Source organism: Microplitis demolitor, chromosome 1 (genome assembly GCF_026212275.2).
Source record: "Microplitis demolitor isolate Queensland-Clemson2020A chromosome 1, iyMicDemo2.1a, whole genome shotgun sequence".
Classification (NCBI taxonomy): domain Eukaryota; kingdom Metazoa; phylum Arthropoda; class Insecta; order Hymenoptera; family Braconidae; genus Microplitis; species Microplitis demolitor.
The window spans coordinates 16,960,297-17,032,385 of record NC_068545.1 but is presented as its reverse complement, the minus strand read 5'-3'; the positions used below and the strand labels follow the sequence as shown (position 1 = coordinate 17,032,385).

The window sequence follows — 72,089 nt, the reverse complement described above, 5'->3', positions numbered from 1 at the left end:
TTCTTAAAAATTATCAAGAATATATGTTCTTGTATCAAGTGAATGTTCTTGATAAAAGTATTTTTTTTTCTCAGTGTACATCTATTCTAATATTTTCATATCCAGTTATACTTATGGTGGAATGTTCTTAAAAATAAAAATAGGTATACAAATTTGATATATATAATTTCTGGAGTGCATTATAAATTATATTTAAATAAACGTTATAAATTAAAAATTCTCCATTATGCACTCTCTAACTTAAAATTAATATCAACAAAGCATAAGCGAAAAATTGTGTGCTGATAGTTGTTAAACTTAGAAAGTTTTTTACGTAAAAAAAATTTGGTGGCCCTGAAAAGGGCCGTTTTCAACCTAAAGTTCGGAAACTTGGGTTTCTATTTGTTGTAGATCATCACCTAGAAAAACAGTCAGCTCTAACTGTAGAATCAAAGTTCCGTCAACCAGTAGACCACAAAAGTCGTTAAAATCGTGTCGTTCAAAAAAGTCACCAAGGTATATCATATGGTCATAGTCGCGGAAAGGTTTAGTCTCTCCAGTCAGTCGTAGTAAGTTACCTTCGCAATCAATCGCACAGCATTCGACCTCAAAAGTGATTTCCGAATGCTCCGACTTCAGTGGAAGGATACCTAGAGATATCCAGTGTTCGTCGTCTTCGTGTGACGAGCACGGGACAAATATATAAAATAAATATAAATATTAAAAAATAAGTGTACGGTAGTTGCGAGAGAGAAGGCAAGCAAGTGACAAGCGCGACCGAGCGTCCGACGGGAAGAGCGCGACCGAGCGGAGGGGATAGACGCAGAGTGGGAAATATGTTTGCGGTGGCGTCCGCTAGAGCGCGCATGATTTAAAAATATTTTCCAAGAGGGATAGTAGGCTCAGAAGTTTTATAAGCCGCTCGAAGTGACGGATGCGGCAGACGAGTTCAGTACGAGCGGTGCGCACGAGCTGGACTATTCTCAGCAGAGGACGTTATCGAGGTAACTCTTCTGTATTATTTTTGCGCCGAAACGGTTAAATTATATTTATTGTAATGAGTATATCTTGTTAAATAAATATAATTGAGATTTGATCGGGGATAGTCGGATATTAATCCAGAGGTGCTCTGAATCAATATTGCCGAGATAGATTGATTTTTGGCCAAACCACTAGGCAGATTACACGTGGAATAAGGTTTTACCTGTTTCGTGTACTCTAGGGGAAGGCACGACGGGTTCCTGAGGCGTAGCTTCTGGGCCGGTGTCTTTATAATTTGCAGTAGGGCTTCTCCCTACTGGTAGAGGGTCCGGGGTACTAGCTAGATAGAACGTGGGGTGAAAAGAAGTCGAGTCTCCGCGGTCGCGACGCGAATCCCAGTTAGGAGTAAAATATTAAGAATTCGCGGCTTGTCACACTTAAATAAGAATACTGTAACGAGGTATCTTGGTGTATATTATAGTTCTCTTAAATTATAATCCTTTTAAAATAATTAATATTTGTACATATTAGTGAATAAACGGTATTTCAAGTCAAACAAATAAATTTTAGTAATTATCTGAGTTACGAGATCCCCATCCTGACCCTGGGTATCCGACGAGCTAAAGAGTAGGGGAAACGATAACTAATCAACATCGTGAGGTCTTTAAAACCTTCCGTAACGTTACAGATAATTATTTGGCGCTCGAACAGGGACTTGTAAAAAAAAAAAAAAAAAAAAAAAAAAAAAAAAAATCTCGGATAGTTTAACTTTGTAAAAATGCCACTCCAACATTCACCTCCGAATAAAACTTCGTATCTGTGGGCTCTAAGAAAATCGAGTATAATCGAGGAACTTAATAAATATCAAATAGAATTCGATCCGGGTGCTACTCTGGCAGAACTTAGAATTATTTTACGAAATTTTATCATTAACTTAAAGAAAACGGTGCCAGGGAGTAAGGAGAATAGTTGCACGAATCTATTAAAAAGTATTGAAATCGCGGAACGCGTAGAATCAGAGGAATTGGAGGCGGGTATAAAAAATCCACCATCACATCCGAACCCAGTCGATAATATTGACGTTCAAGTAGTACGAAAAACCGATTCTACACAATCGACACCTACCCTGAGAAGATCGGAACGATTAAACCCGACAGCATCGCGATCAGCAGACGATCTATTTAACCAAGACATACAAGAAGACTCGGACAGTGAGGAGGAGGAAATTTTATGTGAGATAGAGCGGGAACTTGAAATCAAATTTAAACATGAACAGGCTGAAAAAAGGAGAATAGAAAACGAAAGAAAAGAAGCGGCGCTGCGACAACAAATGGCGGAACAAATCAGGGCCGAGTTTGAAATGAAACAAGCAGAGAAACGGGAAAAAGAGAAACTAGTAGCTAGGGAACAGCGAAAGAACGCGTTAAAAGAAAGGGTAATGAGCTGGTGGGGAAAACGATTCGGTTCAGAGGTCGCAATAGACAAACAGTCAACTCCAGTAACAGAAAATATTGAAGATTTAAAAGCACGGCTAGAAAAAGAAATACGGGCAGATCTAGAAAAAGAATATGGTCTGAACAACGAAAACCGACAAGTTAATGCACACTACGAACCAACAACATTTCGACGAAATGAGATGGATGTACGCGATCAAGTAAGAAAGTGGGGCGTAACTTTTGATGGCGGTAAGGGCCTACAAGATTTCATAGAACGGGTTGATGAAATGAGTCAAAGTTACGGTATCAGAGAGAGTCAAGTTATTCAGTGCATCCCTATCCTATTAAAAGATAAAGCGTTGCTATGGTATCGTAATAATAAACGAAATTGGGCAACGTGGGAAGAATTTGTCACCGATCTAAAATTATTTTACATGCCATCAGGAGTTGATATCCAGCTAGAGGAAGAAATAAGAAACCGAACGCAAGGACCCAAAGAACCGGCAAAAGAGTACATAACAAAACTGCAAACCTTAATGAGAAGACACGGTCAAATGAGTGAAACCGCAAGGCTAGAGCGACTATATCACAACTTACGACCAGAATATAAAAAATACATTAAACGTACAGAATTTAAAAATGTCAACGGATTAATACAGTTATGCGATACCTATGAACAATTGTTAATCCAAGAAGCAACATACAAGCCCCCGAAAAATCACTCGGTAATACCGGAGACCGTATATAACGTAAGCCAAGGGAAGAAACGGAAAGAGAACGACAATATGATAATAAACGAGTATGATCACCGGCGAAATTGTTGGAAGTGCGGCGAAACGGGTCACATACAAAGTGGGTGTCGTAACATACGGGTATTAATGTGTATCTTCTGTGGGACAAGAGGAAGAGACACACAATCATGTAACTGTACGCGGCCGGGAAACGACCAGGGGGCCGGCACGAAAGATACGGGTCGGCCCATGGAACAAATCAATACAACAAACAAGGACCAACAGGGCCCCAGAGAGGGGGAAAATCCATCCAACATGAAACGAAGCCACACATTCACGAGACCCCAAGAAAAATCGTGGGCTCGGCAGAGCCGGTCATTCCGTTATCCTCAGAATCCACCCCAACCAAACAAGGACCAACAACCCCCGCAACGATACCAACAACCACGATATCAACCACCTCCACGTCAGTACCAACACGACAATCAATCACTGACCCCTACCGATTCAACGCCGAATTAAAACCTCAAGATCCGCGACCACACATTGTTGTCAGAGTAGGGGATAAGACATTATGGTGCTTGGCGGATACGGGAGCAACTACCTCGTTGATTAATCAGGAACTATGGGAATATATAAAGGCTAAGAAAATATATTCTAATTATAATCCTATTTGGCAAACAGCAACAGTAACAGACGGTCGGGAAGTATGTTGTGTGGGAGTAGTAAACGTACAAATGAGAGTAAGAGACAAAGATCGCGAACTACCTTTCTTTATCATGCCAGACTTCCATGGGGATATGTTATTTGGAATAGACAATTTGGGTGAAATCAACTTCAGTATTTGCTTAAATCAAGGTAGACGAGAGACGCAGCACGTGATAAGTATGTGTACCGTCGTTGACGCAATAACTAGAGCAAGAAAAGAAATAGATAGAGAGTTATTGTTAAACGCGGAAATAAAAGGGCCGACGTCTTTAGCTTATCACAACATTAAAGTAAAACCGGGAGTTGAGCCAATTAAATTCCGATATTCGCCTAGAAATCCTGCAATGCAAAAAGTGATAGACGATGAGGTAGATCTGATGTTACGGAAAGGCATCATAGAATCGTCCAACAGTCCATGGAGTTCCCCGGTAGTCCTGGTGAAAAAGAAAAATAAGAAATACAGATTTTGTATTGACTTTCGAAAAGTAAATGAGGTTTCCGAAAAAGATGCGTACCCACTTTCCCAAGTCAACGCGATTTTAAATAAATTACGGAACGCCAAGTACATATCATCAATTGATCTCGAGAGTGGGTATTGGCAAGTGCCTCTGAAAGAGGAAAGTAAACCAGTGACAGCATTTACGGTACCAGGGCGTGGACTCTTCCAATTTAAAGTAATGCCATTTGGGTTACATTCGGCACCAGCGACATTTCAAAGACTAGTAAACAGCATCATCGGTCCAGAATTAGAGCCATACGTATTCGTCTATCTAGATGATATAATTGTGATCGGTCGAACCTTAGAAGAACACATGGAAAAATTACGTGAAGTGTTCAAACGTTTGCAGGAAGCAAACCTAAAGATAAATAAGGAAAAAAGTAAATTCCTCGAGACACGGCTAGTATATTTAGGTCATGTTATCGATGGTAAGGGTATACGCACAGATCCAGAGAAAGTAAAAGCCATTGACGACGTAAAAATACCCACAAGTGTTAAAGAGGTACGACAATTTGTCGGTATGGTCTCTTGGTACAGGAGATTTATACCCAATTGTGCAGAACTGACAAAGCCTCTGACCGCGTTACTTCAGAAGAAGAAGGAATGGCGATGGGGAGATCGCGAACAAGAAGCCTTTGCAACGCTGAAAGAAAAATTAAAAACAGCCCCCATTTTAATGCCCCCTAACTTCGAAAGACAATTCACTCTGCAAACCGATGCTAGTCGAGAAGGGTTAGGAGCAGTACTGACACAAGAAATAGAGGGTAAAGAACACGTTATTGCATATGCAAGTCGGTCCTTGAGCAAAAGCGAGATTAACTATACGGTCACGGAAAAAGAATGCTTGGCGGTCGTGTGGGGTATTCAAAAAATGAGACCCTACCTTGAGGGTTATACGTTCAATGTAATAACGGACCATCAGTCGTTAAAGTGGCTAACAACAATCGAAAGTCCGACAGGTCGGGTAGCAAGATGGAGTCTGTACTTGCAGCAATTTGATTATAACATTATTTACCGGAAAGGGAAGTTAAATAAAGTCGCGGACGCGTTGTCCAGGAGTACGGGCGAACATAACGGGAAAGAAGATGGGGCGATGCAAGAAACAATAGTAGTAGCTAGTGTCACCGTTAATGATAAGTGGTATCATCGAGTAAAAGAAGGGGTAACTAGGTGCCCGAAACAATATCCGGAGTTCTGCATTAAGAACGGGAATTTGTATAAACATGTACATCACAGTTTAAACTATGCCGAAAGGGCGGACGCATGGAAGATGTGTGTACCGGAAAGTTTACAAACAAAGGTGATGCATGAGAATCATGAAGAACCCACGGCGGGACATTTAGGAGTTACTAAAACGATTGCGCGGATAGCCCGCAATTACTATTGGCCGCGTATGCACCAGGACATAGCGCGGTATGTACGAAACTGTAAGAACTGCCAAGAATTCAAACCACCTCAACATCAAACACCAGGCAAAATGGGGACGATAAACGCTACGCGGCCATGGGAAGTTGTTTCCATAGATTTAATTGGTCCCAAACCAAGATCATCTAATGGAATGTGTTATGTATTGGTCATGCAAGACAAGTTTACGAAATGGGTAGAAACCCAACCCCTACGTCAAGCCACCGCGGCAGCAATTATAAAAAGTTTTAAGGAAAAGGTCCTGTTACGGTTTGGGAGAGTACGGGTGGTCATTTCCGATAATGGTAGCCAATTCGTAAGCAAAGGATTCGAAAGTTTACTAAAGGAATATGATATCAAGCACATGAGGACTCCTCCCTACTCTCCACAGTGCAATCCGGTCGAGCGTACTAATAAAGTCATTGGTACGATGATTTCACAGTTTATTAAAAAATCCCAGCGGTCGTGGGATAAATATTTACCCGAACTAACCTTCGCAATCAACACGGCTAAACACGAATCCACTCAATTTACCCCTGCTTACTTAAACTATGGTCGTGAACTATTTCCCCCAAATACCCTGCGCACTAGTTGCGAAAATGGTCAGTCAGTCGGGAATTATGATCACATGGAAAGTTTAAGAGTTCTGTCAGAGGCAATGAACCTGGTTCGAATTAATTTAGCTAAAACATTTACACGCCAAAGTCGTTATTACAACGAAAGACACGGGGATTGGAAACCTAAGGTGGGGGATAAAGTCGCGAAACGGGAACACCACTTATCCTCTGCTATTGACAAATTTTCCGGAAAATTAGCGGAAAAATACTCCGGTGGGTACACCATAAATACACAAGTTAGCCCTAACGTTTTTCAAATTTCGCGGGGAAAAGAAACTCACATAGTCCACATTAAAGATCTTAAGCCATACCATGAACAAGAAGTACCGTTAATCACATTAGATACATTTTATAATTAAAAATATATATATATAAATATATATATCTATATTCACATATATACGCCAAGATACAACGATAAAAAAAAAAAAAAAAAAAAAAATATATATATATATATATATTATTTGTTTGAATTCGTTTTTTTTGTTTTTCGTTTTTTTTGTTGTCATGTTTTTTTTTTTTCCTTTGGTATATTTATAATAGCGAGAACGAGAGAGACAGAAAGAACTAGAGTAAGACGGAGAGGGAATGCTTAGAAGAGACGAGATGGATTTGATAAAAGCAGCTAAGGCTATGTTAAAGGAATCAAGGGAGAAAAGAGAGAAAAGGTTGAAAGAGAAGGAAAAGCAGAAAGTATTAAAAGCAAAATTACCAGTAGGGGGAGGCCCAGCAAAGAATACGCTCCAAGAAAACCCTCCTGCAGGACAGGAGGAGACAGAAAAAGATAAGGGCAAGAAGGACATATCCATCGATTCTCCTCCCAAGGAGAATGAATCGCCAAATAAACCAGGGGGAGCAGAAAGCCCAGTAGTCAAGGAGTTGGACGACAAAGAACAGGGTCAAGGTACAAAAATTAAGCCAGCTGTACCAAATCTCATAACCAATCACCAACGGGGTAATTGGCTAGTGACCCAGGAAACACCAGCGCCGGGAAAACGCAAGGCCGTGTTCGTGAATCAAGCTATCGCTCCTTCAGGTCGTAAGGCTAAGCTCCTGGATACGCCAATCACTCCTCGGAAGTTTAAAAAACCAAAAATACGGAGCACTGAGATACTACGACCACGAGAAATAATTCAGGGCATTATCGTTCCGGCAGCAGCGTTAGATTTCTCCACGGACAGCGAGTATGTGCCACAGCCGGTAGGCACGCCTCTGCAACAAGATGTCGACATCTACGTACCGACGCCCATAGTTAAAGCTCCGGACAAATTAGCCGCCGAGGCAGTTCCAGACCTGAGGGTTCTTTTAAATAAACCGGAGGCATTACCAGTAATTTCTGCGCCTTTACCACAACCCTTCTCTACTCCCGTTTATCAAAATCAAAGCATAAACCAGCAGGTTCCGAAAAAGCCAAAGCGTCGCCAGCCACAAAAAAGATTTTTGGAGAGAGATGAAGAAGGAGTAATGTGGCAGGTAACCATTCGTGGAAAGCAAACAAAGCGACGTCTAGCGCCTAACAAAGAAGTCCCGTCGCCCAAGCCCGAGGAACCAAAGAAGACTGAAAAGCCACAAGACGCATTAGTTAAGGATCAGTAAAATATATGTAAAACCATGTAATAATTATTTATGGATTTATTTTTTTTATTATTTATTATCATTTATGTAATGTTTAGAATTAAGGAAACTTGTGATCTCCTTCCAGTGTAATAATATATAATAATAATATTATAGGTATCTAATATATACTTAAGTATTTATAATCATTGTTAGTTAGTGAGCCTGTGATTTCCTTATCAGTACCAAATATAAGATAAACAAAAGAAAAGAAAAGACCACAAAATGTGCACATATATGTAATATATGGTGACAGTTTAGCAGCCTTTTCTTTATTAAGAAAGGGGAGTGTGACGAGCACGGGACAAATATATAAAATAAATATAAATATTAAAAAATAAGTGTACGGTAGGTGCGAGAGAGAAGGCAAGCAAGTGACAAGCGCGACCGAGCGTCCGACGGGAAGAGCGCGACCGAGCGGAGGGGATAGACGCAGAGTGGGGAATATGTTTGCGGTGGCGTCCGCTAGAGCACGCATGATTTAAAAATATTTTCCAAAAGGGATAGTAGGCTCAGAAGTTTTATAAGCCGCTCGAAGTGACGGATGCGGCAGACGAGTTCAGTACGAGCGGTGCGCACGAGCTGGACTATTCTCAGCAGAGGACGTTATCGAGGTAACTCTTCTGTATTATTTTTGCGCCGAAACGGTTAAATTATATTTATTGTAATGAGTATAACTCGTTAAATAAATATAATTGAGATTTGATCGGGGATAGTCGGATATTAATCCAGAGGTGCTCTGAATTAATATTGCCGAGATAGATTGATTTTTGGCCAAACCACTAGGCAGATTACACGTGGAATAAGGTTTTACCTGTTTCGTGTACTCTAGGGGAAGGCACGACGGGTTCCTGAGGCGTAGCTTCTGGGCCGGTGTCTTTATAATTTGCAGTAGGGCTTCTCCCTACTGGTAGAGGGTCCGGGGTACTAGTTAGATAGAACGTGGGGTGAAAAGAAGTCGAGTCTCCGCAGTCGCGACGCGAATCCCAGTTAGGAGTAAAATATTAAGAATTCGCGGCTTGTCACACTTAAATAAGAATATTGTAACGAGGTATCTTGGTGTATATTATAGTTCTCTTAAATTATAATCCTTTTAAAATAATTAATATTTGTACATATTAGTGAATAAACGGTATTTCAAGTCAAACAAATAAATTTTAGTAATTATCTGAGTTACGAGATCCCCATCCTGACCCTGGGTATCCGACGAGCTAAAGAGTAGGGGAAACGATAACTAATCAACATCGTGAGGTCTTTAAAACCTTCCGTAACGTTACATTCGTCGTGGCTAACCTCCACTTTGAATCGCCAGATGTCGTCAACGTGGACACCTAACGAAAACTCCGTAAATAACGGAGTAACCGTACCAGTCTCGTTAGTGTAGAGAAGTTGACTAATGTTCTCTAATTCAAAAGTGCGAACAGTCGTGTACGTTAATTTTTTGTATTCAAAATCCATGACGTTTCACTGAGTCGTACAATAAACAATCGAAAATTTAAATGACGAGGCTTACAGAGTCAAGTTTCGAGCGTAATGACCTTTACTGACCGTTTGACGGATAGACTTTCACCACCCCCTCCACTCAGATCTTACAAATACTCGAAAGGTGAATTTTTACCCCCACTCTTAAAAATAGACCAATCTTGTCAATACTGATTTTTTCTTTCCGTTCTCAATTGTTACCATTAAAAATTCACACATTGCACAACGATAAAATATTATCAACGAGAGCCGACTTTTCATAATAAATTCAATATCTACAAGCATAAAAATCTAGCCAACACAGAACTTACACTGAGAAAAAAAAATACTATTTTCCAAGCATGAATTTCTTGGTTCAAGAAATCTGTTCGAAATATTTATTATATTATTATTAATTATCAATTTCTTGAGAAAAAAACATCAAATTTATTATTGTTATTATATGAATTTGATATTACATTATTAGTAAATAAAAGAATAGCTTTACTTGAATTAAATAAAAATTATTTCTTTCAATTCTACGGAATTCTTGAGACAAAATTATGCATTCTTAAAAATTATCAAGAATATATGTTCTTGTATCAAGTGTCTGTTCTTGATAAAAGTATTTTTTTTTTCTCAGTGTACATCTATTCTAATATTTTCATATCCAGTTATACTTATGGTGGAATGTTCGTAAAAATAAAAATAGGTATACAAATTTGATATATATAATTTCTGGAGTGCATTATAAATTATATTTAAATAAACGTTATAAATTAAAAATTCTCCATTATGCACTCTTTAACTTAAAATTAATATCAACAAAGCATAAGTGAAAAATTGTGTGCTGATAGTTGTTAAACTTAGAAAGTTTTTTACGTAAAAAAAATTTGGTGGCCCTGAAAAGGGCCGTTTTCAACCTTAAGTTCGGAAACTTGGGTTTCTATTTGTTGTAGATCATCACCTAGAAAAACAGTCAGCTCTAACTGTAGAATCAAAGTTCCGTCCACCACTAGACCACAAAAGTCGTTAAAGTCGTGTCGTTCAAAAAAGTCACCAAGGTATATCATATGGTCATAGTCGCGGAAAGGTTTAGTCTCTCAAGTCAGTCGTAGTAAGTTACCTTCGCAATCAATCGCACAGCATTCGACCTCAAAAGTGATTTCCGAATGCTCCGACTTCAGTGGAAGGATACCTAGAGATATCCAGTGTTCGTCGTCTTCGTCGTGGCTAACCTCCACTTTAAATCGCCAGATGTCGTCAACGTGGACACCTGACGAAAACTCCGTAAATAACGGAGTAACCGTACCAGTCTCGTCAGTGTAGAGAAGTTGACTAATGTTCTCTAATTCAAAAGTGCGAACAGTCGTGTACGTTAATTTTTTGTATTCAAAATCCATGACGTTTCACTGAGTCGTACAATAAACAATCGAAAATTTAAATGACGAGGCTTACAGCGTCAAGTTTCGAGCGTAATGACCTTTACTGACCGTTTGACGGATAGACTTTCACCACCCCCTCCACTCAGATCTTACAAATACTCGCAAGGTGAATTTTTACCCCCACTCTTAAAAATAGACCAATCCTGTCAATACTGATTTTTTCTTTCCGTTCTCAATTGTTACCATTAAAAATTCACACATTGCATAACGATAAAATATTATCAACGAGAGCCGACTTTTCATAATAAATTCAATATCTACAAGCATAAGAATCTAGCAGACACAGAACTTACACTGAGAAAAAAAAATACTATTTTCCAAGCATGAATTTCTTGGTTCAAGAAATCTGTTCAAAATATTTATTTTATTATTATTAATTATCAATTTCTTGAGAAAAAAACATCAAATTTATTATTGTTATTATATGAATTTGATATTACATTGTTAGTAAATAAAAGAATAGCTTTACTTGAATTAAATAAAAATTATTTCTTTCAATTCTACGGAATTCTTGAGACAAAATTATGCATTCTTAAAAATTATCAAGAATATATGTTCTTGTATCAAGTGAATGTTCTTGATAAAAGTATTTTTTTTTCTCAGTGTACATCTATTCTAATATTTTCATATCCAGTTATACTTATGGTAGAATGTTCTTGAAAATAAAAATAGGTATACAAATTTGATATATATAATTTCTGGAGTGCATTATAAATTATATTTAAATAAACGTTATAAATTAAAAATTCTCTATTATGCAGTCTCTAACTTAAAATTAATATCAACAAAGCATAAGCGAAAAATTGTGTGCTGATAGTTGTTAAACTTAGAAAGTTTTTTACGTAAAAAAAATTTGGTGGCCCTGAAAAGGGCCGTTTTCAACCTAAAGTTCGGAAACTTGGGTTTCTATTTGTTGTAGATCATCACCTAGAAAAACAGTCAGCTCTAACTGTAAAATCAAAGTTCCGTCCACCAGTAGACCACAAAAGTCGTTAAAGTCGTGTCGTTCAAAAAAGTCACCAAGGTATATCATATTATCATAGTCGCGGAAAGGTTTAGTCTCTCCAGTCAGTCGTAGTAAGTTACCGTCGCAATCAATCGCACAGCATTCGACCTCAAAAGTGATTTCCGAATGCTCCGACTTCAGTGGAAGGATACCTAGAGATATCCAGTGTTCGTCGTCTTCGTCGTGGCTAACCTCCACTTTAAATCGCCAGATGTCGTCAACGTGGACACCTGACGAAAACTCCGTAAATAACGGAGTAACCGTACCAGTCTCGTCAGTGTAGAGAAGTTGACTAATGTTCTCTAATTCAAAAGTGCGAACAGTCGTGTACGTTAATTTTTTGTATTCAAAATCCATGACGTTTCACTGAGTCGTACAATAAAAAATCAAAAATTTGAATGACGAAGCTTACAGCGTCAAGTTTCGGGCGTAATGACCTTTGACGGATATACTTTCACCACCCCCTCCACTCAGATCTTACAAATACTCGCAAGATGAATTTTTACCCCCACTCTTAAAAATAGACCAATCCTGTCAATACTGATTTTTTCTTACCGTTCTCAATTGTTACCATTAAAGATTCACACATTGCATAACGATGAAATATTATCAACGAGAGCCGACTTTTCATAATAAATCCAATATCTACAAGCATAAAAATCTAGCCAACACAGAACTTACATCCATTCTAATATTTTCATATCCAGTTATACTTATGGTGGAATGTTCTTAAAAATAAAAATAGGTATACAAATTTGATATATATAATTTCTGGAGTGCATTATAAATTATATTTAAATAAACGTTATAAATTGAAAATTCTCCATTATGCATTCTCTAACTTAAAATTAATATCAACAAAGCATAAGCGAAAAATTGTGTGCTGATAGTTGTTAAACTTAGAAAGTTTTTTACGTAAAAAAAATTTGGTGGCCCTGAAAAGGGCCGTTTTCAACCTAAAGTTCGGAAACTTGGGTTTCTATTTGTTGTAGATCATCACCTAGAAAAACAGTCAGCTTTAACTGTAGAATCAAAGTTCCGTCCACCAGTAGACCACAAAAGTCGTTAAAGTCGTGTCGTTCAAAGAAGTCACCAAGGTATATCATATTGTCATAGTCGCGGAAAGGTTTAGTCTCTCCAGTCAGTCGTAGTAAGTTACCTTCGCAATCAATCGCACAGCATTCGACCTCAAAAGTGATTTCCGAATGCTCCGACGTCAGTGGAAGGATACCTAGAGATATCCACTGTTCATCGTCTTCGTTGTGGCTAACCTCCACTTTAAATCGCCAGATGTCGTCGACGTGGACACCTGACGAAAACTCCGTGAATAACGGAGTAACCGAACCAGTCTCATTAGTGTAGAGAAGTTGACTAATGTTCTCTAATTCAAAAGTGCGAACAGTCGTGTACGTTAATTTTTTGTCTTCAAAATCCATGACGTTTCACTGTGTCGTTCGATAAACAATCGAAAATTTAAATGACAAGGCTTACAGCGCCAAGTTTCGAGCGTAATGACCTTTACTGACCGTTTGACGGATATACTTTCACCACCCCCTCTACTCAGATCTTACAAATACTCGCAAGCTGAATTTTTACCCCCACTCTTGAAAATAGACCAATCCTGTCAATACTGATTTTTTCTTACCGTTCTCAATTGTTACCATTAAAAATTCACACATTGCATAACGATAAAATATTTTCAACGAGAGCCGACTTTTCATAATAAATCCAATATCTACAAGCATAAAAATCTAGCCAACACAGAACTTACATCCATTCTAATATTTTCATATCCAGTTATCCTTATGGTGGAATGTTCTTAAAAATAAAAATAGGTATACAAATTTGATATATATAATTTCTGGAGTGCATTATAAATTATATTTAAATAAACGTTATAAACTAAAAATTCTCCATTATGCATTCTCTAACTTAAAATTAATATCAACAAAGCATAAGCGAAAAATTGTGTGCTGATAGATGTTAAACTTAGAAAGTTTTTTACGTAAAAAAAATTTGGTGGCCCTGAAAAGGGCCGTTTTCAACCTAAAGTTCGGAAACTTGGGTTTCTATTTGTTGTAGATCATCACCTAGAAAAACAGTCAGCTTTAACTGTAGAATCAAAGTTCCGTCCACCAGTAGACCACAAAAGTCGTTAAAGTCGTGTCGTTCAAAAAAGTCACCAAGGTATATCATATTGTCATAGTCGCGGAAAGGTTTAGTCTCTCCAGTCAGTCGTAGTAAGTTACCTTCGCAATCAATCGCACAGCATTCGACCTCAAAAGTGATTTCCGAATGCTCCGACGTCAGTGGAAGGATACCTAGAGATATCCAGTGTTCGTCGTCTTCGTCGTGGCTAACCTCCACTTTAAATCGCCAGATGTCGTCAACGTGGACACCTGACGAAAACTCCGTAAATAACGGAGTAACCGTACCAGTCTCGTTAGTGTAGAGGAGTTGACTAATGTTCTCTAATTCAAAAGTGCGAACAGTCGTGTACGTTAATTTTTTGTATTCAAAATCCATGACGTTTCACTGTGTCGTTCAATAAACAATCGAAAATTCAAATGACGAGGCTTACAGCGTCAAGTTTCGAGCGTAATGACCTTTACTGACCGTTTGATGGATATACTTTCACCACCCCCTCCACTCAGATCTTACAAATACTCGCAAGCTGAATTTTTACCCCCACTCTTGAAAATAGACCAATCCTGCCAATACTGATTTTTTCTTTCCGTTCTCAATTGTTACCATTAAAAATTCACACATTGCATAACGATAAAATATTATCAACAAGAGCCGACTTTTCATAATAAATTCAATAAAGCATAAGAATCTAGCAGACACAGAACTTACACTGAGAAAAAAAAATACTATTTTCCAAGCATGAATTTCTTGGTTCAAGAAATCTGTTCAAAATATTTATTCTATTATTATTAATTATCAATTTCTTGAGAAAAAAACATCAAATTTATTATTGTTATTATATGAATTTGATATTACATTGTTAGTAAATAAAAGAATAGCTTTACTTGAATTAAATAAAAATTATTTCTTTCAATTCTACGGAATTCTTGAGACAAAATTATGCATTCTTAAAAATTATCAAGAATATATGTTCTTGTATCGAGTGAATGTTCTTGATAAAAGTATTTCTTTTTCTCAGTGTACATCTATTCTTATATTTTCATATCCAGTTATACTTATGGTGGAATGTTTTTAAAAATAAAAATAGGTATACAAATTTGATATATATAATTTCTGGAGTGCATTATAAATTACATTTAAATAAACGTTATGAATAAAAAATTCTCCATTATGCACTCTCTAACTTAAAATTAATATCAACGAAGCATAAGCGAACATTTGTGTGCTGATATTTGTTAAACTTAGAAAGTTTTTTACGTAAAAAAAATTTGGTGGCCCTGAAAAGGGCCGTTTTCAACCTAAAGTTCGGAAACTTGGGTTTCTATTTGTTGTAGATCATCACCTAGAAAAACAGTCAGCTCTAACTGTAGAATCAAAGTTCCGTCCACCAGTAGACCACAAAAGTCGTCAAAGTCGTGTCGTTCAAAAAAGTCACCAAGGTATATCATATTGTCATAGTCGCGGAAAGGTTTAGTCTCTCCAGTCAGTCGTAGTAAGTTACCTTCGCAATCAATCGCACAGCATTCGACCTCAAAAGTGATTTCCGAATGCTCCGACTTCAGTGGAAGGATACCTAGAGATATCCAGTGTTCGTCGTCTTCGTCGTCGCTAACCTCCACTTTAAATCGCCAGATGTCGTCAACGTGGACACCTGACGAAAACTCCGTAAATAACGGAGTAACCGTACCAGTCTCGTTAGTGTAGAGGAGTTGACTAATGTTCTCTAATTCAAAAGTGCGAACAGTCGTGTACGTTAATTTTTTGTATTCAAAATCCATGACGTTTCACTGTGTCGTTCAATAAACAATCGAAAATTTAAATGACGAGGCTTACAGCGTCAAGTTTCGAGCGTAATTACCTTTGACGGATATACTTTCACCACCCCCTCCACTCAGATCTTACAAATACTCGCAAGCTGAATTTTTACCCCCACTCTTGAAAATAGACCAATCCTGTCAATACTGATTTTTTCTTACCGTTCTCAATTGTTACCATTGCAAATTCACACATTGCATAACGATAAAATATTATCAACGAGAGCCGACTTTTCATAATAAATCCAATATCTACAAGCATAAAAATCTAGCCAACACAGAACTTACATCCATTCCAATATTTCCATATCCAGTTATACTTATGGTGGAATGTTCTTAAAAATAAAAATAGGTATACAAATTTGATATATATAATTTCTGGAGTGCATTATAAATTATATTTAAATAAACGTTATAAATTAAAAATTCTCCATTATGCATTCTCTAACTTAAAATTAATATCAACAAAGCATAAGCGAAAAATTGTGTGCTGATAGTTGTTAAACTTAGAAAGTTTTTTACGTAAAAAAAATTTGGTGGCCCTGAAAAGGGCCGTTTTCAACCTAAAGTTCGGAAACTTGGGTTTCTATTTGTTGTAGATCATCACCTAGAAAAACAGTCAGCTTTAACTGTAGAATCAAAGTTCCGTCCACCAGTAGACCACAAAAGTCGTTAAAGTCGTGTCGTTCAAAAAAGTCACCAAGGTATATCATATTGTCATAGTCGCGGAAAGGTTTAGTCTCTCCAGTCAGTCGTAGTAAGTTACCTTCGCAATCAATCGCACAGCATTCGACCTCAAAAGTGATTTCCGAATGCTCCGACGTCAGTGGAAGGATACCTAGAGATATCCAGTGTTCGTCGTCTTCGTCGTGGCTAACCTCCACTTTAAATCGCCAGATGTCGTCAACGTGGACACCTGACGAAAACTCCGTGAATAACGGAGTAACCGTACCAGTCTCATTATTGTAGAAAAGTTGACTAATGTTCTCTAATTCAAAAGTGCCAACAGTCGTGTACGTTAATTTTTTGTATTCAAAATCCATGACGTTTCACTGAGTCGTACAATAAACAATCGAAAATTTAAATGACGAGGCTTACAGCGTCAAGTTTCGAGCGTAATGACCTTTACTGCCCGTTTGACGGATAGACTTTCACCACCCCCTCCACTCAGATCTTACAAATACTCGCAAGGTGAATTTTTACCCCCACTCTTAAAAATAGACCAATCCTGTCAATACTGATTTTTTCTTTCCGTTCTCAATTGTTACCATTAAAAATTCACACATTGCATAACGATAAAATATTATCAACGAGAGCCGACTTTTCATAATAAATTCAATATATACAAGCATGAAAATCTAGCCAACACAGAACTCACACTGAGAAAGAAAAATACTATTTTCCAAGCATGAATTTCTTGGTTCAAGAAATCTGTTTAAAATATTTATTTTATTATTATTAATTATCAATTTCTTGAGAAAAAAACATCAAATTTATTATTGTTATTATATGAATTTGATATTACATTGTTAGTAAATAAAAGAATAGCTTTACTTGAATTAAATAAAAATTATTTCTTTCAATTCTACGGAATTCTTGAGACAAAATTATGCATTCTTGAAAATTATCAAGAATATATGTTCTTGTATCAAGTGAATGTTCTTGATAAAAGTATTTTTTTTTCTCAGTGTACATCTATTCTAATATTTTCATATCCAGTTATACTTATGGTGGAATGTTCTTAAAAATAAAAATAGGTATACGAATTTGATATATATAATTTCTGGAGTGCATTATAAATTATATTTAAATTAACGTTATAAATTAAAAATTCTCCATTATGCACGCTGTGAAATGAGCGAATAAACTAATTGGATCTGCTTTAGGCGAGGTGAATTAAACAATTAAAAATTACACAGATTTTTTTAATAAATAAATTATAGATTTATTTACACTTATTCACACTTAAAATTATGAGAACTTATGTTGAAGCGAATGCGACTATAATTAACACGCGATAGCGAATGCAACTCAGATAGTTTGTTCACGTATAAAATTGACACGTGGTCAGTAGCGGTTAACTCAACAATAATTAATTAACAATTAATTATTAGCGACAGAACAGTTATTTATTCTCAATAAATAGCAGCCTTGATATACTGTCTAAATATTGAGGATAATTCAGCGTAGCGGTTTTAGTTTAGTATCACACAGGAATTAATAAGCGAAGCGGTTCAAGCACGAGGTTGCAAGTAGCAAAGACACGTTGTAGAATCTCTGAGCGAAGCGGTTAGACAGATAGTTGTAGAAAGAATATTGGTAGCGTCGTTGAGTCGTCGAGAAGCTTGGTGTCGACGTGGCAGCCTTGCTGCATATAACGAATTTTCCTATTGGCTTAAAAGCGCGCCAAAAGGTAGCAGTTTATAGCGAGCTCTCTCATAGGCTGACCAATATAAAACGAATTTTGTGATTGGTCAGCTTGTAGCGGGTTCTCAGGACGTCTTGACACGATCCTGAGTTAGAAATTGTATGTGCCGGGCCCAAATAGCGAGTGACCCGGCACTATTCTGACCTTCAGTCAGTAGCGAGCTCGGCTTCTCCCGAACCGAGCGGAAATGCACGAAGCTTGATTTAAATTAATCAAGCTCGTGACTGAACATTCTTCCCAGCGCTGGCGACTGTGTCGACTGGATTGTCTTCTGGAGAGTGCACTGGTAGAACACACAGCTTAGCGATTGGTCGTACAAGTTCCGTCGTAGCGGTCTTCAGCGTGACTACTCGAGTCAGGCCATCTCTGCCTGGATGTAATGCGAGTACTCGAGCAAGCGGCCATTTCGATGGTGGGAATCTTTCATCAGTCAACAAGACTAATGAACCCACTTTGATGTTGTTTTGCGGATTATGCCATTTCGAAATAGATTGATGACGTTGCAGGTACTTTGATGACCATCTACTCCAAAATCTCAGGAACATTTGTTGTAATTGTTGCCAGCGTGACAACGCAGCTGAACTATTTTCCAGTAGCGAGGGCCCAGGTACAGCGATAAGCGGTTCACCGATGAGAAAATGTCCAGGAGTTAGAGCGGTTAAATCTGCAGGATCTTCAGATAGAGGAGCGATCGGTCTTGAATTTAACACAGCCTCAATCTGTGTTAAGACTGTAGCGAGTTGGTCATAACTCAATAGCGATTCTCCAATAGTTCGTATGAGATGGAACTTGATTGACTTTACGGCTGCTTCCCACTTGCCACCAAAATGAGGAGCGCTTGGTGGGTTGAACTTCCAGTCTGTGCCATCTGTAGCGAGTAAATACTGAAGTTCCTTTAGTTGCCTCGATCTTGCTGCGAATTCTTTCTTTAGCGTGGCGTCTGCTCCTACAAAATTTGTACCACAGTCCGAGTATAGGATACTGCAGGCTCCTCTTCGACTAGTGAATCTTCTAAATGCTGCGACGAAAGCGTCAGTAGAGTAGTCGGTGACAATTTCAATGTGTATAGCGGGCGTAGCGAGACATACAAACACAGCGATCCATCCTTTATAGGTTTTGGCACCTCGACCTTGGAAAGTCTTCAGTGTTACTGGCCCAGCGTAGTCTATTCCAGTGTGTAAGAATGCTTTAGATGGTCTTACACGAGCGGATGGCAATTGTCCCATTAATTGTTGTGCACGAACACCTCTATGTCTCGTGCACACGACGCAGCGAAGAATATGTGATCTGACCGGAACTCGACCACCTTCTATCCAGACAGATCTCCGTAGATCAGCGAGAGTCAATTGAGTTCCCCCATGGAGTGTTCTTTGATGCGAATGATCTATCAATAGCGTACTTAAGCGTGATGACCTTGGTAAAATGGCTGGATTTTTCTGTTCATCATCCAGCAGCGAATTCTTCAAGCGACCGACGACTCTGAGTACTCCGTTGTAGTCGACATAGGGAATCAATTTAGCGAGATGATGATTTCGCTGTAGAGAATCACCATCTTTCAATAGCTTCAGCTCTTGCGAATAGTACTGACTTTGAGTATACTTGATCAGCAAAGTCTTAGCGAGTTCCAGGTCAACTGTAGAGAGTGGTGTGTCCAGTGAGGACTGTGGCACTTTTTTAAATTTAGCGATGGCACGAAGACAGATTCCAAGCGTGCGAAGTAATGGTGACAACTTAGAGAATTTTTCTAGTAGCGTGTATAGCGTGTGTGAATCTGCCTTGAAGATGGTAAAAACCAGACCTGGACGTTCTTCAAGATGTGATACCGTCTGCGTAGGGATAGCAAAAGATGGCCAGTTATCTTTTGATTGACTGAGCCACTTTGGTCCCGTCCACCATAGCGAATGCTGTTCTAGTTTGGCTGCTGTTAGACCTCTTGAAGCGCAGTCAGCAGGGTTAAGTTTCCCAGGAACAAAATCCCAGTTGACACTTGGTAGCGATTCTTGAATCTTGGTGACTCTATTGCGAATGTAGACTTTCCATCTAGCTGGGTTGTTTCGTATCCACGTTAAGGATACAGCGGAGTCTGTCCACATGAAAACTGGAACGTTTTCAAGTTTCAAAACCTTCTTGACGTAGAGTACCAGTTGAGCGAGTAAGACAGCGGCATTGAGCTCCATTCTTGGTATAGTTATAGGCTTCAGTGGTGCAACTTGTGTTTTGGCACACACTAGCGAAATATTGGAACTTCCAGTAGCGTCAGTAACTTTTAGATAAACTACAGCAGCCATAGCGAGTTGTGAAGCGTCAGAGAATCCATGTAATTCGATTGATACAACATTTTTTACATGATTCCAGCGAGGTATCTGAATCTTCGAGATCTGATGTAGTTCATCTCGAAACAAATTCCATTCTTGAAGAAGCGACGGTGATAGTGTAGCATCCCAGTCAAAGTTCTGCAGCCAGAGCTTCTGCATGAACATCTTGGCTCTCACGATGATCGGTGCCAAGAAACCCAGTGGGTCAAACAAGCGAGCAATTTCAGATAAAATTGTGCGTTTAGTTGTTGGTGATGCTTCTGGAAGCGAATAGCCGAACTGGAATTTATCCTGTGTTGAATTCCAGGTTAGCCCGAGCACTTTTACTGTAGTATCCCCAAGCTCTCTTGGTGTATCTTCTTGGGTTTCACTTGGAGCGACTTGAGAGAGTAATTCAGTTGAATTACTTGCCCACTTGGCAAGCGGAAAACATCCTGTGGCACACATATTTTTTGTGTCGAGAGCAACTTGAATTGCCTCAGCGAGTTCATCTGCACCTCCATAGATGTTATCAACATAGCGTGTGTTAGTTAGCGGTTCGACAGCCTTCGGAAATTTATTCCCTTCGTCTTCAGCGAGTTGTAAGAGTGCTCTTCCAGCGAGATATGGAGCCGATGTTGTTCCATAAGTAACAGTAGCGAGTGCAAATACTATTGGGATGTCATCTTCGTCAAACCAGAGTATGCACTGTAGATGATGATCTTCCTTGTCAACTGCAATCTGACGAAACATTTTTGTTACGTCAGTAGCGAATAGATAGCGATGGCAGCGGATGCGAATAAGTACATCACTGATGTCAACTTGAATCTTTGGGCCCACATGAAGTATCTCGTTGACAGATACGCCAGATGTAGTTTTCCAGGACCCATTGAATACCACCCTGAGCTTGGTGGTAGTGCTCTGCTCTTTCAGAACCCCATGATGAGGCAACAGGTAGCTGTTCGGTGGTAATTCCTTTAATTTCAGACGTTTCATGTGTCCCAAGTCTTCATACTCCTTCAGGAAGTCGAAGTACAACTTCTTGTAGACTGGATCAGCTTCCAATCGTTTGCGAAGACGTAGTAAGGCGTATTGTGCAGCTCTGAGCGAATCACCCAGTTGACTTGGCGAAGATTTAAGCGGCAAGCGAACGACATATCGACCATCAGACTGTCTGTAGTGTGTATTGACAAAGTGTTGTTCACACTCTTCTTCTTCTTCAGTATAGCGTGTAGCGAATTCTGTCTGTGGCTCTTCTTGGTACCAAAACTTGCTTAACAAGTCTTGTAGTTGATCATCAACAGCGACATGATGACCATAAGCGGTCAATTTTGATGTAGCGGTGTCCACAGATCCATATATGATCCAGCCAAGCGATGTTGACTGAGCGATTGGGTCATTGTCACTTCCTTTTCGTATTTTAGCGTTGATTATATGTGCAGCTGGTGCTGCACCCAGAATGATGTCAATAGGTCGTGATGTCAAGAAGTCTGGATCAGCGAGTTGTAGCCCAGTTATATGCGGCCATTTCTTCTTTTTAGTTAGCGTAAATGACGGTAAGTTTACAGTCAATAGAGCAAGCACATGAGCTTGGATGGTAATAGAAGCGTCGTTGTGTAGCGAATGCAGCGTCATCTTGCATGACCCAAGCGAATGCCCAGCTGACACATTACCAATTCCACGTACTGGTACAGCTGCTTTACTGAGTTGAATATCCAGCTTCTTGATTAGCGAATGCGTCACGAAGGATAACTCCGATCCTTGATCAATAAGTACACGGGCTGTGCATGTACTTCCTGTTAGCGAATTCAACTTAACAATAGCGGTAGCGAGTAAAACATTGAGCGAATGAGCTGAAAGCAGACTAAGGTAGCGAATTCAAACAAAAAGTTACCAAAATTGGAACTATTTGTTACCTGGGTCAGCTACAGGAGCGTCCTGTACTGGTGTAGCGGCAGCACCATCGTCAAGATGCGTTGACGTGTGATGTGGCTGATCACAATGGCGGCACTTCTGCTTAGTCCTGCAGTCAGCGTAGCGGTGGCGTCCCAAGCAATTGAAACAGAGACGATAATGCTGGACGATCGTTCTTCTGTTCAGTGGCGACGCCTTCTGGTAACTGGGGCAAAAGAGAACAAAGTGCTTCTCCTTGCAGATTGGGCACATGCCCGGTTCACTCGTACGATCCCTGGGAGTGAAAGCAACGTAGCTAGTGGAACCAGTAGATGTAGATGGCGTTGATGAGGTAGCGGGTCGACTGTTCCCAAACTTCACTTGCTTGGTTGTAGCGGCTAACTTAGCGTAATTCTTAGGTGATGGTGGTCTTTCACTAGCACTCTTAGGTTGTGTAGAGGTTATGGTTGCGCCAATCTCTGAATTTTCCCACGCACGCACCTTTGCTTTTAGCATGTCGTGTAATTGTTGGTAGGTGGGAAAATCATTCGATAACCCAAGCGAAGCCATCCATTCCACTCTCAAGTCTGATGGCAAACAGCGAACAGTCAAGCGAATTAAAAATGGGTCCAACTCACCAATTGGTATTCCCAAAGCAGCGATGGCGTCCAGCGATTTTTTATTAGCGAGTAGCAGCGCATCCAGATCAGCAGCGAAGTGTGAAGTCACCGGTTGACGATCCAACAAATCATCGATGTGCATGTCAAGCAATCGACGTGGATTTGTGTAGCGAGTATTCAGTAATTCCCAAGCGGGTTGGAAAGAGTCATCAGTGATCTGTAGATTAGCGAGTAGTGCAGCGGCCTCACCTTTTACCTGCGTCTTCAGGTAATGCATTTTTTGTGACCCGGTTAGCGAATCTTCATTAATAATGAGCGAAGTAAACAGGTCCTTGAACGAGTCCCACTCGTCATAAGAACCCTGGAAGGTTGGTAGTTTAATTTGCGGCAAGTTGGATTTATGCGCGCCTCCAAAGTAAGCGGTCTGATCATGATTAGCGGGCTGGGTTTCATGAGCAGGTTCTGGAGCAGGTCTAGCGGCGCTGAGTCTCACTCTGAGCTCTGTGTATATGAGATTAGCTGTACCGTATGCATTACCTGTGTGGTATTCATTTTCAACGATCTCAGGTACATCGTCGAATAATCTCTCACGAGTTGTGTTGAAGCGATTCCACAAATCATTGAGGATAGCGAGTTCAGCATCAATAGCGGCGGCACCTTGGTTAGCTAGTACAGCGTCAGTTAAGCGAGCAGACATATTGCGCATCGTGTCGATGCGGTTTATTTGAAGAGCGACTTGAGCTTCGGCGGCCATCTTGGTTTGACGTGGCACACAAAATGGACGCGATGACGTGAACCCGACGCTAAGTTTTCGATCTTTTTTTTGATTAAGTGTGCTTTTTACACCGGTGTGTAAAATAGATCACCCCGGGCAGCACTCTAGCAGTGCTCAGCAATGCCCACGGCACTTAGCGATTTTCACGATGCAAACTGGCACTGCACTTTTTCTCACAATTTTTTTTTTTTTTTAAATAATTTTTAATTGTTTAATTTTCGCCAGATCCGGCTCGAAGGACCAAAATGTGAAATGAGCGAATAAACTAATTGGATCTGGTTTAGGCGAGGTGAATTAAACAATTAAAAATTACACAGATTTTATCAATAAATAAATTATAGATTTATTTACACTTATTTACACTTAAAATTATGAGAACTTATGTTGAAGCGAATGCGACTATAATTAACACGCGATAGCGAATGCAACTCAGATAGTTTGTTCACGTATAAAATTGACACGTGGTCAGTAGCGGTTAACTCAACAATAATTAATTAACAATTAATTATTAGCGACAGAACAGTTTATTTATTCTCAATAAATAGCAGCCTTGATATACTGTCTAAATATTGAGGATAATTCAGCGTAGCGGTTTTAGTTTAGTATCACACAGGAATTAATAAGCGAAGCGGTTCAAGCACGAGGTTGCAAGTAGCAAAGACACGTTGTAGAATCTCTGAGCGAAGCGGTTAGACAGATAGTTGTAGAAAGAATATTGGTAGCGTCGTTGAATCGTCGAGAAGCTTGGTGCCGACGTGGCAGCCTTGCTGCATATAACGAATTTTCCTATTGGCTTAAAAGCGCGCCAAAAGGTAGCAGTTTATAGCGAGCTCTCTCATAGGATGACCAATATAAAACGAATTTTGTGATTGGTCGGCTTGTAGCGGGTTCTCAGGACGTCTTGACACGATCCTGAGTTAGAAATTGTATGTGCCGGGCCCAAATAGCGAGTGACCCGGCACTATTCTGACCTTCAGTCAGTAGCGAGCTCGGCTGACCGTACCAGTCTCGTTAGTGTAGAGAAGTTGACTAATGTTCTCTAATTCGAAAGTGCGAACAGTCGTGTACGTTAATTTTTTGTATTCAAAATACATGACGTTTCACTGAGTCGTACAATAAACAATCGAAAATTTAAATGACGAGGCTTACAGCGTCAAGTTTCGAGCGTAATGACCTTTACTGACCGTTTGACGGATATACTTTCACAACCCCCTCCACTCAGATCTTACAAATACTCGCAAGGTGAATTTTTACCCCCACTCTTGAAAATAGACCAATCCTGTCAATACTGATTTTTTCTTTCCGTTCTCAATTGTTACCATTAAAAATTCACACATTGCATAACGAAAAAATATTATCAACGAGAGCCGACTTTTTATAATAAATTCAATATTTACAAGCATAAAAATCTAGCCAACACAGAACTTACACTGAGAAATAAAATACTATTTTCCAAGCATGAATTTCTTGGTTCAAGAAATCTGTTCAAAATATTTATTTTATTATTATTAATTATCAATTTCTTGAGAAAAAAACATCAAATTTATTATTGTTATTATATGAATTTGATATTACATTGTTAGTAAATAAAAGAATAGCTTTACTTGAATTAAATAAAAATTATTTCTTTCAATTCTACGGAATTCTTGAGACAAAATTATGCATTCTTGAAAATTATCAAGAAAATATGTTCTTGTATCAAGTGAATGTTCTTGATAAAAGTATTTTTTTTTCTCAGTGTACATCTATTCTAATATTTTCATATCCAGTTATACTTATGGTGGAATGTTCTTAAAAATAAAAATAGGTATACGAATTTGATATATATAATTTCTGGAGTGCATTATAAATTATATTTAAATAAACGTTATAAATTAAAAATTCTCCATTATGCACTCTCTAACTTAAAATTAATATCAACAAAGCATAAGCGAAAAATTGTGTGCTGATAGTTGTTAAACTAAGAAAGTTTCTTACGTAAAAAAAATTTGGTGGCCCTGAAAAGGGCCGTTTTCAACCTATTGTTCGGAAACTTGGGTTTCTATTTGTTGTAGATCATCACCTAGAAAAACAGTCAGCTCTAACTGTAGAATCAAAGTTCCGTCCACCAGTAGACCACAAAAGTCGTTAAAGTCGTGTCGTTCAAAAAAGTCACCAAGGTATATCATCTTGTCATAGTCGCGGAAAGGTTTAGTCTCTCCAGTCAGTCGTAGTAAGTTACCTTCGCAATCAGTCGCACAGCATTCGACCTCAAAAGTGATTTCCGAATGCTCCGACTTCAGTGGAAGGATACCTAGAGATATCCAGTGTTCGTCGACTTCGTCGTGGCTAACCTCCACTTTAAATCGCCAGATGTCGTCAACGTGGACACCTGACGAAAACTCCGTAAATAACGGAATAACCGTACCAGTCTCGTTAGTGTAGAGAAGTTGACTAATGTTCTCTAATTCAAAAGTGCGAACAGTCGTGTACGTTAATTTTTTGTATTCAAAATCCATGACGTTTTACTGCGTCGTTCACTAAACAATCGAAGATTTAAATGACGAGGCTTACAGCGTCAAGTTTCGAGCGTAATGACCTTTGACGGATATACTTTCACCACCCCCTCCACTCAGATCTTACAAATACTCGCAAGCTGAATTTTTACCCCCACTCTTGAAAATAGACCAATCCTGTCAATACTGATTTTTTCTTTCCGTTCTCAATTGTTACCATTAAAAATTCACACATTGCATAACGATAAAATATTATCAACGAGAGCCGACTTTTCATAATAAATTCAATATCTACAAGCATAAAAATCTAGCCAACACAGAACTTACATCCATTCTAATATTTTCATATCCAGTTATACTTATGGTGGAATGTTCTTAAAAATAAAAATAGGTATACAAATTTGATATATATAATTTCTGGAGTGCTTTATAAATTATATTTAAATAAACGTTATAAATTAAAAATTCTCCATTATGCACTCTCTAACTTAAAATTAATATCAACAAAGCATAAGCGGAAAATTGTGTGCTGATAGTTGTTAAACTTAGAAAGTTTTTACGTAAAAAAAATTTGGTGGCCCTGAAAAGGGACGTTTTCAACCTAAAGTTCGGAAACTTGGGTTTCTATTTATTGTAGATTATCACCTAGAAAAACAGTCAGCATTAACTGTAGAATCAAAGTTCCGTCCACCAGTAGACCACAAAAGTCGTTAAAGTCGTGTCGTTCAAAAAAGTCACCAAGGTATATCATATTGTCATAGTCGCGGAAAGGTTTAGTCTCTCCAGTCAGTCTTAGTAAGTTACCTTCGCAATCAATCGCACAGCATTCGACCTCAAAAGTGATTTCCGAATGCTCCGACTTCAGTGGAAGGATACCTAGAGATATCCAGTGTTCGTCGACTTCGTCGTGGCTAACCTCCACTTTAAATCGCCAGATGTCGTCAACGTGGACACCTGACGAAAACTCCGTATATAACGGAGTAACCGTACCAGTCTCGTTAGTGTAGAGAAGTTGACTAATGTTCTCTAATTCAAAAGTGCGAACAGTCGTGTACGTTAATTTTTTGTATTCAAAATCCATGACATTTCACTGTGTTGTTCAATAAACAATCGAAAATTTAAATGACGAGGCTTACAGCGTCAAGTTCCGAGCGTAATGACCTTTACTGACCGTTTGATGGATATACTTTCACCACCCCTTCCACTCAGATCTTACAAATACTCGCAAGCTGAATTTTTACCCCCACTCTTGAAAATAGACCAATCCTGTCAATACTGATTTTTTCTTACCGTTCTCAATTGTTACCATTAAAAATTCATACATTGCATAACGATGAAATATTATCAACGAGAGCCGACTTTTCATAATAAATCCAATATCTACAAGCATAAAAATCTAGCCAACACAGAACTTACATCCATTCTAATATTTTCATATCCAGTTATACTTATGGTGGAATGTTCTTAAAAATAAAAATAGGTATACAAATTTGATATATATAATTTCTGGAGTGCATTATAAATTATATTTAAATAAACGTTATAAATTAAAAATTCTCCATTATGCACCCTCTAACTTAAAATTAATATCAACAAAGCATAAGCGAAAAATTGTGTGCTGATAGTTGTTGAACTTAGAATGTTTTTTACGTAAAAAAAATTTGGTGGCCCTGAAAAGGGCCGTTTTCAACCTAAAGTTCGGAAACTTCGGTTTCTATTTGTTGTAGATCATCACCTAGAAAAACAGTCAGCTCTAACTGTAGAATCAAAGTTCCGTCCACCAGTAGACCACAAAAGTCGTTAAAGTCGTGTCGTTCAAAAAAGTCACCAAGGTATATCATATTGTCATAGTCGCGGAAAGGTTTAGTCTCTCCAGTCAGTCGTAAAAACGCGGATTTGTAACCTGCCATTTATAGGCACTAAATGTAGTAAATTCCAAATATCTGTCACAAAAACTAATGTATTTATCTAGTACAATCGAGTCTAAGACGCTCGTGTGTTGGTACCCTCGCCTTCGGCTCGGGCACCAATCTTCACACTCGCATCTTAAACACGATCGCACTCGATAGATAAACTACTATTTTATTTTTTTGTTATTTAATTAATGAAAGTTTTTTTCCGAATTTTAATTTCGCAATCTTTTACAGAAAATTCTTTTTTTCCGCAAAAAATTTTCAATTTAACATGCTCATAAAGTGAAAGAAAAAAAAGTTATCAAGCTTTCACGGTTTAAAATAATTAAAAACCGTGACGATTAACTTTTTTATTTTTATCTGTGTCAATCAGTCAATAAAATAGATTCTCTGTAAAAGATTGCAAATTAAAATTAAATAACAAAAAATTCCACCAATCAAATAACAATAATATGAAATCAATAATTATACATAAAAAAAAATTATTTTTTTTGAACTGTGAAGGCTCGTAACTTTTTTTGTATTATAGTTACGAACATGACTATTGTGGATATTTTGTAGTGAATTTGATTTCCTATAAGGGTATGAAAGTTAAAATTGGAAAAAAATATTTTTTCCTTGATATTTCCCCGAAAAACTAATAAATTTTTGTTACACGTATTTTTAAATGGAAAATGAACTAGTAAACCGCCACCTTAATTTTTGAGATATCAGCTGATTTTTTAGGAGGGTTTTTTTTTAGATCCCAAAGAAAGTTTTACGACTAAGACCCAAAGAGGAAATAATTTTTTTTTTTTAACACCCTTATATACAGTGCGAAAAATTCTCATTAAATTTTACTATGGGTGCATTGTAACCCCGGACCATAAGAAAACTGGTACAAAATTTACAAGTTTCTCATAGTAAACGTATGCGCATAGGTCCCAATCGTGTCGTCTGCGCATACTGTTTACTATGGAACACTTTTGAATTTTGTACCAGTTTTCTATGGTCCGGTGTTACAATGCACCCATAGTAAAATTTGTTGGAAATTTTTCACAGTGTATATTATTTGTGGTCGTAGGAGGACTATAATTTTACAACAAAATAAATAAGAAAATTAATTAAAATTTAATAATCTTTATCATTACGAAATCAATTACTTAATTATTGAAATTATTTTAATATTAATATAGTGCAAGTGACACAGAGCTTTTTTATTGACTGAAAATTTTAAAACTTTGTCTTTGATTGAGAATTATATTTATAAGGTTTCATGACATCCATTATACTTTTATCAAATTAAAGTTTTACGTTATACATAACAAGTGATAACATATTTTTTTTAATTTTTCATTACGGTCTAGTTTATTAAAATGAAAAAAAATGCCTGCGTACTCTAGAAATAGACGCTCAGTGATAAAAGTAAAAGGTGTAATAATAATCAATGTTAATATTATTTAATTTGTAACAATATGTTGTAATTGATGCTGATAATTGTTTAAAATTACAGAAAATACATATGGAACGGAGAGTGATACAGAAGATAGTAGTTATACAAATTTAGATGTAAACAATTTAAATGTAAAAAATTTTAATGTAAGAAAGTGCAGACCATTCGGACATAATTTAGACTATGATGCGACTATTGATGACAGATTACCTGAGACAGTTTCTCTATTGACAACTCCAGATGGTGGAAAAGTTTACTTAGTTGGAACAGCACATTTCAGTGAAGAAAGTCAAAACGATGTATCTATGGTTAGTAGTGTTTATATTAATTTATTTTTAAAATATATTTTATAACATAATTTAATATATTTTCTCAGATTATTCAAGCAGTTCAACCCCATATTGTAATGATTGAATTATGTGATGCTCGTGTTCATATTTTACAGCTAGATGAAGAAACTGTTCTTAAAGAAGCTGAAAATTTAAATATGCGTATGTTATTCTAATTTTTCATTTATTTTAATTAGGTTATTTAATGATATTTATAGTTCAAGCGTAATCATAAATTTATGATAAAAAACCGCAACAGTGAAATCGCGTTGTAAGTTGGGAAGTTGTAGGAGTTGTAGGAGACATTTTCGGATGTCCTCAATCTTGTAATTCTCAAGGGTCTTTTAGCATTTACGTATATCCATGAATTATCACTAAGCTAATGTATGTACTGTAAAAAATTGGGAGTGAATTCTGAGTGATTACGGATTTTATATAAATCCGCATTTACTCCGTCACTCGGAGTTTCGAAGTTCTTTAAAAAAATCATACCGCATATGGAGTAAAGAGGAAGTTTGTTTTTTCATCAGAGTGACCGAAGTGGTCTAGAATTTATTTTCATCCGCATTGGCTCCGATTCAGAATTTAAATATTGAAATAAACTCTCCTTCGGAGTAAATTTCACTCTGAGGAAATCTAATAAATAAACAGTCATCCACGCCGAATGCACTCCGGATTTAATCCGCGTTTACTCCGTAAATTTTTTACAGTTTGTAAATGTAGGAAAATTTGTTACCCTAATCAAAATTTAATCCTTAAATTACACACATCTGCAAAATATCGTATGTGTCATGCGGTGACATTTGATCCTAGCATGCAAAAATGAACCAGAGTTTTTAAAATTTTCTTTTTGAGTGAAATCTTTTAAAAAAATTAAAAAATGGTCGGAGTTACCTCCGACATCCGGTGTCATTTAAGGGTTGAATCATTTATATAAATAGCGTTTACCCGGATTACTACCCAAGTCAATTTTATGTATGAATAAACAAACAATTATATATTACTATTCTGATCAATAATTTTTTTTAAACCAATACGATATTATTACAAGCACAGTAGTCGATATATAAAGTATATTGTGTGACAAGGAATGAAACAAGACGATTTCAGACTAGGGTGAAGTTGGCTGCCCGAGCCGTAGGCGATATTATATCGGAATTAAGTAGGAAATTGAATAAAAAAATTCGACACTTTCTTTAAGAATTTATAAATTGCACTAGCTGTTTTTTGTGGAAGCGTATATGGATTAAAGGAAGAAAAGATAAAAAAAAATACTCAATTCAAAATTGAATCAAATTTTTATATGTTCCAGTATATTCTTATAAAATCGATACACGTATATTCATTAGAATTTATGAGACTAATTAATAAAATAATATTCATTTACTTATTCTTGCAAAAATATAATCTAATAGTAGAAACATTATTTTGTAATTTAAATATTATTTTTTTCTATAAGTTTTTATAAATTTTTTATCGGAAAGCAAAAAAGAATTCTTACACGGAGAGAAATGTATGGTACTTATCGCCATACTCTTATTACAGTATTGCAGCAAGTACCATAAGTATGGCGTTATTCACCATACTGTATAGTACAGAAAATTTTGCGTAGCTTACATGTCTGTATAGCAGAATTGACCAGACAAGTATGGGCTTGAGGCCCATACTACATTGAAGAAACGGCAACGCCACTAAGGCATTCTGCAATAGATCTTTGTGCGGTAGTCAATACACTATCGGATTACTTCCCATACCGCATAGATGTAGCGGCAATTCTCCGTCGATAAATAGATAAAAATTTATTTATGTAAACAAGTGTATGTATCATTGTGTATGTTAGGAAATAATTGTTATTTAAAATATATGTGAATTGTTAATTGTGTTTTTTTAAACCATTCATTCATAAACCAAAAATTTATAAAAAATAATGTATGTTAAAATATAAAAAAAATATACTTTTCATATAAAAAAATTTATTAAAAATACATAAAAAATATATAAATATGTATGAAAATATATTTTAAATAGCTAACTTTTGGCTGATTTTCGTATATATTTTAAATATATTAAAAATAGATCTTAAAGTACATAAAAATTATCGTTATGAAAATATAAAAAACATATATCGAAATAAATTTTTTTATATAAATTTTATATATTTTTTTTCCGAGGTTGTTGGTTACAATAAAAATATAATTTATATATATATTTTTAACATTTCCATAATTTTATTTTTTTATATTTCAAATATATTGTTAATATATTTTTTTAATATTTATTAATATTATGTATAATTTTTTTATATTTTTATATATGTATTTTTAATATATTCTAAGATAAATTTTTAACATATTTAAAATATTTAAAAAATATATGAAAATCGGCCAAAGGTTAGCTATTGAAAATATATTTTTTATATGTTTATATATTTTTAATACATTTTTTTTTGTATGAAAAGTATATTTTTTTATAAATTTTCTTCATGGGGGATATAACCTATTTTTTGAATCAAATAAACTTTGGTAATATTACAATATTAGTATAAGTAACTTCACAATATTGAGTAGCGTTATCTACCAGAAGCATTATGGATACCGCCAAGCAGTATGGGCTTGACGCCCATACTGACATAGGCTCATCCGCAATGACTATCGTGAATGTTACCATTTCCGTGATGGTCAAATCATCTATACTTACAATTTTTAAGCGAATGAAAAAATCCTTGTTACCATACAGTATGATCCAAACGACCATACAGTATAGTAGTATCCGCGAAAAATTTCTCTCCGTGTATCAGGTCGATTCATTCATAGAAAAATTTTACAGAATTTTATATAAGTATTAATTAGAACTTGTTGAATTGTTTAATACTGGGTAGTTACGTGCATGTAGTCATGGAAGTGTTTTTTTTTTTTTTTTTCTTAATAGAGATGTGACAAGATAGTAATGTCATTTGATGAAGATCTAATTGGTTAAAGATAGATTTTGATAAAAACATGATGGTAGAGTTGATCCGGGTAGTTTTAATTTTGGTATACCCTGATACTAGAGACTCTCATGTGCCTAATATTAAATTTATGGCCAAGTGTGGATAAATAACCAGCTGTGACATCTAATTGATAGTTAATAATTACATAATTAGATATTTTGTAATTCCTATGTATGTATACTAGGGTGTTAAATGTCTTTTTTTTTTTTTTTTTTTTTTTTTTTTTCAAGCCGTATTGTCTTAAAAATCAGTCTCTGGTATAGAAAAAATCCTCCCAAAAGAGCAGCTCGTAATCTTAATTCTGCTAAGATTTCAACGAATATTCATTTTCCCATTTGAATTACAGGCGAAAAACATTGTTTTTTGTTTTTTATAAATAAAAGTACTGAAAAATTAGTTTTTTTAAACCGAAGTATACAGTCTTGTAGGAAATTGAATTTTCTTAAAAAAAGTGACTGTTTTCTTCGTACAATTAACAGAAAAAAAGGTTTGAAAGTTTGAAACAATATTGAATTGAAAAACTTGACGTATAGATAGTTGTAAAGCTACTTTCCGGGTTTTACTATATGTAAAGTAAGAGATCCAGTACCCGATCACTCATGTATTTCTATATCTATATTTACTAAATTTTACTAAATATATATATATATATATATATATAAATACATATATATACACAAATATATGAAGTGATCGAGTACTAGCTCCCTGATCGGGTTCTAGGTCTTTTACCTTATATATTTAAATGGTGAATCTATATATTATGCTTAATCAATCAGATGTTTTAAGAAGATTTTTAAAATTTACTTATTTTCCATATAAATTTCAGTAGTGAAATATTTTTCTTTAAAAATAAAAATTTTTTACTTTCGCTTTTTTTTTTTTAATTAAAAAAAATTCTGTTTTGAAAGTAAGAAACATTTTTTTTCACGTGTTAAAAAAAAATTCACTGATGGCATTAGCTCATATGAAAAAATTTTAATTTCTGTCAAAAAACAGTGTAATATAATGTGACGTTCTGGCTTTAGTTATATATTATATATAAATAAAAATTTTAGATTTTTTTTTTTTTTTTTTTTTTTTTTTAAATCTTGAATTATATATTTGCCACGCCGGGCGAACAAACGGTTCGACACTTCTTAGAATTATAAATAAATTAATAAATCGTTACTTTGTTGGTGAGATTATTTCTTTTCACCGCGAACAATGTAACGAAAATCTCTTGCGATAAGAGAATCGCCGTGGCTCGCGGATAGTCTAAACAGATGACGATCCATGAGATCCGGACCACGATGATTCTCTCATAGGAAACCTGAGATGCAATGTTAACACTTTGATGAATATAATTACCAACGAAGAACAACACCAAGTCAGTCGATCGCGAGATCTAAGGGAATCGGGAACTCTAATCAAAATTGATGATAATTTGGCCCTGCCGCTTTGTTCGTGTTTTTGAGCAATAAAAGCTGTCACTCCACATACGTAGTAGTTATCATTAAAAACCACCTTTACATTGGGGAACGCTGATACCAGCGGTCTCACCTCCTGCTTTGCTATTAGTAATGCTGACACCGGCGACCTAGTACTCTACCTGCGCGCTGTTACCGGCTGTACAGGTAATCCCTAAGCCTCATCCCGATCTTATGCCAAAAAAGAAACGAGGGGGCAAAAAGGCCCAATTACACCAGATTATTCGAACGATCCATGAGGATCTCGGTCCCTCAAGTGACCAACGTTCCCGCCTAGCGATCGTTACCGAGAAAGTCCTCCTCGATCCGGTGAAGTTGGCCATTCGAAATCAGGTTGGTGAGTTACCAAATTCGGATATCGCGTTATTCTAGTTAAGTAAAGTTCGTGAGCTTTCAAGCTCTGGTGGTTTGATCGACCAACTAGAATCACTTGCCCTTACGCAAGAACCGACTCTTCAAACCTCGTCCTGTTCGCACCCAGGGGAGGCATCAAGGGAAAACACGGTCTTTTGGACCAGCATCATTAAAGGTTCGCAGTTGATTCCTGTAGACGTTCCATCCGTCCATCCACCGAGCGGGAGCATCCCGTTTCACGATCCTCACTACGGGTACTATTCAGAGGCCTATTTCAAGGCACTATTCCACTGGCAAGGACGAGTACGCACCAGCAGAGGCAAAGAAGTTACTTAAAAAAGGGATTATTTGGGCCGAATTATGGGGCCCATAATCTCCACCATAGTAAGTCCATAAAATTTACTATACTTAAAATAAAGGAAAGTCAACAGCTAACGCACCTGGGGTCTATCGATACCCTAACGACGTCAATCTGGTAATTTTAAATTATTCTCTCTTATAAATGGAGGAGCCAGAATGTATACCAATAATAAAAACATTAAGTTATACTATTATAGTTTAAAGCTTTATAACTTTTTTTCTGTTAATTGTACGAAGAAAATACTTAGTTACTTTTTTGTAGAGTATTCAATTTCCTACAAGATTATTATATTATGTACTGTAACGTTTCAACTTAACTTACTTCTTAAAACACTAACTTAAAATAACCCTTAGATCTTATTGTGGATTGGCTCGTCGGATGCCAGGATTCTAGGATAGGATATAAGGGTGATGACGTTACTATCTATGATTAATATTGACCAGAAGACCTGTTGTTCATTGCGATATATATATATATTTTCCATTAAAATTGCTTAGTAACTAAGTACATAAATAATAATAAGGGAAAAAAAATATTAATCTATTGTTGTGCACGGAGTTTAGCTGGTGTGGTCTCCCCTGCTCCGTTGTTCGTTCCTCTACAGTAGTGTCTTGGTACTGCTGTGACCAATATACCCCGTATATTGTCAGTATTCCCGTACACCGCTGCTGTGACCAATATACCCCGTATATTGTCAGTATTCTCGTACGCTGCCGCTGTGACCAATATACCCCGTATATTGTCAGTATTCCCGTACACTGCTGCTGTGACCAATATACCCAGTATATTGTCAGTATTTCTGTACGCTGCCGCTGTGACCAATATACCCCGTATATTGTCAGTATGCCCGTACACTGCCCTCTGCTCTCACTGCGAGAATCCTTCGTATCCTGTGTATCTTAGCTCCGCTTCGCTTGACTCCGGCTACCGCTGCTAGTATATCTTGTACGTCTCTGCTCTCTGCTCTGACTGCAAGAATACCCCGTAGACTGCCGCTGTGGACTGCTTTGCTGGCATACCTCGTATGCTGTGGACAACTCTGCTCTTAGTATACCCCGTATACTGTGGACTGCTTCGGTGGCATACCTCGTATGCTGTGGACTGCTCTACCGCTGTTAGTATACCCCGTATACTGCGGACTGCTCTGCTGCTAGTATACCTCGTGTACTGTGGACTGCTCCGCTGCTAGTATACCCCGTATACTGTGGACTGCTCTGCTCTGCTGCTAGCTAGAATTTCTCCTAGCTTTAATGCTTTCAACTGCCAGCTCCTGAGTATTTTTCCCCGAAGGTACTTTTACTCTCTACGCGATATTCTCGAGTAGTGAGCTGATCTGATTTTGTGTGCATTTGAGTTGGCTTTTAACCCTTCTAGTATAACCATCCTCAAATGAACACTGATCAGCGCCCTTTTCCGCCTGGCGGTGGCGCTTGGTACTAAACTTAATTTTTGCACGCACATGCGTATCTCTTTTCTTTATCTCTTCTCTTACTTTCTCTCTCTTCTTCTCCTCTTCTTCTTCCCGGTCTTCGCTTCTGAGAATTTATTGATTTTATTTCGTTTCCACGAAATTTTTTCTCTCTTCCTTTTTTTTTTCCACTCGCACTTTATATATATATATATAAATATACTTAAAAATTATTATTTATTATTCTTTTTTTCTCTCTTTTAATTAATTAACTAAAAAAAATTATTCTTTTTTTTTTTTTTAAAAGTAATAAAGTAAAAAAAATTATAATTAATTATTTATTTTTATTTAAAATTTAAAATTTTGTGACTCGTCACAGTACTTCGATTTTCGAAAAAAAATTTTTTCAATACTTCTATTTTTAAAAAACAAAAAAAAATTTTTTTACATGGAATTTAAATAGGAAAATGAATATTTGTTGAGCTCTTTTTTCGAAACGCCCTAATGTATACATCTTAATTCACTAAATATATTTTTTAATTAGATATTAGAGTCTCGTCCATAACTATAATTATTTATCAATTATTTTTAGATATATGGACATTAATTTAATTAATGCTAAATTTTCTATATGTTTGACGTTTCGTCAATTTATATTGAAGTTCATATTATTAGTGATTTATGACTATTGGTGAATGTACTGTTTATTTATTTACAATTGATGTTTACCACTAAGTACTTAATAAACTCACAATAAAATGACGAAACGTCGTATATTTAGAAAAATCAACATTAATTAAATCATTGTCTACACACCTAGAAACAATTAAAAAATATTTTTTAATAATATCTTATATTCATTACAGAAAAAATTCGTATGATAATACAACGAAATGGTATCTTCAATGGTATAATTTATGTGCTATTACTAAATATGTCAGCTCATATGACTAAACAATTAGGAATGGCGCCAGGAGGCGAATTTCGACGTGCTTTTTCTGAGGTAATATCATAAGTAATTTAAATTTATACAATGTCGGCTGTTAACATTTTTAAAAATGAAAAATCGAAAAGTTAACATTTTTTTCAACTTACTAGTAGAAAGTACAAATTAAAAAAATAATCAGAAAAACGGTTTACCTTACGGGACAAACCTAAAACTTCCCGCTATTTTCGAGCTTTCTAAGCTTGATAACATTATAACTTGTAAATGTTCGAGTTTAAAAAACTGTAAGACCGAAAATACAATACATTTCACTGAAAAAAAAAAAAAAAAAAAAAAAAAAAAAAAATTATGTACGATGATATTTTTGGAACGAATCAACCGATTCGAGCGTACATGGCGGCAATTGAAAGAGATCATTAAGTCTTGGAACTGATTACATTTTGAGACTAATCGGACAAGTGGTTTATGAGTTATATACAGAAAAAACCTAAAAAAAAAATTTTTTTAATTTTTATTTTTCGTATGACGCGTAAGCTACTCGACCGATCGACTTCAAAATCTAATCAGTTCTGTTAATAACTTTTTTTTTTTTTTAATTTTCAATTTTTTAGCGGGAAGTTAAAAAATTGTACCCAAGTAGCACATTCGCTTTTGAGACATCTATAAGACATCAGTTTTTAGACTACTTTTTAGCATATCGATAAGGCACCAATATGTTGACAAAATGATCAGAAATTTATGTTACCGAAAAAATATCTACTTTAAAGACTTAACACAAGTGACGACAAAAAGTAAATTACAAATAGTGGTAAAATAAGTCATCCAAATGATTTTTTAATTAAAATAAGACTGAAAAAATAATACATCTCAGCTCTGTCTCCGGAATCAAAATTTGCATGTCATATTTATACCAAAAAAGGTGACTTTGAGACAAAAAAAAACTTGTCTTATCCTTTTAAAAGACATCTTAAAGTTGACTCTGTGCTACTCGGGTAAGATTATTTTTTGTAAACTCAATCAATCAAATAATTGATGCAGTAATAGTTCAACTAACAATTTTATTGCACTGCAAATGATATGAACCGATGTGTGTTTTCTCAAGATACCTCCTCCCTACATTTCTTACAGTTATCTATTGCATGCGCTGCACGTTTTTCGTTTTAAATCTTACAAGTATTTTCACAGCTATTAAAAATTCACAATTATAAATTTTCAGGACTATCTTATATAAGAAGTTTGGAATCTGTATGTGGTTTTAAATCTTCATGAAGCTCAGAAAAATTATTTTATACTTTTTAGTCCGTTTTAAAAACGTGGTATATCAAAAACTCTTTTTTATTTCGATAATTATTTTCTGCTTTTCAGTACTGTGTGTGTGAAATTTTGAAATTGATTTTAAACACCTTCATAAGATAATAACAGAAACATGTGACAAATTTCAGGCTTATTTCAGTTTTTTCGCCTGATCATGTCTGAAATAGAAAATCGTTATATCTATCTTCCAATTATATATCAAACTATTTAAGTATTGTTCCTTATTAAAAAAAGTGATTCAAAATGATTTGTAATGTTAAATGTCTATAAGAAGGGCGATTGAAGAGTATTCAAAGTATTAAAAAGTATTTAAAATTTTTTTTTCTAATCACTTTAAATCGCTTCTTTTAATAGGGAGTTTTACTGAAAAATAAAATTAAGAAGAAAGTAAAAATCATTTTTTATAAGACTTCTATACTTAAAAATATTAAAACAAATTAAAGCCAAATCCTTATTAGTTAAAATATTTAAGTTCATATCTCTATTTATGATGCTGGAAGTCTTAGTCGGGTCGCATTCCTTCCATCTTCTTTATTGCATCTTCATGACATGGTGTTTATTTATCTGTCATTCAGTTGCGAGCTATATTTTTGAATATAGCTCATCCAGAAGTTGAATTTGTATTGATTTTAAAAATTTGTACCGAACAAATAAACGAATATGAATTTTTTATTTTATTACATACCTCAAGCGCGAAAGCGCTGAGGGTGCTTTATGAACAGTTTTTTTTTATTCGACTATTTTACTCACATAAAAATCTTTCTACACTATTTTAATTACCCCAAGATAAGCAAAATTGTACACTAGCATGTAGAGAATTTATTAAGGAACAATTTGAACCTCATATTAAGTCAATTCATTATTTTATTAATTTAAAATAAATTATCTTAACTCAAGAAACCAGTGCTGTCAATTGTTACGTATGAAACTTCGTAAACACGATAACTCCCGATAGACACCATTAATCGGCCTAACTTTTTTTTTATTGTCTTTGTAGTTTTTATCACAAGAACCCTTATGAAAATTACTATCTGAATCCTTTTGGTTTAATTGTAATTAATTAAAGACGTAAAACTGATTATTCCTGAAAAATTTAGCTGCTATTTTTATTGTTGTTATTATTTTTTTCATTGTTTCTCTCTATCAACTACTGATGGCAGCACTAGCGTACCAAAATGTTTGAAAAAAAGAGCAACATTTAAGACAAAAGACGGGATATTAAAAAAAAATGTTAGTAAAAAAATATTAAACTGAAAATAAGACATGAAAAAATCAAATTGATAATTTGTAAGTTGAATAAAAATTCATAATAAAAAAAAATACATTAATATTATATAATAAAAGTAATGATTAAAAATAAAATGAGCGATTGAGGTGTGCATTTTTGGATTTTCCAACATTTATTGTTTTTTCATTTTCTTACATTGTCATCTAATTTTGAGTTATATTCTAAATTTTAAGTCTATATCATCGAAAAGATTGTTTAAAATCAATTACAAATTTCCGCCCGAATAGACATAGATGAAAGCAAGTTAATAAAAACGTGGTAAAATATCAAGTAGATATTTTAAATTTTTTTAATTCTGAGCGACCTCTAAAAGATAGGTTCTCTCACTAAAGTTCATGGGAGCCATTTATTATATATTAGAGACGGAGGAGGGGCGGGGGGGGGCGGTAAAAATGAGGAAATTGTTATAAGTAGTAGCAGCTGATATTCTTAAAAATGACTAATTGCTTACATAATAATTAACTTTTAGGCAAGAAAAATACCAAATTGTTTCGTCCAGCTTGGTGACAGGCCCATTAATGTAACGTTAAAACGTGCATTAGCTTCATTATCATGGTGGCAAGCAATGACATTATTTTGGTGTCTATTAAGGTCAAAAGATCCAATAAGCAAAGAAGACGTCGAACGTTGTAAGCGACGTGATCTGTTAGAAGGATTGTTAGCGGAAATGACTGCTGAATATCCAACTCTCGGAGAAGTATTTGTTAATGAACGAGATAAATATCTGGCTCATTCACTCCAACTATCTGTTAGACCTTTCCAAACATCACAGGGTATGAAGAGTACACGTGCCGTTGGAGTAGTTGGAATTGGTCATCTGCCAGGTATAATTAAATACTGGGGCAAGGTACAGTCATCTGATATCCTACCACTTATGCAGTAAGTTATTATCATTATAATCATGATGAATAAACAAATGAATTTATGATTAATACTAAAAAAATGTATTTTACAGAATACCAACGCAATCTTTATCAAGCAAATTGCTTCGGGTTACTGTTCAAGTATCCTTAGTAGGTGCAGTTATTTACGTAGGTTACAAATTCATACCAATTCCATCGGTACTATCATTTCAATCATTAAAGTCATCGGTTCAGGGACTTTTTAAGGTCAGTGCTAATAAATAGGAATCCACGGAATAAATTTTTTTTTATTCATCAATAATTTCAACCACTTCTAGCAAATAATTACTATCTTTATTATTTACAACCTAATAATAATTAATGTACTTTATTTTATAAACGAAAAATATTTTCTTGTTTTTTAATTATTTTTGTGCTGCTTTTCATCCAAGTATTTCATGACACTCGTCGATATCTGGCTGTAAAAAAAAAAAAAAAAAAAAAAAAAAAGAAAAAAAACCCATGAAAAAAAAAAATAACAGGGTAATTATTATGGAGACTGGAACTGGGAAAATGGATGAATATGAGCATCCAATGCTCGATGTGATGTATGTAGTTAATAATATTCCGGGTAAAGGAATTGATATTGAAGACTTTGAATCAGAATTTACAGTTGGTTGTAAATGTAAATCAATATGCACAGAAAATTGTTATTGTATGAAAGAAACAGTCAATTATATAAATTATAAATTCAACGAAGGTATATCGTCCAAATTAATCTTAGAATGTAATTCAATGTGCTCGTGTTTAATTAATTGTCAAAATAGATTAATACAACGTGGGCCGATTGACTGCTTAAAAATAATAAACTCCGGATCTAAAGGTCTCGGTCTATCAACGTCTAAATGTATTGAAAAAAATAAATTTATATGTGAGTATGCGGGTGAAGTTATTGGTATTGATGAAGCTAAGCGTAGAACTGAAGATAATAAAATAAATAAGAAAATGAATTATATTTTAATTGTTTCTGAGTATATTGGTGATAAAAAAATAACAACTTGCATCGATCCGAAATATTTTGGTAATATTGGACGCTATTGTAATCATAGTTGTTCACCAAATGCTAAATTAATTCCTATTAGAGTCGATAATTTAATTCCACATTTATGTTTATTTGCTATCAAAGATATTGATATTGATGAAGAAATAACATTTGATTATTCTGGAGATATTGATAAATCAGCTAAAAATATCAGCGAAACACCATGTTTATGTAAATCATATAATTGTACTGGTTTCTTACCCCATCATCAAATTTAAATAATGTATTTTAATTTTTTACAATTTTTTTTTTTTTTTCAAACTATTATTTAAAAAATTATATTTTCGTTAACTTGTTAAAATTAGGTTAAGCATTTAAAAATTTTTAAATGATTAAAATTAAAGACTATTAGTTCATTATTATGAATAATATATTAAGAATAGTTATTATTTAATTTAAAAATTTATGTTTTAAATTTTGTCTTAAACAATTTTTTGTATAATTGACTTTTACGATTTAAATTAAAAACATCGACTCAAAAAATTTTTTATGGATTTATAAATAATTGAATTATTGGTAATTGTGAGCAGTAATAATTTATTAAAAGACAAAACATGTTTGTAATGTACAATATTATTTTCACATACGTATATACATATTTTATTTGTTTTAAGTTTAGCAAATGAAAACCATTGTAATTAATAATTTATTTTCAAAATTAATTAAGGTTGAGACATTGATGATGTATTTCAAATAAAAAATAAAATATAAACAATTGATCGTATACATGTATTATACAACGATATCATTAATGAATAAAACATTGCTAAGAAATATTTTATTTTGAATTAAAAGGAAACTGATTGAAATATCAATAATTTTTAAGATTGATGTAATTAAATTTTAAATATTATATTCTTTTAAATTGAGTAAAATATATTTTTTTTTAATGCTGGTTAAAAGTCGTCAATGAATTAAACTAATTAAAATTTGTTTTTGATAATAAGGATAAATAATATATGTATTGATTATACCATTGAATGTTTTATAATTATTGAAAATAAAATTTATTTCTTATCACAATAAAAAAAAAGTAAATTTCATAATATAACGGCTAATACATTAATAAGCTCTTCAAACTATTTGACTGTTTTTATTTTTATTAACAGATTAATTACAACATAAATATCATTGTAGTATACATATATGGATGCATACCAAAAATAAAATAATTACTACTGTTCAGTCACGAGCTTGATTAATTTAAATCAAGCTTCGTGCATTTCCGCTCGGTTCGGGAGAAGCCGAGCTCGCTACTAACTGAAGGTCAGAATAGTGCCGGGTCACTCGCTATTTGGGCCCGGCACATACTATTTCTAACTCAGGATCGTGTCAAGACGTCCTGAGAACCCGCTACAAGCTGACCAATCACAAAATTCGCTTCCTGTTGGCGCGCTTTTAAGCCAATGGGAAAATTCGTTATAGGCAGCAAGGCTGCCACGTCGACACCAAGCGTCTCGACGACTCAACGACGCTACCAATTTTCATTCTACAACTATCTGTCTAACCGCTTCGCTCAGAGATTCTACAACGTGTCTTTGCTACGTGCAACCTCGTGCTTGAACCGCTTCGCTTATTAACTTGTGTGAAACTAAATCAAATCGCTACGCTAAATTATCCTCAATTCTTAGTCAGTAAATCAAGGCTGCTATTTATTGAGAATAAATAAATTATTCTTGTGATAATAAGTTAATTGTTAATTAATTATTATTGAAGTAACCGCTACTGACCACGTGTCAATTTTTATACGTGAATAAAATATCTGAGTTGCATTCGCTATCGCGTATAAATTTATCTAGTTGCATTCGCTATTGTATATATTTCTCATAATTTTAAGGTGTAAATCAGTGTAAATAAATCTATAATTTAATTTATAATAAAATCTGTGTAATTTTTAATTGTTTAACAAAACTCGCCTAAACCAGATCCATTAGTTTTATTCGCTCATTTTACATTTTGGTCCTTCGAGCCGGATTTGGCGAAATTTAAACAATTAAAAATTATTTAAAAAAAAAATCAAAAAAAAAATTGTGAGAAAAAAAGTGTAGTGTCAGTTCTGTGTCGTGAAAATCGCTAAGTGCCGTGGGCATTGCTGAGCACTGCTAGAGTGCTGCCCAGGGTGATCTATTTTACACACCGGTGTAAAAAGACTTTTAAAACAGAAAAGATCGAAAACTTAGCGTCGGTTTCACGTCATCGCGTCCATTTTGTGTGCCACGTATTAACAAGATGGCCGCCGAAGCTCAAATTGCTCTTCAAATGCAACGCATCGACACGATGCGCAATATGTCCAACCGCTTGACTGACGCTGTACTCGCTACCCAAGGTGCTGCCGCCATTGACGCTGAACTCGCTATCCTGACGGAGTTGTGGAACCGCTTCAATTCGACTCACGAGAGGCTATACGAAGACGTACCTGAGATCATTACCAACGAATATCATACAGGTAACGCTTATGAAACCGCTAACGTTGCTTATACCTCTCTTAGAGTGAGACTCAGCGCTGCTAGACCCGCTCCAGAACCTGCTCATGAAGTTCAGCCCGCTAATCACGATCAGACCGCTTACTTTGGTGGAGTGCATAAATCTAACCTGCCACAAATCAAGCTGCCAACTTTCCAAGGGTCGTATGACGAGTGGGACTCGTTCAAGGACTTGTTCACGTCTCTCGTCATTAATGAAGATTCGCTAACTGGGTCTCAGAAGATGCATTACCTGAAGACGCAGGTAAAAGGTGAGGCCGCTGCATTACTCGCTAATCTCCAGATCACAGATGACGCTTTCCAACCCGCTTGGGAGTTGCTGAATACTCGCTACACAAATCCACGTCGATTGCTCGATATGCATATCGATGATTTGCTGGATCGCCAACCGCTAACTTCACACTCTGCTGCTGATTTGGACGCACTGTTACTCGCTAACAAAAAATCGCTGGACGCTATCGCTGCATTGGGAATTCCAATTGGTGAGTTGGACCCCTTTTTAATTCGTTTGACTGTTCGCTGCTTGCCTTCAGATCTGAGGGTGGAATGGATGGCTTCGCTTGGGTTATCCAATGAGTTTCCCACTTACCAACAGCTGCACGATATGCTCAAGGCCAAGGTTCGTGCGTGGGAAAACTCAGAGATTGGCGCTAAAATAACCTCAACGCAAGTTAAGAGTACCAGTGAGAGACCACTATCACCAAAGTCTTACGCTAAGTCAGCCGCTACAACCAAACAAGTTAAGTTTGGGAGCAGTAAATCCGCTACTCCTGCTAGATCAACGCCATCTACATCCACCGGTTCCGCTAGCTACGTCGCTTTCACTCCCAAGGAGCGTACGAGTGAACCGGGCATGTGCCCAATCTGCAGGGAGAAGCACTTCGTTCTATTTTGCCCCAGCTACCAGAAGGCGTCGCCACTGAACCGAAGGACGATTGTTCAGCATTACCGCTTATGCTTTAACTGTTTGGGACGCCATCGCTACGCTGACTGCAGGACTAAGCAGAAGTGCCGCCATTGTGATCAGCCACATCACACGTCGACTCATCTTGACGATGGTGCTGCCGCTAAACCAGCACAGGACGCTCCTGTAGCTGACCCAGGTAACAAATAGTTCCAATTTTGGTAACTTTTGTTTTGAATTCGCTAACTTAGTCTGCTTTCAGCTCATTCGCTCAATGTTTTACTCGCTACCGCTATTGTTAAGTTGAATTTGCTAACAGGAAGTACATGTACAGCCCGTGTACTTATTGATCAAGGATCGGAGTTATCCTTTGTGACGCATTCGCTAATCAAGAAGCTGGATATTCAACTCAGTAAAGCAGCTGTACCATTACGTGGAATTGGTAATGTGTCAGCTGGGCATTCGCTTGGGTCATGCAAGATGACGCTGCATTCGCTACACAACAACGCTTCTATTACCATCCAAGCTCATGTGCTTGCTCTATTGACGGTAAACTTACCGTCATTTACGCTAACTAAGAAAAAGAAATGGCCGCATATAACTGGGCTACAACTCGCTGATCCAGACTTCTTGACATCAAGACCTATTGACATCATTCTGGGTGCAGCACCAGCTGCACATATAATCAACGCTAAAATACGAAAAGGAAGTGAAAATGACCCAATCGCTCAGTCAACATCACTTGGTTGGATCATATATGGATCTGTGGACACCGCTACATCAAAATTGACCGCTCATGGTCATCATGTCGCTGTTGATGATCAACTACAAGACTTGTTAACCAAGTTTTGGTACCAAGAAGAGCCACAGACAGAATTCGCTACACGCTATACTGAAGAAGAAGAAGAGTGTGAACAACACTTTGTCAATACACACGACAGACAGTCTGATGGTCGATATGTCGTTCGCTTGCCGCTTAAATCTTCGCCAAGTCAACTGGGTGATTCGCTCAGAGCTGCACAATACGCTTTACTACGTCTTCGCAAACGACTGGAAGCTGATCCAGTCTACAAGAAGTTGTACTTCGACTTCCTGAAGGAGTATGAAGACTTGGGGCACATGAAACGTCTGAAATTAAAGGAATTACCACCGAACAGCTACCTGTTGCCTCATCATGGGGTTCTGAAAGAGCAGAGCACTACCACCAAGCTCAGAGTGGTATTCAATGGGTCCTGGAAAACTACATCTGGCGTATCTGTCAACGAGATACTTCATGTGGGCCCAAAGATCCAAGTTGACATCAGTGATGTACTTATTCGCATTCGGTGCCATCGCTATTTATTCGCTACTGACGTTACAAAAATGTTTCGTCAGATTGCAGTTGACAAGGAAGATCATCATCTACAGTGCATACTCTGGTTTGACGAAGATGACATCCCAATAGTATTTGCACTCGCTACTGTTACTTATGGAACAACATCGGCTCCATATCTCGCTGGAAGAGCACTCTTACAACTCGCTGAAGACGAAGGGAAAAAATTTCCGAAGGCTGTCGAACCGCTAACTAATACACGCTACGTTGACGACATCTATGGAGGTGCAGATGAACTCGCTGAGGCAATCCAAGTTGCTCTCGACACAAAAAATATGTGCGCCACAGGATGTTTTCCGCTTGCCAAGTGGGCAAGTAATTCAACTGAATTACTTTCTCAAGTCGCTCCAAGTGAAACCCAAGAAGATACACCAAGAGAGCTTGGGGATACTACAGTAAAAGTGCTCGGGCTAACCTGGAATTCAACACAGGATAAATTCCAGTTCGGATATTCGCTTCTAGAAGCATCACCAACAACTAAACGCACAATTTTATCTGAAATTGCTCGCTTGTTTGACCCACTGGGTTTCTTGGCACCGATTATCGTGAGAGCCAAGATGTTCATGCAGAAGCTCTGGCTGCAGAACTTTGACTGGGATGCTACGCTATCACCGTCGCTTCTTCAAGAATGGAATTTGTTTCGAGATGAACTACATCAGATCTCGAAGATTCAGATACCTCGCTGGAATCATGTTAAAAATGGTGTATCAATTGAATTACATGGATTCTCTGACGCTTCACAACTCGCTATGGCTGCTGTAGTTTATCTAAAAGTTACTGACGCTACTGGAAGCTCCAATATCTCGCTAGTGTGTGCCAAAACACAAGTTGCACCACTGAAGCCTATAACTATACCAAGAATGGAGCTCAATGCCGCTGTCTTACTCGCTCAACTGATACTCTACGTCAAGAAGGTTTTGAAACTTGAAAACGTTCCAGTTTTCATGTGGACAGACTCCGCTGTATCCTTAACGTGGATACGAAACAACCCAGCTAGATGGAAAGTCTACATTCGCAACAGAGTTACCAAGATTCAAGAATCGCTACCAAGTGTCAACTGGGATTTTGTTCCTGGAAAACTTAACCCAGCTGACTGCGCTTCAAGAGGTTTAACAGCAGCCAAACTAGAACAGCATTCGCTATGGTGGACGGGACCAAAGTGGCTCAGTCAATCAAAAGATAACTGGCCATCTTTTGATATCCCTACGCAGACGGTATCACATCTTGAAGAACGTCCAGGTCTGGTTTTTACCATCTTCAAGGCAGATTCACACCCGCTATACACGCTACTAGAAAAATTCTCTAAGTTGTCACCTTTACTTCGCACGCTTGGAATCTGTCTTCGTGCCATCGCTAAATTTAAAAAAGTGCCACAGTCCACACTGGACACACCACTCTCTACAGTTGACCTGGAACTCGCTAAGACTTTGCTGATCAAGTATACTCAAAGTCAGTACTATTCGCAAGAGCTGAAACTATTGAAGGATGGTGATTCTCTACACCGAAGTCATCATCTCGCTAAATTGATTCCCTACGTCGACTACAACGGAGTACTCAGAGTTGGCGGTCGCTTGAAGAATTCGCTGCTGGATGATGAACAGAAAAATCCAGCTATTTTACCAAGGTCATCACGCTTAAGTACGCTATTGATAGATCATTCGCATCGAAGAACATACCATGGGGGAACTCAATTGACTCTCGCTGATCTACGGAGATCTGTCTGGATAGAAGGTGGTCGAGTTCCAGTCAGATCACACATTCTTCGCTGCGTCGTGTGCACGAGACATAGAGGTGTTCGCGCACAACAATTAATGGGACAATTGCCATCCGCTCGTGTAAGACCATCTAAAGCATTCTTACACACTGGAATAGACTACGCTGGGCCAGTAACACTGAAGACTTTCCAAGGTCGAGGTGCCAAAACCTATAAAGGATGGATCGCTGTGTTTGTATGTCTCGCTACGTCCGCTATACATATTGAAATTGTCACCGATTACTCTACTGACGCTTTCGTCGCAGCATTTAGAAGATTCACTAGTCGAAGAGGCGCCTGCAGTATCCTATACTCGGACTGTGGTACAAATTTTGTAGGAGCAGACGCCACGCTAAAGAAAGAATTCGCAGCAGGATCGAGACAGCTAAAAGAACTTCAGTATTTACTCGCTACAGATGGCACAGACTGGAAGTTCAACCCACCAAGTGCTCCCCACTTTGGTGGCAAGTGGGAAGCAGCCGTAAAGTCAATCAAGTTCCATCTCATACGAACTATTGGTGAATCGCTATTGACTTACGACCAACTCGCTACAGTCTTAACACAAATTGAGGCTGTGTTAAATTCAAGACCGATCGCTCCGCTATCTGAAGATCCTGCAGATTTAACCGCTCTAACTCCTGGACATTTTCTCATCGGTGAACCACTAATCGCCGTACCTGGGCCCTCGCTACTGGAAAATAATTCAGCTACGTTGTCACGCTGGCAACAATTACAACAAATGTTCCAGAGATTTTGGAGTAGATGGTCATCAGAGTACCTGCAACGTCATCAATCTATTTCGAAGTGGCATAATCCGCAAAACAACATCAAAGTGGGTTCATTAGTCTTGTTGACTGATGAAAGATTCCCACCATCAAAATGGCCGCTTGCTCGAGTACTCGCATTACATCCAGGCAGAGATGGCCTGACTCGAGTAGTCACGCTGAAGACCGCTACCACGGAACTTGTACGACCAATCGCTAAGCTGTGTGTACTACCAGTGCACTCTCCAGAAGACAATCCAGTCGACACAGTCGCCAGCGCTGGGGAGAATGTTCAGTCACGAGCTTGATTAATTTAAATCAAGCTTCGTGCATTTCCGCTCGGTTCGGGAGAAGCCGAGCTCGCTACTAACTGAAGGTCAGAATAGTGCCGGGTCACTCGCTATTTGGGCCCGGCACATACTATTTCTAACTCAGGATCGTGTCAAGACGTCCTGAGAACCCGCTACAAGCTGACCAATCACAAAATTCGCTTCCTGTTGGCGCGCTTTTAAGCCAATGGGAAAATTCGTTATAGGCAGCAAGGCTGCCACGTCGACACCAAGCGTCTCGACGACTCAACGACGCTACCAATTTTCATTCTACAACTATCTGTCTAACCGCTTCGCTCAGAGATTCTACAACGTGTCTTTGCTACGTGCAACCTCGTGCTTGAACCGCTTCGCTTATTAACTTGTGTGAAACTAAATCAAATCGCTACGCTAAATTATCCTCAATTCTTAGTCAGTAAATCAAGGCTGCTATTTATTGAGAATAAATAAATTATTCTTGTGATAATAAGTTAATTGTTAATTAATTATTATTGAAGTAACCGCTACTGACCACGTGTCAATTTTTATACGTGAATAAAATATCTGAGTTGCATTCGCTATCGCGTATAAATTTATCTAGTTGCATTCGCTATTGTATATATTTCTCATAATTTTAAGGTGTAAATCAGTGTAAATAAATCTATAATTTAATTTATAATAAAATCTGTGTAATTTTTAATTGTTTAACAAAACTCGCCTAAACCAGATCCATTAGTTTTATTCGCTCATTTTACAACTACTATTAATAATTAAACTATAACTAGTTATGGTACAATTATAAAGTTGTTGATTGTTCATTTGTCGACTCATTACTTTGATAACGGAAACGATAGTAGGCAACTTTCATGCGATCCCAAATATTTTCAAGTGAATCCATAGCTGCTCTTATATCAAGTGTTATGTCCGCCGCTGTAATTTAAATTTATTATCTGGAATTCCTTCCTTTGGTAGCGATAGGAAAATTTTGACTAGTTATTTTGAGGATGCGGACAACTATAAAGAATATAAGGAAGATTTTCACTTCCTATATTCAGTATTTGTTGTAGGTTTTTCGAAGAGTACGAACCCAAACGCTTTCGAGCTTTGTGACGTTGCATTTATAAATTGATCAACAAAGAGAAAAGATATTGAAATTGTCTCTAACTTACCTTTAGATGATTCTTTCTTCTAACACGGCAGGCTTTTATCCCTCCAGGACTTTGCATCTCACTCGGCCTCCTCCTGAAGGATTTGATTGAATGGGCGCAGCTGAGGTTGTAGGATAAAGTCTTATGTGCTACTTTCGAATGAAACTCGCAAGGTTGAAGTTATGATCTCTAGTCCTTTTATTAAACGTTTCAATTTCAATATTTTTTAATTGAACTTCAGTTAGACACTACAACTTTCCAAACTAAATCGACTGGAGATTGGATTATAGATTATATTTATTTTGTATCACTATTCAATCGAACCGAATTTTTAATCTAATTTTAAAATTTATAATAGATAATTTAGATCTAGTTCTTGACTTTTCAATGAAAACGCGAATTCCGACAGTAAAATTAGTTGCTTTTTATAAAGATTTGTATTAAATATCCGCTATTGACTTTTCGACGCAAACGCAGATTGCTGCAATAAGATTCACGAAATTTTCGCGATTTCGTTATTCGCGGTCCGTACACGGAGATAAATTTCCTGTTGCAGCAACACGAAAAAATCCTGTTGTAGCAACAGAATAAATACTGTTGTTGCGACTTAATAGTAAAATATAGTTACACAGTAAAAAATTTTGCGTCATTGCGTCAAAAAACTTAATGTCAAAGATTTAACACTTTTTTGTGTTGATTTAACAGAATAAATGTTAAATAAACACATAAAACTATTAAATTTCTAACACTAAGTTTTTTGACGCAATGACGCAAAATTTTTTACTGTGTAACTATATTTTTCTATTCAGTCGCAACAACAGTATTTATTCTGTTGCTACAACAGGATTTTTTCGTGTTGCTGCAACGTGCCTGCCTCCTGTTGCAGCAACAGGAAATTTTTTTCCGTGTAGGATTCAAGATTACGAGATCTGATATTCGACTAAGGCCCTGAGCCATGGTGCTCAGGTTAGTTAAAAACTTTCATTGATGTTTGATGGGAGTAAATAAATTGTTGTCAATGGTGGAAAACGACAACAAGTTTTTATTTATTCGTCAATCATTATTGCAAAAATCGTCGCACTACTTTTATACGCATCAATGGTTTTTTGAAGTACATCTTTTCCATATCTATCGATGATTTAATCGTGACGATAAAAGGGCAATTCATGCCTGAAATTTTTTGAATTATTATTATTGATATTTTTAGAAAAATTAATTAATTGAATGACATCTTTTAAGATCTATTTAAAATACTGAAAAAGATTTCAATTAATATAGTGCTAATAAGATTTTATTTGATATAAATTTTATAGAACTGATCCAGTAAAACATTATTGAAATTTGAAATATATAATTTTAATTAGCATTCAGTAAATTTTTTTTATCGAATTATTAAAGAAGCTCAATGTCAATTTATTTTAAATGGTAATTAAACGAAATTAATTAAGTCTTAACAAAATAATATGGTTCTAATTTCTCAGACAATATGTGGAAGTTATTAGTAAATATATGGATATTATTATTATATTTATAAAGGTGTTACACAATGCGGGTGTTATTATTAAATATATAAATATATATATATTAGGGTGTGTCAAAAAAATCAACTAATGATTTTTTCGAATGGCCGTGGAATTCTGTCAGAGGATGTCAAAATAAAGTTTCTGTGAAAATATGAGCTCTTAATATCGATATTTAGAGCTTTAGATAAACTTTTCTCAAATTTCGCATAAATTCCAAGTTATTTACATTTTAATGTTAAGCTCTTATAATCGATCAGAACACTGTTTTTTTTTAAGAGCTTGATATTGAAAGGGAAATAACTAGAAAGTTATGGGGAATTTGAAAAAAGTTTATTCAGAATAGTTTGTAGGAAATAAATTCTCTACAAAAAAGATCTCGTGGCATTTTGTGATAAGTCTGATAGTTTCGCCGGAAAATTAAAAAGAACTCGAAATTCATTATAAATTTGACTTCAAGCTCCAATAACTTTTCAACAGACGAATTTATCAAAAAATGATAAGAAACTTTTTTTGTGGAACGATTAACTCCCGTCAAAAACATATCCTGAGCTCATCTGTACAATGAGCCATTGCCGAGATATAAAATTCCAAGCTTAAAATTTTTTTTTTTCCTATGTTATTTAAATGGAAAATAGAAAATTATGATTCGCGACCTCTAAATATCAATATTAAGAGCTCATATGTTCACAGAAACTTTATTTTGACATCCTCTGACGGAATTCCACGGCCATTCGAAAAAAAAACAGTCGATTTTTCTGACAAACCTTAATATATATATATATATATACTAGGGTGCTTCGTTTGAAACTTTTCAAAAATTCGGGAAGTTGTTGGTTTCGGTCCTATTTTCGAAAATCGAATTTCTAAATTTTGATTTTTTTTTTTGCAATTATCTATAGCTCTGCGGCATTGAAAGATATTAAGTCGCTATTAGACAGAAATTACAGAGGAATCTTTCCTCTAAAAGTGCTTGTAGCTAATTTACGTTTTGTCTGACCTCACTGGTAAAAAATCTTAAAGCCAATTTTTCTGAAATTTCATGGTTTTTTTTTTTTATTTTACTCGCCAACCACCAACTTTACAACAAAATCGTAGAGGACTCATTTTATAGAAAATTTGATTTCCTATAAAAAACGTCATTTAAGCCATTACCATAAAGCTAGTAGTTTCCGAGATAAATCTAATTAAATATCTCAAAATTAGAAAAATCGCTGTTTTATCCGAGATTTCAGTACTTCTTTATAAAATTATGACCGAAGAAATATATAATATACATTGGTAAAACATCACCAAAAATATGGCAAGTAATACGAAATTGACTCCTATTACACTTACCTCCATCTTTTCTTATCTTAACCCAAATGTCTTTGTTTGACCATTGGAAGCTTTTTCAATCACTACCTCTCTCAGTACAAAGATAATTGCTTCATACTTTTTATAATTACATATAAATGTGTAATATGTATTTTCATATTTTATTCTTATACATGATAGGTTCTCTAAATAATATTTAGAGTGTATATTTAGAGTATTGTTCAATTATTAGTAAAATTATTTATCAATTAAACTCTTCCCTTTATAAATAATTTAATTTTAGTTTAAGTTCAAATTTGAAACATGTGCTGTAATAACGGCTTTTTTAAGAAGCTAACTAATTGATCCATTGTCAGATATCATCGCATGCATGATTTTCAAATAAAATAAATGATAAAAGAATAAAACGACGGCAATGTCACAATAGTAATTGAATCGTCTCAATTTTTATCATAAATTGATTAGAATTATAATTTAATCATACTTAAGAAGACAAAATCCATAGTATGGGATAAAGAAGAATATTTATTATGCGTCTTTACATGTTTTAGAAATTAAAGTCAACTGTTTATTTCTTCAAATCAAGTTGATACTCGAAAACGATTCTAAATGTTCTTGTTCGTCACCGCCTGAAATCGAGTGCAACATTTCCTTAGAACCTTTCTTATTCGTCGGTGATTAGGTATGGTGACGGAGCCTTAAAAAAAATTTTTGGATAATAGTCAAACATAATTCAGTTCTAAATTACTTCATTTAATCTAAATAGTATATATATATATATATATATTAGGGTGCTTCGTTTTTGGCGAAAGTATTTTTTTTGTTGCTCATCAAGCAAAATATTGTTTCTTATGCTAAAACAAAAATTCCTGCCAAGTCTGACCTCTTAATTCCAATCCTAAGTATTTTCCATTTGATTTCCAAGATTTCCCATTTAAAATACACGTAAAATAAATTACTGTTTTTTTTAACTTTCTAATACTCAGCTGTGTTTCATGATATCATCGCAGTTGTGGTCGCAAGTTGTAGGGCGTTTGGTATTCTTCAAAAGTGCCTATAGTATCTTACCTCTAATTCCAGCTGTTTCACTGATGCCCGCTGAGGAAGTCATTTTTCATATCAAATTGACCTTTATTGCCTTGCAGAACGTAAGCCAATGAATGCACACCAAAAATGTAAATGGGAATTTTATAGGAAATTTTATTCCCTTTAAAAAAAGCCCTATGAGTCAAGTCGCTAAAGCCCATAATTTCCGAGTTATAGAAGTATTCATAAATTAAAAAATAAAATAGCAATTGCCATTTTTTTTTTAATATTATATTTTTTAAGTTATTAAAACTCCTATAACTCGAAAATTATCGGCTTTAGCGACTTGAATCATAGGGCTTTTTTTGAAGGGAATAAAAGATTCTATAAAATTCCCATGTAAATTATTGGTGTGCATTCATTGGCTTACGTTCTGCAAGGCAATAAAGGTCAATTTGATATGAAAAATGACTTCCTCAGCGGGCATCAGTGAAACAGCTGGAATTAGAGGTAAGATACTATAGGCACTTTTGAAGAATACCAAACGCCCTACAACTTGCGACCACAACTGCGATGATATCATGAAACACAGCTGAGTATTAGAAAGTTAAAAAAAACAGTAATTTATTTTACGTGTATTTTAAATGGGAAATCTTGGAAATCAAATGGAAAATACTTAGGATTGGAATTAAGAGGTCAGACTTGGCAGGAATTTTTGTTTTAGCATAAGAAACAATATTTTGCTCGATGAGCAACAAAAAAAATGCTTTCGCCGAAAACGAAGCACCCTAATATATATCAGCTTCAGCCTCAGCTTCGCCTCGAGCATCATGACGCGCAGTGCAGGAATCTCCAACTTTCTGCCCTTGTAGTGTAATATACTATTTTTTAACTTTGAGTATTTTTAACTCGTTAACAAATCAAAAGATCAAGTAGACAAATACACATTTTTCTAGGAAATTGAACGCTCTACAAAAAACGGTCTCATCATTTTTTTAATAGATTATCACAAAATGTTATACAAGCTTTTTTGTTGACAATTTTATTATCTAGAAATTACTATCAACAAAGTTTTTCAAATTCCGCATTGTTATCTAGTTGTTTCCATTTTAATTTCAAGCTTTTAAAAGAGCGGTTCTGATCAATTTCAAGAGCTCGACATTAAAATGAAAATAACTAGAAAATAATACGGAATTTGAAAAAACTTTACTGATAATAATTTGTAGAGAGTGAAATTGGCAACAAAAAAGAACCTACATAATTAATTTCTGTTTTAATTATAATTATTATTCATTTCTGTTTTATTGTAAATATTGTTTTGTTATTAATTCGAAGCAATGTTGAATTCAACATTTTTCTATGAATAATGAATTGAATTGAGTTAATTAATTGATAAGTTAAAATAATACATTTTTTTTTCTGTTATTAATTCATTAATTATTTTTTTCTCCTATTCGGCCCTCTGTAACTTCGTTTCTGTTGAGTTTAGAAAAAAAATGGACATAGACATTTTTGTAGAGAATTAAATTTCCTGAAGGATTGTCGAGAGCAAAATTAAAAAAAATTCTTCGTGTAGTAATTTTAAAAATAAAAAAAAAAATTTCACAATCTTATTTAAATGGGAAAGGAGACCTCCCCCCTTGCGCTAACTCAATTTTTAAGATATTGAATTCAATCTTTAGGAGAATTTTTTTTTCATATTGAAGAAACTTTTAAGATACGTCCAATCGAAAATAAAAAAAATTATTTTGACACAGTCTAATGTATATGTACATATTTCTTCCGAGTAAAAAAGATAAAAAAAATTGAAAATGTTGAGTTTAAGATTGATTTGAGCAAAAAACAAACTTGAATAACATTGTGGTAACTACTTGAAACTCACCGGATCTTGACTCTGCATTGATCGTTCTCTGGCCGCAACTCTCTGCAATAGTAAAAGAAGATAACAATTTGGAATTAGTTAAAATGAAAATTAAATCCAAAACAATTTATCGTATCCGATTTTGCGACATTTTCAGAGAAGCTGAGATCTCGGGTAAAAAAAAATTATATAGAATTATATATAATTATACAGAATTATATATATAACGCCAAGAAAACATCACAAATGATTATATATAAGCTTATATAATTATATACACGGAAAAAAACTGTGGTTCTTCTAATCACAATATTGTAGTAAAACATTTGTAGTAGCGGTCACTCCAATATATAGTTAAGGATACTACATAAATAGTACTGACGTTACTACACCTGGGGTTGAGATTATTCCAAATTCGAGTTGGCGTTTCTTTACTCCAACTTGTAGTAACCTCAACTACAGCTGCTGTTGTAGCAACTACAATTTTTTTCCCGTGCATGGTTATATATAAATAACAAGCAATCTCTAAATTCTATAATAGGTACATGGGTTTTACTACAACTTGTATTTTTAAATAACTGATCGGCACTTTACTATGTTTTGCTTTCAATTGTTAGATTAAAAACTACAATTCATTTTCACTTTTAACGAAAAACTTCCTTTAAAAAAATATCTCTCATACTAAAAAACAAAAACACTTTAAGCAAGTAAAAATTTTTCGATTTTAGCGTAAAAATATGTCGGTTTGAAAAAAAAATTTTGACTTAAGATAAAAGTATCAAGATAATTATTTATTTACTGCAAGATAAGATGAGATAAGATTTTGATTTTCCGAATCATAAAAATTTTTCTTGAATCAAAAATATTTTTCTGGATTCGAGTTGACTGTTGTTTGTATGTACACGGAGAAAAAAATATAGTAAAATATACTAAAAAATATGGGAATAATTGGTAAATTCAGATAGTAATATTGAAACGCTTATGATTTATATGAAAAATTCATAAACAGATAAGTAAATTTCACTGTCCCGTTTAGTAAATTTTACTATTCCGTTTCGTAAATTTCACTATTCCGTTTTGTAAATTTTACTATATTAGAATGGAAATAAATTAAATTAAATTTTTTTTAGCTTTAACTTTTTCTTATTATTATTACTATCATTTTGATTATTATTGTTATTTATGTCATTTGTATTGGTGTTGGTGTCGATTTGTGTTTTTTAAAAAATCACTAGGTTTCAATTGAGATTCGAACCCTGATCTCCCGTGCGCGAGTCCTTTCCTATGTCTAACGGCCCGATGTCTCCTTTAGACAACGATTTCAGAACTTGTAATACATATTTGTATATGCTATCCCTACTAAAATTTAATTTTATCTATACATAGTAGAATTTACTATACAGATAGTAAAAAATACAATTGTGTTAGCAAAAAATACATTACGCATAGTAATTTTTAGTATCTTATTATGTAATTATTACTAACTAGTAAATTTTACTAAACGTTTAGTAATAATTACAATACAGAATGTATTTTTTCATATCTGTTAGTAAATTTTACTATAAGATTGTAATTTTTACTATATTTTTTTCTCCGTGTAGGTCGTTTAGAAAATTTAATCAGCTTCAATTTGGCTTTTTTTTAACCTCGTAGGACGATTTGTTGCAGAGATATCAGCCTTCAAACAAAAAATGATCTTTTTGGCTTTGACCATAGATATTTCAGGAACTGATAATCGTACAGTAAATTTAAGGGTGGTGTTAAAAACTTAAATAAATTCCCTGCAAGACCCTTTCGCCATTTTTTGAAAAAAAAAAAAAATTTTCCCCAAAACTTTCCGCTGTTTTCGAGCTCACACTGAGAGAAATCTCAGTAGTTGCCACAACTAAAAAAAGACAACTACACTAGTCCCAAAAATTAAGGGATCGAAAAAAAATTTGAAATTTTTGGGTGATTTTCAATATGCTGTAACTCGGTAAAAAATGATCGTAGAGTGAAAATAAAAAAAGCAAATTGTAGCCTAAAGTTTCTAGTTTTCAAATCTGGACTTTAATTTTTTTATCATGCACGGTTCCAGAGTAATCTTAAGAAAACTGACGAAAAAAAAAAATTTCAAAATTTTTGCTCGTCCTTCAACAAGTCTATGGGCTTCAATAAATTTTTTTTGATAATCTGACCTTTAGGCTCTTTTAGGAAATTTTATGCTCTTTAATTTGGCGGCCTCAAAAAGTCTCTACGACGGTTTGGCGCCGAGTTATCATTGGTCAAAGCAAAATAGTCCATTTCAACCTCAAAGTGTCCTGAAAAAACCCTGAAAATTTCAAAGCACTGCGATTTTTCTTTATTAGTGTCCCGGAGCTTTAAATTCATTGGTTTTGCCAAAAATCACCATAATTGGTAGTTTCCCGGTTTCTGTTCATTTTTTCGATTTCAAAATGTTTTTTTCACCACTAATCTTGATTTCTTTAATCAAAATGATTGATTACCGGAAAAAATTGAAAAAAAAAAAAAAAAAAACGACGATATCCTTTATTCATCCATTATATCCAAAGTAACAGCAAGATTTCCGAATATCCTTAGTTATGCGAATTTTTATCTGTTTTTTAATAAACATTATCGCTTCAAAAAAAATTTTTCCATCAATAGCCACTAATTTTGTCATATAGAGAATGTTTTCCAGTTTTCAAAACTCTACTTCCATTCTCTGTTCGACCAATACGTCCGTAGATATTGATTATCGAAGCCAAAATGGACTTTTTTGCTTTGACCAATGATAACTCGGCACCAAACCGTCGTAGAGACTCTTTGAGGACGCCAAATTAAAGGGCATAGAATTTCCTAAAAGAGCCTAAAGGTCAGATTATCAACAAAAATTTATTAAAGTCTATAGACTTGTTGAAAGACGAGCAAAAATTTTGAAATTTTTTTTTTTCGTCAGTTTTTTTAAGATTACTCTGGAACCGTGCATGACAAAAAAATTGAAGTCCAGATCTCAAAACTAGAAAATTGAGGCTACAATTTGCTTTTTTTATTTTCACTCTACGATCATTTTTCACCGAGTTACAGCATGTTGAAAATCACCCAAAAATTTCGAATTTTTTTTCGATCTCTTAATTTTTGGGACTAGTGTATTTTAATTTAGTTGGTGTAACAAATTTAAATAGTTATTGTAACTATTTATTGTTCAGATGACTCTAAAAAATAGTTGAAGTAACTAAAATTAGTTTGTTATTTATTTTTAATTATCGCTACAATGAAAGCCAAGTGGTTACAATAAATGCTAACTAGTTAAATCAAATATTATTTGGTAATTAATCAAATTAAAATCGGGACTTAGAAAAATTTTCGGGATTTAAATAATACATTATTTCGATATGATCTGCATAGAAATTGTTAAATTTGCGTTCGACAAGTGTTTTTTTTTTTTTTTTTTTTTTGAGCACCGAAATCTTTTCAATCCCGAAACTTAACTCTGAAAAGTCTAAATCGTCCTAAGTTCCTGAGCCCAAAATTTATAAGACAAAAAAATTTGACCAAAATTTGTGAATGTTAGTCGATTCGAAGTTTCGTGACATGAATTTCTGTTTTATAATCAAAATATATTTTTTTTAGTGTGATATGAGATTCTTTTGTCCTGAAGGTTAATTTGTGAGCGAAAGCAATGAAGTTAAATATATATGCCTACTGGAAATAGAACTTTAAATGATTGAGAGACATCATGCATTGAAAAATTTAATTTCTGACATAAAAACATGAGAAAATTTTCTTTTTTACAAGCACACACGAGACACCTACGCACGTACGCACGTACATGCACTTTTGCTGTGAGAACAAACACAATAGCTAAATTTTTAAGAAACTTATTGAAAATATAATAAGTTTCTCTGAGCCTTACCGCATCTTCCTCCGGACTTGGAACAAACTCAACGTGCTGTAACGATGGAAAAATACGAGAGTGATTGTTCAATTGTTAGAGTACACATTAAATAGACAATTTTTTCATTTTACTTACAGGTGCGCCATGATCACCTTCACTTCTAAGCAGTGTTTTCACAGCCTGTTATAGTAAAACGATAAATAAACAAATTAAAATTTATTTCGGAAAATATGTATAAGATATGTTAAATATTTTTAGCCTTACCTCGTTACAATCATTGTTTTTAACACATTCTGTGAATGTATCAGCAGCTGTAAAATTTATCATAGTCAGAAATAACGCAAGAAATAAGATCAGTGGCTTCAATTTGAAGGTCATTTTCGCGGAGTAAGAATTAGTCCCTACCTGAAATTACAAGATTTTATAGGTAAAAATATAGAAACATTAATTTTGGCAATATCTAAAAATGTATGATAAGGGACTTGTTTAGTTTTAGAAAGCTTATCCGAAATTCTATGAAGGAATTAACTAGATCGATGAATAAATAACCTGACTCAAATCAAAGACTTGTAACTATCATTACTTACGGGTCGTAATTTAACCATCAACAATAATCTTTGTTCATCACAAATATTTGCTACGGTACCGAAAAATGAGTGGCATAGATTTCTTGCAGAAAATTGACTTATCTAGAAGTTCGCGTGGGTGTAAAAATTTAAAATTTTGACTCATCTCGAGATCTCTGAAACTATAGGTCCCATTGATTTAAAATTTAGCATACATGTTTCTTTCTCAATCTAGATGTTCTCTAGAAACGGATTACAAGAAATTCCTATTCAAACTAGACTTTTGAGCAATTTAACAAACCTATCTCTTCTCATTGATTATCTATCAAATGCGCTCTTCCTATAGATTATTACTAGACGTTACCAAAACTATATACCGTTGTCATAGCAATTGTTGCTATAATATACATTATAATAGTTGTCATGTGGCATAATAGTTTTTCATAAGAACATAATAATTTTTTGGCTGCTTCCCTTCTTGTTTCAAGTTTGGTCGACAGCATAATAAAAATTGGTAGGTTTTGAGCTAATATTTTTCTCCGTGTGTGACTGTTTAATTTGTAACGGCGTAAAATGAGTTACTTTATCGATCGTTGCTGGGTGCGCTAATTGAAGAGACTCGCACACGAGTCCCAATCATAACTAAGTAGGGGTGAAATATTCCTATAATTGCCGAAGACAATCGAGTGAATTTTACATAAATGCAAAACAGTAGCTGAGTCAGGGCGCACGGAAAAAAATGATATGTAAAAATGACAGATATGGGAATGTCAAAATTGTCATATTTATAGATAACAACTATCGAATTAACAGATAAAACTGTCAAATTTACAGAAATAATATGTGAAAATAACATAACCATACTATGTCAGATTTACAGATAAAAACAAATTTACAGAAACAATACGTAAAAAGTTGATTATCAAGTTATACAAAATTTACAAACCAAATTTCATTTTTAAATGAGGGAATCTGTAGATCACTTGAGTTTAAGCTTTTTTACATCGATTAAAAATAAATAGGGGCAAAAAATTTTAGGAATCCGTTTGACTAAAAAATATTCGTGAGTTTTCAAAGTCTTGGCAGCCCATTTTACCCTTCCCCCCGTCCCAAACACTTTTAATTTCAAAAATTTTGGAAGGACCATTTTGCCTCAATGGCCTATTTTGCCCCCAGGGGTCCACCCTCCCCCTTCCTCTATCTAATTTTTCTAGTTAAAACTTCGATTTTTAGAATATTTTTTAGTCAACATAAATTTCACATTTAACTCTCTAAAAACAAATTAGTGAAAAACATGTGACAATCACTATTTGCGAGTGAATAATCACTTATTACTAGTGAATAGTTACTATTTTCACTATTTCAAATTTAAGAGAGTATTTTTTAAGTGAATTTTGCATTTTTTAAATGTCATTATGACATCGAAAAACTATAAAATCAACAGTTTCCACAATATGAAAATAACATTTTTAACTTTGTGAAATTGACATTTTTGGGTTGACAGGGGTAAATCTGTTAATTTGACAGTTTTTTCTGTAATTTTGACAGAGTCGGTTTTTCCGTACAGTTAGAACTGGGAGACGTCCATGGACAACCAGGATACTGTTTGAGCATGCACGTGATATGGCAGATGAACGAGCAAAGATTACAGAAAGAACGAGAAGAGACAAAAGAGACCAAACGAGACAAAGACAGAGAAAAATAAGCATCAGAAAATTTGTGACAGGCATTCATTAAATTATTATTCTAGGCCCAGGCGAGAATTCTAATTTATATAAAATACCTAGTCGTTCATTGGGGTAATAAGTCGTTTCGCGTTTAGGCAAATTGTGTAATTAATTAATCGTTAATTATATATATAAGAGTAAATTTATCAAAAAGTCAGATATTGTCTTCCTAAATCCAGGCCAACCGGCCGGATTTAGTTCATCGTCCGAGATTCTAGGCAAGCAGCCGGAATTATTGAGTCGTAGAATTTTCTAGGCCTATGGTGTAAATCACTTGCCAGAAAACCTATTATTCTAGTTCTTAGTCTAGTCAACTCAATTAACTATTTAATTAATTCTATTTAATAATTAATTGTTCCGTCCAAAAGTAAATGAATTAATAAATACCTACGAATTAATTTAGTTAATAAAATTAAAGTAAATTAATCAAAAGGTCCTCGGTGTCTAATAATTACAATAATAATTGAAGTATTACTAAACGGAAAAGAAAAATTAAAATATTGCCTCAACCATCGAAATCGGTTCATTTGTTTAAGAAAAATCGTAGTCAGAAGAATACGAAAACTAATTCTCAACTTCCCGCTAAGAAAATCTGCGATAAAATGACGGATCGTCACAATTGTGGCGGCATCTTACTAAATTTTTCAATCATTAGCAAAAAAGATTGCGTCTAATCATCTAGCTGGTTGTGACTGACCAAATTCATGACCAAGCCCAAATCCGTGACCAAAAATTTGATGACGATCACAAATCATCTAGCTAGATGCGACTGACTAAATTTGTGACAAAAAAAAATTTTGACGTTCCGAAATGACGGACTCTGACCGGAAAATTTGAGACGGTCATGTCGCCATAGAACAGGCTCGTCATTTAGGTCCGTCGGTCACAAGACCGTCAGCGGACCGTCTTGTGACCAAAACTCAAAATGACGGTCATTCCGAGTCACTAGTTACAATTGAAGATAGTAACAGTAACCATTCGAGGTTTTTTACTGGAAAAACTTTATTACACTCTATAATTGATTATATTTTGGAGTCAATCGATGGAGTAATTTCTGAGAAATTAAAGAAAAAAAAACTAAAATAAAAATCGTTTATTTTTTCGTATTTATTTTATACCTTAGAGTCTAATCGATCGATCGATCGGAAATTCTCAGGAAAGTTGATGGTCAACAAGCTCTCTCGATTGCTGCAAGAACCTTTCTGATCGGTTAATAAGTTAAAAAAATTATACCAAGTTTGCACACATACATATCCACGTACACACACATACCCACATACATGCACTCAGACATCATTTTGAAATTAGTCAGACTAGCTTCCTAGATTCTCTAAACGTCAAGATCTGGTAGAACTTAACTTAATAACTTCTCTTTCTTTCGAAAATTTTCAATTTTCTTAGCGGGAAGTTAAAAAAAATCGAAAAATACCATGGAAACCTTGGTTGAGGAATGTAAAAAGATTGGCAAATATTAACTTCATCGGAATTACAAATTTCGACAGTGGGATGATTAGGCATGGAATGTCCCCTATGTATTATAGGAAAAATATATTTAAAACAGATGAAAGTACTTACTAGTCAGTTCCACACGTAACTTATTGTAACTAAACTTATTATGGATGAATCTCAATCATAATTGGGTTATTTAAGTGGTTCTTTATTATTTTAGCTGCCTGAAATTATTGCCAGTTCTGTATGTTATTATAAATGTAAACAGAAAAAAAAATAAATTATTTTTCTTAAAATTATATTTGTACCTGTAAAAACAAAAATATTCCAGTTTTATTCACAGACTTTTTTATTATTCAAGTGGTTCTCATAAGTAGAAATATGTGTGTCGAAATGAGTAGCGTTCGACAAATAACTAAAAAAAAATCTTCGGATCGGTTGGTCCTGCGGACTAGCCCCAAAACTTCCCGCTGTTTTCGAGCTCCTTAAAGCTTGAAAACATCCCGAATTGAAATCTCAAACGTTCGGTGAACGTTTAGAACGTTAAAACTAATGCAATTTTTATGTGCTAATACATCCTCGAAAACATTTTTTCTAGACTTTATCCCGATTTGAATGAACTATCGCTCATATTTTTAAGAGCTTTATCAAAAGTTTTCGTCTGTTTGAACTTGTTGACTAGCCTATCCCCTTGCATCCAAGATTTTATAAGAAAGACTCGTATATTTTTAACTCAATAAAAATAAATGAATAATTTTTTTTCGTCCGATCGTTATAATTGTAGTGTTACTATTTCTAATTTAAGTATGTGTTATTAATTTATTCAAGGTTGTTACGATTATATGAATACGATTGCAAAGGAAGTCACAGGTAGAAGCTATAGTTAATCATAAAATAGAAATTATCACTAAACTTTAATTTACATCCAGCAAAGCGGACATGTAACAGCTAGTTTTTTATAAAATTGACTTTTATGACCTAAATTAGAAACATCGATGCAAAAAATTTGTTATAGACTTATAAGTAAATAAATTATTTGTAATTGTAAGCAGTTATAATTTATTAAAAGACAAAACATGTTTTCAATGTCTAATATTATTTTCACATACATATTTTATTTTTTTTAAGTTTAGCAAGTGAAAGCCATTGTAATTAATAATTAATTTTTAAATTAATTCAGTGTAAGGCATTGATGGTGTATTTTAGATAAAAATAAAATAACAATTTATAGAAGACACGAGTTATATAACGATATTATTAATGAATAAGACATTGATAAGAAATATTTTATTTTGACTTAAAACGAAACTGATTGAAATATCAATAATTTTTAAGATTGAAGTGATTAAATTCTTAATATTTTATTATTTTAAATTAAGTAAAATACATTTTTGTAATGCTGATTAATATTCGTACATGAATTAAACTAAATTTAAATTTATTTTCGATAATGATAAATAATGCATGTATCGATTATATCATTAAATGTTTTATTATTATTTAAAATAAAATTTATTTCATGTCACAATAAAGAAAAAAGTTAATTTAATAATATGACAGCTAATACATTAATAAGCTCTTCAAACTATTTGACTGTTTTTATTTTTATTAACAGATTAATTACAACATAAATATCATTATAGTACACATATATGGATGCATACCAAAAATAAAATAATTACTACTATTAATAATTAAACTATAACTAGTTATGGTACAATTATAAAGTTGTTGATTGTTCATTTGTCGACTCATTACTTTGATAACGGAAACGATAGTAGGCAACTTTCATGCGATCCCAAATATTTTCAAGTGAATCCATAGCTGGTCTTACATCAAGTAATGCAAATTTATATTTGTCATCAACCATACCACCGTCGTAATAGTCAATAACATATCGTACATCTTTTCCACATCTATCGACGATCCAGTCGTGACGATCAAAAGGCAATTCATACCTAAAATTTTTTAATCATTATTATTTACATTTTTACAGAAATTAATTAAGTAAATGAGATCTTTTACGATCTATTAAAAATATTTAAGAAGATTTTAATAAATATAAATTTTATAGAATTGATCCAGTAAAACATTATTTAAATTTTAAATATATAATTTTAACTAGTATTCAGTTAATTTTTTTTTTTATCGAATTATTAAAGAAGCTCAATATCAATTTATTTTAAGTGGTAATTAATTGAACAAAATTAATTAAGTCTTAACAAAATAATATGGTTCTAATTTCTCAGACAATATGTGGGTGTTATTACTAAATATATGGGTATTATTATTATTATTATTATTATTATTATTATTATTATTATATTTATGAAGGTGTTATACAATGCGGGTGTTATTATAAAATACATATATATAAAATATATATATAGGGTAGAAACCGCAGCTGTGGACACTTCAAGGAAATTGATAACTTCAATCTATTTTTAAAAATAGTAAAAAAAGATAACATGCAATAAATTATTGATTAATAAACTCATAGATGCATAAATAATGTGGTAATTACATTACCATAAATAAGTATTAGTTATTTTAATTATTTAAAAAGTACTTAAAATCAATAGAAATATTTAGTTATACCAGGTTTAGGCACTCTCAAATGTGACCGTCACAATATATATTTCCAAGACATAAATTATTATATTTAAAAAATGTATAAAAACTTGTCAGCAAAATATTAGTTTTATTTTTTTTTATATGTTTAAAGCTATTGTCAAGTGTTCACTTCAGGTGTAGAGTCCAGAACCGGTAATTCTACTCTGATAATTAGTAGCGGCACCAATATCCCCAAAGTAACTCAGGTTGATTGGAAATACTCATACTAAATTTTAGAATAAAAAAAAAAAAGTAATAATAATTACCCTAATAATTGACGAATTTTCGCTCGAGGAGAATAATCTTTAGCTTTACCACCAAAACTCTTCAACTTTGGTGTACCACATTCTTTCGCATGTAATGCTTCCCATTTAAGTACTTCTTGCCAAGCTTGTTCATTATTAGCATTATGAATTTTAATAATATCCTCCATGTCTTTGGGTTTAATATCTTCATCTCTCCAACGCCAACCTTTTCTCAGCATAGCATTCCAAAACATTTGCTGAGATGGATACACCCAAAACTCACCTTCACCCGTAGATTTAGGTATCGATGATACTTGTCTATCTGTGGGCAATGGGAATGGCTGATCCGGAGCTGGATTTTGATTTGCTGGAGGCATCTGAACAACAATTATTGATAATTAAATTTTTAGTTTTGAAATTTCATTGTCAAGCAAATAATAATTTAAGTCAATTAATTAATACCATATTCATAGGATTTATTTGAGAGCTGTCCATATGATCAATAGGACATTCACTGGTAATTATTTGAGGTTTTTTATCTCCAGATTGATGCATTGGACATTCTGGAGGTGGAGTACCTTCAAATGATTTATGCACGTGGTGATTGTACTTTGGTTTTTCATTTATTTCACCATGAGGCACCGGTGTAATAACATCTTTAGCTAGGACACTTGCGATTGTTAATGTATTACCCATTTTTACTTTATATTTTATTTATCTAGAACAATAAAATTATATTTAATAAAATACATAAAGCATTAGAAACAATACTAATTTATTTTAACGGTTGTAACCTCAAAATTTATATGAAAAAATTCAATTTCAAAAGCATACAACACATAATTTGATGTAAATTATTTTAAAAAACTGAAATATAATTAAGAGATAACCTGTAGGTATGAAAATTAATTAAATTTAATGGTAGATAAATTTATAATTCAAATATAATAATTATCCCGCTCACCACTATTGATGATGTAATGTTAAAATATCTTATGTCAATAGAACACGTGAATAAATGTTAACATTTTATTACACAGTTGACTAAAATATCGGGATAATTTCCTTGTAATTTTTTTATCAATTTCAAAATTTTGTTTATTTATTTTTAAATCACTTTTTTAAGAACTGAGACACCTAAATCCCGAGCTCTCTGTTATTAGATATATTCTGATAGTTCTAACTTGAGACTCGAGCAGTGAAATATGTACATGTTTTCTCGCTGTAGTTTTTCTGTATTGCGTGGTTAGCTTTTGATGGTAGAGAACTTGAGTTGACTGATGATACAGTGGAATTTCAGCAACGAGTGTGCGGGTTCAATATATAAGGCCGAACTTCTCCTTAATTCTTAACCCCACTACTTGTTTCACTGTCTCCCACCCGATGTTACACATTCATATGTTATATATATATATGATATATATTAACAGCTGATATAAATTAGTAAGTGGTTGCTTTTTAATTTTTCATGCTAACAACATTATTATTTGTGGCACGTGGCCCAATAAGGACGATAGCCGATAAAGATCACAAAAAAAAAACATTAATATTTCCAATAATAAAAAGAAAAATAGTTCAGTTTTGGATAACAAACTTTTATAACCTCAAAATGATATATGAATTATATTTAATGCGTATTAAAGGTATAAAAATAAAATGTCAAAGTTAATTTATTTTTAATCACGAATGATATCTAAAGACTGTTGAATTTACTTCTCATATATTGAATAAATTTTGTGTGCAAATATTTTTTATTGTGCACATGTGGATGTTCAAAAACTACAAAAATCTATTACTTTTCTTTGAAAAATAAATTAAAATTTTTAGGCCTTAATTAGAAATATGAGTATTGATAAATTCAAATAAACATGTTAAAACCATAGGTCTCCCTGATTAGACGATACGATTTGTGAGGATTAAAAACGATTAAGAATTTAATCATCATTAATCAATATAATCGTCATAATTTTTCACATTTAATTGTCTCTAATCGTCAAAAGACGATTGTTTATTTTAGGATTAAAAACGACTAATGACCCTGTTTAGAAAATCTCTTAGATTCCAATAGATTCTCGTAAATTCCCATAGAGATTTTATATGAATGAGTTTTATGAGAAGTTCTATAGTTTAAGGCCTTATACATACAGCTATAAGAATCTATCGGATTTTTTAAGCAGGGGACGATTAAAAATTTCAAATCGTCATTTTGGTATCCCATACTATAATATATGGTAACCATTACCATAATATAGTAACGTTTACCATAATACTTTCACATGTGATATGGGAACTTTTCCCAGAAAGTATATCCCATAATTCCAAATAATCATTACCATAATGGTATGGGATGATATTTCATAAACGTACTAGGAACGGTTACCATAAATTTCTCTCCGTGTAATATAAGTACAATAGTAAAAACTATTGGTACATTATGATTTTTAATGCATTAATTTTTATAATCAACAGAAATTGTAATTCTGAATAATATGTTGTAATTTCTAATTTGAGTTTGGTAAAAGTTTTGATTTTTTTTTTTTAAGTTTCGAGATTACTCCTCGGATTGTAATTTTTTTTCCAAATTTAGTGAAAATTGTTTTATTTTTTTCCGTGTTTAAAGTTTCGGCAAGTTGTCCATGAATTTGATCGAGATAGGACAAAAGTAAACTGATGATGGTTAAAAGTCACAAAAAGTAATAACCGGCTTAGGGGGGCTGTTTTGCCCCTCCTGCCTCTACACTCTAATAGCTACTTTGTAGCAAAACGACGTCAAAATGTGGAACCGTTTAGTTTCACGGGGCTAGTCATTATTTACCAAAGCAAATTTAATGCAATAAAAGTATCCCATGCCCTAACGTAAGCAATAGTAAGACTTTATATTTTCACCTTACTGGAACGCCAATTGACAGGAACTTTGGCTGTATAATTTTTGTTGCTTGACATCTATTGGCGACAACAGATTTACACCAAAATACCTCGCTGTTTACGTCGATCTGACAGAAAATTTTGGAAATCCAAGCTTTGCAGTTAAATTGACGTTAAAATATTGGTCATGTTTGGCCGAACTCAATCCTGAGTAAACTTAGTTCGGCCAAACACGGCCATTAACTACAAGTTGACTATAACTTTCTCAGAAAGTAAAAATCTGTAAGCACAACATGAAGGCAACTTGACAGAGAAAGTTTCCATCAAGTTGTTGGTAACTTTTTACTCGCCCAACTATCCCCTGACAGCCAAGTTGGCAGCAAATTAGAGACAATCTACTGCAACAACTTGTCACCAAGTTAGCCACAGAAATTAGCATTTCCATAAGTTGACGGCAACTAATCACCAGCTTTCTAAGAAAGTTGATGGCAAAAGTTGGCATTCTATTAGTTGACGGAAAGTCGCTTTCGATTTTCTCAGATAGTTTGTGACAAGTTGCGAAAATAGATTGTTGCCAACTTTCTTGGAAAGTTGGTAACAACTTGTAGTGAACACTTACAATAGCTGAAAGTTGTCGTCAGATTGGTCGCAACTAACCCTCATAGCCAGAGTTTCTGTTTAGGAAATTGGTGTACGAAAGTTGCGAACAACTTGACGACGACCTGTTGTTGACAATTTTCAGCTTCTGTAACTGTTGCCAACAATTTTATCAGCAACTTGTCAACAATCTACTGCCTTAACCTGTCGACAACTTCCTGAGAAACTTGTAGACAACTTGTAGTCAACAGTTACACGAGCTAAAAATTGTCGACAAGTTTTTCGGAAAGTTGCCGTCAACTTATGGAAGCCCCAACTTTTGCGGCCAACTTAAAGACAGGTTGTGGCAGTAGATTGCTGATAAGTTGCGGCCAACTTGGCTATCAGGGAATATACACCAACTTTCTGCAGAAAGCCTTTCTATCAGAGTAAGTTTAAGAAAATTCCTACTTATCCAATTTACTAACACAAATCGACGGCTGATTTTTGTTGGTAAGTCTGATAAGTAGACATTCTATGTAACGTACCCTGATAAACAAGTTAATCGCAGGTTAACGGAAATTTACGGCCCAAGTTTGATGTCAAGTTCACTCCGAAAATTTGATGTAGACATATTGACTCTAACTTGTTCACAATTTGAAAGTAATTTTCGTTCTTGAGGAATTTTCGTATAATTTTTAGACAATACTTTCTCTTAATTTGCATTCCAAAAACGGGCGTAGATTTACGCAAAATTGTGGTTCACGCTAATTTGCGGTCAATTTGAAAACAACTTTTGTTCTTCTAGTTTTTGGTAAGCATATCTGTGGCAAATCTCTGTTAATTTGTCTTCAGATTGGGGCAGTACATTGACGTCAATTTGTAGTTAAAGTTGGACTCATGACGTAGTCAAAGGTGAAAACTTCTGAAGTTGGTAGAAATGACGTCAAATATGTATCGAAACTTTTGAACTGCAATTTCTCGCTGAGCAAGTCAGGTTGTGTAGGAAATTTATCATTTTTTACAATTTATTTTCTAGACTACATGTTGTGAATTTAGATATTTTTTCAGAATATCTGAATGCAATTTCGCTTTGAGCTACTCTGTTAATAATCAATATACTAGTGACTTAATCAGTGATATACTTGCATGAAAAAAAAATAGGTGCTGCGACAGGATAAAATTTGTATGCTTCTTATAGTAATGAAGAAAATTTTTTCTCAAAATTTGAACTTTTTTAAAAATTTCAAATTTTATTATACTGAAAAAAAAATTGGTACATGAAACTTGTTTCTTATCCTGTTGATTCCACAGGAAAAATCCTGGCGCTGCAACAGGATTTTGTCCTGTTGCAGCGCCTATTTGTTTTTCGTGTGAAAGTACGTTTCTGTAAATATTCACTGATTTGCAGAACTTTTTACTTATGTTCATACAAATGAAAATTTTTTTGAAAACAAAACAAAAAAATATGGAAAACAGTTGTCGCCATTGACCAAACACTGTCGCCAAGCTCTTTGAGAAAAGTAGGAAATCCCAATCTGAGTGTTTGCCACCCTTGTCTTCGGCTCGGTATAGGCAATTATGCACTCGGTTGGGAATGTCTTACTTTCCTCCGTGGTG

General features: G+C 34.6%; 3 protein-coding genes across 5 annotated transcripts; 2 read left to right on the top strand and 1 right to left on the bottom strand.

The window, feature by feature from the left end:
• Window positions 1-29,743: 29,743 nt before the first annotated feature.
• Window positions 29,744-41,281, top strand: LOC128668247 (traB domain-containing protein-like; the record flags this gene model as incomplete). The annotated part of the gene is made up of 5 exons (XM_053740760.1): window positions 29,744-30,001; window positions 30,070-30,184; window positions 37,470-37,606; window positions 40,621-41,030; window positions 41,107-41,281. Coding segments are annotated over 5 exons (1,092 nt in total), but the record flags the coding sequence as incomplete, so codon positions are not given.
• A 2,189-nt stretch (window positions 41,282-43,470) lies between these two features.
• On the top strand, window positions 43,471-62,699 carry LOC103579934 (uncharacterized). Its single transcript, XM_053740758.1, has 3 exons — window positions 43,471-45,681; window positions 45,745-49,666; window positions 62,543-62,699. Exons 1-3 carry the CDS (start codon window positions 44,325-44,327, stop codon window positions 62,697-62,699), a joined length of 5,436 nt encoding a protein of 1,811 aa, XP_053596733.1. The 5' UTR covers window positions 43,471-44,324.
• A 3,043-nt stretch (window positions 62,700-65,742) lies between these two features.
• On the bottom strand, window positions 65,743-68,343 carry LOC106693073 (holocytochrome c-type synthase). 3 transcript variants are annotated; one of them, XM_008556079.3, is made up of 4 exons: window positions 67,993-68,343; window positions 67,491-67,746; window positions 67,050-67,405; window positions 65,743-66,128 (listed from the first exon to the last, which is right to left on the bottom strand). In XM_008556079.3, exons 2-4 carry the CDS (start codon window positions 67,722-67,724, stop codon window positions 65,891-65,893), a joined length of 828 nt encoding a protein of 275 aa, XP_008554301.3. In that variant the 5' UTR covers window positions 67,725-67,746; window positions 67,993-68,343; the 3' UTR covers window positions 65,743-65,890. The 3 variants fall into 3 exon arrangements, with proteins under 3 accessions (XP_008554301.3, XP_053593486.1, XP_014299483.2); XM_053737511.1 differs by having other exon boundaries at window positions 67,919-68,005; XM_014443997.2 differs by lacking the exon at window positions 67,993-68,343 and adding an exon at window positions 67,823-67,912.
• Between the last annotated feature and the right edge of the window lie 3,746 nt (window positions 68,344-72,089).

Excerpts from the sequence above, each read along its gene's own strand:
- LOC103579934 (XM_053740758.1), top strand. The coding sequence starts at position 44,325 with ATGGCCGCCGAAGCTCAAATTGCTCTTCAAATGCAACGCATCGACACG. Across the intron at positions 45,682-45,744 it reads CGCTCCTGTAGCTGACCCAG|CTCATTCGCTCAATGTTTTA; the intron begins GTAACAAATAGT and ends GTCTGCTTTCAG. Across the intron at positions 49,667-62,542 it reads AGCGCTGGGGAGAATGTTCA|AGTCGGTTTTTCCGTACAGT; the intron begins GTCACGAGCTTG and ends TAATTTTGACAG.
- LOC106693073 (XM_008556079.3), bottom strand. The coding sequence starts at position 67,724 with ATGGGTAATACATTAACAATCGCAAGTGTCCTAGCTAAAGATGTTATT. Across the intron at positions 67,406-67,490 it reads AAATAAATCCTATGAATATG|ATGCCTCCAGCAAATCAAAA; the intron begins GTATTAATTAAT and ends ATTGTTGTTCAG. Across the intron at positions 66,129-67,049 it reads AAAATTCGTCAATTATTAGG|GTATGAATTGCCTTTTGATC; the intron begins GTAATTATTATT and ends AAAAAATTTTAG.